The following is a 72,089-nucleotide window of genomic DNA, read 5'->3' as shown; positions in this document are numbered from 1 at the left end:
TATTTTGCGCCTTTAAGGTTCATCAGCTATCAGAAAACTAGCTTATTTGTGGGTCGGATACCTTGAATAAATGAGGGATAGGTATGGGTAGAAATAGGAGGAGTCGAGTGAACTTAAGTTTGGGGGAAAGGAAAATGTCAGAGAAGTGGCATACTGAGGGGTAGAGAGAGGTAGACGGGTATCGGAAAATGTTAAGAGTCAAAAAGGAAAGGGCTTTAAAAAGTGATCGAAAAAAGAAAGGGATGAGGAAGGATAAGAAAAATGTAGTGGTGTATAGGGCAAGAGAAAGAGGTCTGAGAGGAAAACATTTCACGGAAAAGAAGGGACGTATGAAAAAAAGGCAAAGCAGAAGTGAGATGGTTACGATGAAAGACAGATAATCAAGTCAAGTCAATATGTATTTATTGTTGGGTACTATCAATAGTAAAACATAAGCTATGTATAGCTTTTGACCGACAGTCCCAAATAAATTTAAATGTAAATAATATATAAAGACATGGCATTATATGCAAATAAACTAATAATTGTTCAGTATTAAGTGCATATTTAAAACACAATTCATGAATACAATACAATCACAGACATAGGTTTAACAATTTGAAAAACAGGACAAATGCATCATGAGTAGGTAATTTCAGTGAATAAATAAGTATTAAGTTAAGACAAAATACATATCACAAAGACATCATGCGGCAAGACATTAAAATTATAACACAATAGCCAATTGTTAACATCATGGTTATTAACTTACAAATATTTTCTGCTCTGGATGTTCAATGGATGCACTTGTGATCTGTAGCGTTCCTAACAAGATTTGAGACAACTTTTTCAGCTGTACTTTTTACATTTGAATATATGAGCCCATCATAAAATAATTCACCTGTAAAAGTTAACAACGGTGTAGTTATTTACATTGTTAACTTTAACAATGTCCTGAACAATCGGTCTTATATATCATTGAATAAGAAATGAATGACTTAGTTAACATTTATATTGTACCGCGATACATTGTAGTTTCATTTTTTTCGTTGTCAGAAGAGTTGTTATTCAGTATCAACATGACATTTTAAGCAAACTATGGAATTAATTGTTTAAATTGTTAACTCGGTCGTATTTATATGATAATATCAAATGACCGCGAAACACGAACAAATCTCTTCAGGGACCAATGAAAGTCAATTTCTGTTGTTGAACTTGAACACTTGATAAACCTGTTGTTTTTCATAAAAAGAGAATCCATAGTACGCAGTCTTGCCATATGGAGAATATATTAAACAGTAAAACCAATTAGCAAAACGTATACTATGAGAACTATCTGGATTATTTGAGAAATTACATTTACAATTTAGTATTTATATTAATATGGTGTTGTGAAAAGCATTATTATAATTATTGATAAATAATGTTTTCCTAACCTAAACCCCAAGGTCCTTGTTTGTTAAGGTTGTTTTGCTAATAGCTTAAATATTATACAACATATTTACAGTCCATATTGATGTTATGTTTTAAGAAGGTAAGCATGCACCAGAGGATGGTTAAAAGGCGATTATTCAGATCTCGTAGCATACACAACCACACAGTGCAAGTACGGTGTTGACTTTGAAAGCCAGTGGATACATATATTGTAGCATACACAACCACACACTGCAAGTACGGTGTTGGCTTTGAAAGCCAGTGGATACATATATTGTAGCATACACAACCACACAGCGCAAGTACGGTGTTGGCTTTGAAAGCCAGTGGATACATATATTGTAGCATACACAACCACACAGCGCAAGTACGGTGTTGACTTTGAAAGCCAGTGGATACATATATTGTAGCATACACAACCACACAGTGCAAGTACGGTGTTGGCTTTGAAAGCCAGTGGATAAATATATTGTAGCATACACAACCACACAGTGAAAGCACTGTGTTGGCTTTGAAAGCCAGTGGATACATATATTGTAGCATACACGACCACACAGTGAAAGCACGGTGTTGGCTTTGAAAGCCAGTGGATACATATATTGTACCATACACGACCACACAGTGCAAGTACGGTGTTGGCTTTGAAAGGCAGTGGATACATATATTGTACCATATACGAGCACAAATAACAAGTACGGTAATGGCTTTAAAAGCCAGTGGATACATATATTGTACCATACACGACCACACAGTGCAAGTACGGTGTTGGCTTTGAAAGCCAGTCGATATATATATTGTACCATATACGACCACAAATAACAAGTACGGTAATGGCTTTGAAAGCCAGTGGATACATATCTTGTACCATGTACGACCACACAGTGCAAGTACGGTGTTGGCTTTGAAAGCCAGTGGATACATATCTTGTACCATAAACGACAACACGTGCTAGCGTACGGAAATAATTCACGGAAAAGAAGGAAAGGAGACAGCAAAGTAGAACAGAGATGAATGCGATGTCGGACAGATAATGATTTAAGAACAAAAGGTAGGTAAGAATTGTAAAACGGGAAGGGATGGAGAAAAATCGTTAAGAGAAAGGCGATAATTCAGATCTCTTCGCATGCACGACCACACAGTGCAAGTACGATGTTGGCTTTGAAAGCCAGTGGATAGAAAAATTAGAATACATATCTTGTACCATGTACGACCACACAGTGCATGCACGATGTTGGCTTTGAAATCCAGTGGATAGAAAGATTAGAATACATATCTTGTACCATGTACGACCATACGTACGGGCGTTTGAGCTGGAACCCTGAGAGTCGTGAAACTACAGTGGTCGAGAACCAACATCGCTAGATCCCATACAAATTCAAATACAAATCCCTTGGCCTACATAACATCGTACCTAGTTTTTAGACATTTATTCTGGAATTCTGGCCCCAATTTCTCGAAAAATTAAGTATCTTATGTCATTGAGCCAAATTACTTACTTAAACCTCATTTTATTTTATTTTTTAAACTAGTTGACCGTGATTAAAAATAAGATATTTTCCTTTAAAAGTCTCAGAACTCTTTAAATTAAGAATATTTTACTCCAATACAAAAATAGTGTGCTGAGTGTTTAAGTTTAAACATATTTATTTTACATCGATTGTGAAACAAGTTATTACAACGCTATATTAATCACTCTCGTTGGCACGATTTTACGCGAGAGTGTGGTCTTGTATTGTGGGGGAAACCGGAGAACCCGGAGAAAACCCACTCGTCCGGCTTGGTGACCACAAACCAAACTCACATGCGCCCAAGCCGGGAATCGAACCCGGGTCGCCTAGGTGAGAAGCGAGTGCGCTAACCACTGCGCTAACCGGACAACCTAAATGTGCTGAGCTTAAGATTGTTCTAGAAATTTGGGCCTGAACATTCAACTTTTAAATGGGTTACTTATGCATTTCGAAAAAAAAGCATTTTTACCAACAGTTTCAATTATCTATGAACAGTCTACTCCTTTCCAGTATTTAAATATCCAATACAGCCTTACCTTAAGAATAGGTTTTATTTCACAATAGTAACAAAATTGAAAAAAAAACAACATTACGTGGCGAAAAATAACTTTTAGTATATAAGTATAAGTTTTAGTTCAAAGTTTAAACAGATATTCATTATAGAAAATATTTTTGAAATTGTGCATATTGATTGTAGTGTAAGGATTTTTCTCTATCCATAATATTTCTTTCTTACTTGTTTAATTGAAAAAGCATTTTTCTGTATCCATAATATGTTTCTTTTTAACTTGTTTATTTGAAATGTACGCATTATAAGTAATTGTTTCTATGAAAATGTTCATGTCCATAGTATGGATTTTGTTTGTATATGCAATAGGTACGTAAGCACCTGAATGTAATGTTGGAATACACGGTAAATATATTTAGTGTGTATGCTCATGCCTCCGCCAATGGGACCGCCGAAGGGATTCACATTTTATCATTTCGAAGAGCTATGACAACCAAAAACCCAGTAAGCAGGTTACAACCGCTAAATTTTCATTGGGTAACGAAAACAAACGCACACTTCCCATTTAGTCATATATTTGTGTTATTAAGTGAATTATTTAGAAGCTCGCATATGCGCACTGGCTAGGATAAAAGCATTCGCGAGGCATTCCTTTCTGAACACTAAGAACGTTTGCATTTATTTTTGGTCTTAAAAAATAAACACTAACTCAATAGTGCAGACTTCAATAAATGAATGATGTCAGTGAAATCATGCTGATATAAAACGAAACACTCACAAATTTACGCCTGGGTATTTCCCGGCCGGTACTGGATACAAGGATTCGTACTTTCGTTCAAGACTCGAACCGTGCATGACGCCAGCGTTAAACTTGGATACTTTTGGCGGGAAATACTCGATGGGGATATGAGCCACGCCGTGCCACGTTGGTCCCGTGATTGTTGCGTTGTAACTTATAGGCAGCTTATCCTGTAATAATTGAATATCAGTTTGGTTTTTCGCACGTGTTGGTACTAAACCACAGTGGCTTAATGACAAAGGCTACTTGGATTTTGTCAAATCTCATTTTATGTTTAAGGCAATGTATCATATTGATGATATACATGTTCAAGTATGTGTAAAATATAATTTTGGCTAGTTGAACTGATTTATTATGACTTTAATGAGCCTTTGTCATCAGGCCACTGTGTATTAAACTGGACTAAATGAAAGTGTTTGTTTTTTTAAACTGGAAATCTTATTGTAAGATCAAATATGTTCGCAATAATTACTAACTAAATCAACAAACATCATCATCATCATCATCATCATCATCATCATCATCATCATCATCATCATCATCATCATCATCATCATCATCATCATTACCATCAACATCACTACCAGCAGCAGCAGCAGCAGCAGCAGCATAAACACGTCGTTGTTTCCATTAATGGTATTACAAGGCGGGGAATCATTGGGGCCACAATATGTTGTGGCTTTAATGATTTCCCGTCGTTTATTATGAAATATTTTAGCTTGAATTTATTAAACGCTGTCGTTATAAATGTGACATTTGTAGTGGTCTACTTGGTTTACCTTAGACATGTCTCCCTGTCCTTTATAGAGCAATACCAGGTGCATACCGTATCTGCAAGAAATGCATGCATTTAAAATGTTGAAGCAAGGCTGGAGTATGGATGGAAACTAGCCCCAAACAAGGTTATTACATTTATTGCTATTTGACATTTATTAATTTGTATTGGAATATCAGAGGAATCGTGGCTCTAAAGGTGCACTAAATAGGTTGATGTATTATTATGTTTAACTCATTTGACTTTGATGATCGTAACAACAATAAAGCATATGATTAGTGTAGGTTACCTAAAAGCAACCAAAATAGAAATAATTCACGTTTTAATGACTTTAATGTGTAAACACATTTGGTCATTGCACGTCTAGTGAAGGTAGAAGGACTTCACGATTATGCGTGATCTGACCTTATGCGTTCATATATCGATGAGCCGCAATACTATAAATAGACAATTTTTATATTACATTCATTATATAAAAAAAAAATTCTGCGATAATCCAACTAGAACGATAACACTTCCAACACAATTTAACATAGTAAAAAATCGGCTGTTTGAAAAGCGGCAGCGTCAATGACGTCACTTTTACATCGACGTCGCATACATTTTATCGCGATAAAACACCATTTGACCAATCACAAGTGCATTGATACAGACGATACAGGAGACCAATGAAACATTAAAGACATCTACAGGTGATATAAAGTATTAATTTCATATATAAGGCACATACGTTATTGATTAATGCCAATTTTAAGAATATAAGTAATACATCTAAAAACAGTTTCAAATTAAAGGGCTCTAAATAGATTTCAAAGTATACGTTTTGGTAAAATCATAGGTATTCCAAAGATAAATCGGAATATGAATGCAATTGAATGGATCTAAGACTCACGGTGAAAGTTCCACCTGCAACTACTGGTTTTGGTCATTCGGAAAGATCACATCCGCAGCTGTAAACAATACACAGATATTAAATAAAATCCCAATTATCACCGGCGCAGTAAGAAATCAAATTCTCAATTACATTCTGATATTTCAAATATGAATCAAAACAGTTTCAAATCGACCACCTGGACACACCTGTGACTTTTACTGTCAAATAAAAAGAAACGGTAAGTTTGTTCGTTGAAATATGAAAAGAAAGAAAAACATTGTACGGTTAGCGAAGTGGTTAGCGCACTCGCTTCTTACCAAGGTATCCCGGGTTCGATTCACAGCCTGGGCGCAAGCGAGTTTGGTTTGTGGTCACCAAGCCGGACTTGTAGGCTTTCTCCGGGTTTCCACCACAACACAACACTACACTCTCGCGTAACATCGTGCCAACGAGAGTGATTAATATAATGTTGTAATACCTTGTTTCACAATCGTTGTAAAAAATAAGTTCAAACCAAAGAGAAGATGTCCGAAATGGAAAGACGTTAAGGTTCTCTACAAAATAAACAGGTGTTGTTAATTGTTGATAAATAATGGGACAAGTGTGAGGTTATGGTCATACAAACTATCACAAGTGTTGTTAATTGTTGATAAATGTTGGGACAAGTGTGAGGTTATGGTCATACAAACTATCACAAGTGTTGTTAATTGTTGATAAATGTTGGGACAAGTGTGGGGTTATGGTCATACAAACTAGTTCAAGACCCCAGTAGATTCGTGTACTGGCAAACGCATGTTTCACAGACCGTTCCCAAGCGGAAATCCCATCATTTATTGGTAAAATTATGTTGATGCGTGTGTAGTCTGTTTATGGTGTTTATGGTGTTTGTATTTATGTATGTGGTGTTTATACGTCTGTATCCTTTCATTTAAGGGATTGATGTCATTATAGGGGTATAAACGCAATTGGGCTGGTCAAAGTGTGAGTCCGAATTGCGTTCAATTCATTACTTATATTTACACCAATTCATCGATTGATAAACGCAATTGCCGAAAGGCGGTTCATTTAGGGATGGAAGTTGAGGTGTAAATATTGTCGTTTAGGTCATTGCCTTGTGTCTCTAAACAAGGTTTAATTTTGAATTTTCGACAACTGGGGTGTCCCTATAGTTTCATTGTATTATTGTGCTGTTCTACCTTCGTAATTCCAAAGACCCAAATATGGTTCACCGACTGTAGAATTTGGGGGCCTCCCTGAGTCGTTGAAAAAGGGTCCGGAAGCTGACAACACCACGTGACCTGTGGGTTCAATTGGACCCACGGTGATCTTGATGGGGTCGTGGTTAATTGGTTGCCCGTCCCACGTGGTTTGTATGTTGTAGGTATGGATAATCTTCTGAAAATAAAAGTAATGCTTTTTGTATCTGGATTAACTTGTCGGAGAATTTAGTTTCAAATTTGTCAATATTTATGGTAAGACTTGTTTCTAAATGTCGGGTTTTTCGATTTCATGTTATTTATTTCGTACTATTCCAAAATAGAAAAGTATAATATTTTTAGGTTTTGTTTCAGGGTTTTATTTTGTTTTTTATTGTATTATTTTTTGACACGCCAGATGTTTGTGTTTGAGTATTATTATTTGATTCTTTCCTTCCACCATCCATGTCATACTTCAGATATCATGATCATACACATGCATCATCGAGTTTATTTGTTTGAGCTATTATCTGTATCAAGACTGAATCAAACGCAAGACAAATTGAATGTGAAAATGTCATTTATTGTTTAAATGACGAAAAATAAAAATACCAAATATTGTACCAAAGTAAAAATACAGCTCTAAACATAGGTGGGAAATACAAAACCGCCAAAAGCAACAACAATGAATACCAGTAGATATGAACATTTTTATACCGGCATTACATTGATGTGTACCCGCCCGAGAAAAGCCTGTGTATGACCATGACAATCTTCATTTATTATTTATTTGTTTATTATTTTCAGTAATGTTAATGTTACATGGGCTGCAAAAACGGATCATTTGTGGAAAATGTGACCTTTTCAATTGTGTGAAGCATTGTGCTTTGATTATAATCAGGCAAAAATGCCGATGCAACAAAAAATAATGACTCCGCCACCCATCGTTCAAACGTGTATTACGAACATACGGGTTTTCCATTGTTCTATTTCAAATGCTATCTAGAATTATATGCAGACAAATGAGAAAGAAACACATCCCAGGAAATATAATTAGAAAAATTGCAGTGAATAAAATTAAGCAGCTTCAAGCGGAAATCGAACCAGGATCTCCGATTCATCACTTGCACCACTGTAACAGCATCATTTTCACTATTAAATGTACATATTTGACGTTCTATAAGATCACGACTACTACAACGGTTAGACACGGTCGGAATATTTTTATGTTTCAATCTTTCTTTTTTTTTCTTTATAAACATTTGGCTCAAAAAGTCATGTAAGTAAATTTCATTTAAAGCATTTAATCAATTGTATCTTTGTATATAAAAAAACTTCAAGTAATACAAGGTCCTGAAACATTCTAAAAAAAGTCAGTAGTACTGTAAATGTTACAGTAATTCTTGCGCCAATGTTTTTATATGGTATATGTTTATACATAAATGAACAGAACAGAACAGACAGTTTATTCGACTTATACAAGTGTACATCGTCGTAATACATATAGTTATTTATATATATGTCACGTATCCAAACCTAAATATATATTATAAAAGAATAATGAAAAAATAATAATAAGTTAATGTAAATTGAAAACAAGATGATTATTATGTTAACATTGGCAGTGAGGGGAATTATCATATAGCTTTGAAAACTAAGATGTATAATTAATATGTGCGTTGCGTATAACAAACGCTTCTTTCATATATTTACAAACATTCATAATTTCATTCTTATTTCATGAAGTCAGTAATTCATGAAAATTAAATACAGATGGATTTACACAGTAATAACGTTTTATAAAGTATTTTCGTAGTTGTGAATAACATCACCAAACACATATGAAATGAAACTCATCTCCTAAATCTCTGTCAATACAACAAAAACAATAACGTTCATTACGATGTATGTTATTACGTAAGTATCTACTTGTTTGTATTCTCAATGAGTGTGCAGAAACTCTTAGTTTAACAAAGTATAAACGTAAAGTCTTATGTACTAAATCTAAATATTGCTCGTAACCAAAAGATGTTTTAAAATATCTATAGATATCCAAAACAGAACTTTTATTAATATTTCCATACCATTCTTGTATAAACGTATCTATTATCCTACACGTTAATTCGATTATAAATGCATTAACATTAACAGTATTATCAAACCCAAACTCATTTAACAGTATTTTACATTAGAAACCCAGTTAACACAACCTTTATTACAATAATCAATGGCCCGTTTATACACAGACGTTATTTCTGTTGTAAATTTAAACCATTATTTAATCATTCTTACATATATATTAATATATATGGGATATCTACCTAATTCGACATATACAGTAGCATTACATGTGTTTATTTTAACATGTAATAATCGTTTACAAAATTTTAAATGTATACGTTCTATTTCTTTTAGCATACTAAAATCCCACATTTAACAGGCATAATTCAATATTGAGCCAACAAAAGCATTAAATAATTGACAAAATAGTTTAGGTTTAAGGTCATATTCTTTGCATTTATATATTAAAGTATGCATTGCCTTAAGGGCTTTTCCAACCAAATGCTCTTGATTCAATGTAAAACGTCCAGTGTAATTTATCACAGTACCTAAATAGTTAAAATTATCAACTAAATCAATATGAAAGCCATTATAGTTCCAGTACCCAATATTTTTGTCTTTGATGTATTAACTTTTAAACCCCATGCATTGCAATATAAGTAAAAATTCTTCAAATGGTTTTGGATCTCTTCGGGCGATTTCCCTAAAATGGTCATATCATCTGCAAATAGCAACATAATCAATACAACACCATCAATACTTAAACCGGAATCAATGCTATCTTGCATATATAATTGTAAGTCCTCTATAAACAGGGAAAAAGTATCGGTGACATAACCTCCCATTGACGCAGGCCAACGGCACACTAAAGCGGTAAATACTATCGAAACACTTAAGCATATCGACATAAATAACATTTAATTCTATATTTCTATTGACATAATTTTGCACAACAGACATTAAAATATAAATTGCGTCAACTGGAAAGAAACCCGACAATAAAATGCTATTAAATATATCACAAAAGTGACTAGATAATATGTCAACACATTCAATAAAGTACTCATTTAAAATACAGTCGCTACCAGCCGACTTATTATGTTTTAAATGCTTAATTGCACTATGTACTTCAATAATAGAAATAGGTTGGTCTAACTCTAGAAATGTAGAATTATCTTCTTTATAATCCTGACTTGAACAAAATCGTTCGGCCTCACCGTTATTGCAATCAAACCTATTGTTGCTACGATTTTCAAAAAATGTTTTAAAGTCGATCAATGAAATATTACAATTGTTTACTTTATTTTTTTATTTGAAAAAAATCCAAATTCTCTAGGTTTATTTTTCCTTAAAGTCTCAATTTCCTTCATTTTATGTCGATAAGAACAGTTTTTCTTTTTACGAATTAAGTTTTTTTATAATATTTCTTTCGTCAACACAGTGTAGTTCTCTTAACATCAGTTTTATTCGTATTAAGGTTCGTAAAGTTTCTTGGTATAAACGTCGTGCATTATCACAACCATTATCAAACTAATCAGCATTTTTTCGTACAACTATCAATATCAAACAATGGCTTATTACTGTAACTACAATGTTTAGAAAATAACGGGTCCGCAACACTGCAGATTGCAGCTGTAAAGTTATCTAACACGTTAATTGACAATATATTTGATTAGGTTAAAATATTTCCAACAACATCGTTGAAAACATGTTATTTTGTAATAATCACAGAGCGAAATTGTTCACGTAGGGTTTTATCCCAAATATATTTAACATTGGTGTATGTCTCGTAACTGGGAAAAAAATTGTTACAATACAATGAACAAGAGCTGTCGTAAGACAGCGCGCTCGACTTCGCCGCTTTGACTTAGAAGTGAATACAATAACAATGTAATATTACCAAGTTTGGTCTATTTATGTCAAACCTAACTAAAATTATTCAATACATAAGGTGACTTTGATGCTGCCCTCACACCACCCGAAAAATGACGCAAGTCATTCAAATAACTTGATTTCCCATTATGAAAATGTGGTAAAGAATATACAAATATGTCTTATATATTCAAAAGAAATTAAAATAAAATAAAATAAAATAATAATAACAAAATCAAGGGTCATATAGTATAGCCCTCCTTGTTTTCCCTTGGTATAAAACTGGTTAAGAATGTAAAAATGTGCCTGTCAAAAGAAATTAGAAAACAAATATTCAAGGGACATAATTTGTATTTAGGGTTAAAATGGAGTTATGTTTCTTGATGTAAGATGGTCGTATATAATTTTTAATTTTTTTAAGTGCATTGAATGAAAGGTATTAAAATCCCAACTTGCCCTTAACTTTTACTTGCCTAAAACTTTAACCTAAGTCCATCAGGGGCCATAACTTGTATTAAGAATATGGAGTTATGTAACCTCATTGGGTGATAGTCCTGAACAATTGTGTGAAGTATTAAGTCAATTGAATGAAGGGTATAGAAGTTATTAATAAATATCCGAACCTGCCCTAAAACTTTAACCTAAGTTCCATAGTCAATCATGGGCCATAATTTGTATAAAAGATAATATGGAGTTATCTAACCTCATTATGTGATGGCTCTGAACAACTGTGTGAAGTATTAAGTCAATTGAATGAATGGTTTTGGAGGTTTAAGTGAAAATCCCAACTTGCCCTAAAACTTTAACCTACCCTTAAACTTTAACCTAAGTCAATCAGGGGCCATAACTTGTATAAAGGATAATATGGAGTTATGTAACCTCATTGTGTGATGGTCCTGAACAACTGTATGAAGTATTAAGTCAATATAACAAAGGGTATAGAAGTTATTTATAAATATCCCAACCTGCCCTAAAACTTTAACCTAAGTTTCATAGTCAATCAGGGGCCATAATCTGTGTAGAGAATAATATGGATTTATCTAACCTCATCATGTGATGGCCCTGAACAACTGTGTGAATTATTAACTCAATTGAATGAAAGGTATTGGACTTATAAGAGAAAATCCCAACTTGCCCTAAAACTTTAACCGAACGCCGACGCCGACACCGACGCCTAGCCGGGGCGAGTAGTATAGCCCATTTATTCTTCGAAAAGTCGAGCTAAAAATATATTGGAGCGTGATCGCTCCATCTATTGAAATCGCCAATAGTAATGTAACGTTCCGCGGTAGGCGGAAGTGCGTTCATAGTGCAACGTTCCGCTGTGGGCGGAAGTGCGTTCATAGTACGTTGATGTACTTAATAATATGCAAATTGGCATAACCAGTTCTCCGTGTGGACGGAGATTATACTGTATATAAGACCAGTCGACCCCTTCAAGCTTGAGCATGCTTTTCTCTGAAGGGATCTGTTGCGTCTTACGTCGTGCACGTTACAAATGGTGGCAGCGATGGGATCGGATCGGAGTTGCCTTACCCACGAGATGCCCAGGCCAAGACTATGGGCGAGTCTTTTCGGAGGGGAAAGTAATGTAACGTTCATAGAAAGTTGATGTACTTGGTTGGTAATATGCAAATTGGCATATCCAGTTCTCTGTGTGGAGGTTCAGGACCTATGTATATAAGACCAGTCGACCCCTTAAGGGTTGAGCATGCTTTTCTCTGAAGAGATCTGTTGCGAGTTTGGCCTCGCACGTTCAACTGCCGGATCGGAGTTGCCTTACCCACGAGTTTCCCAGGCCAAGACTCGGGACAAGTCTTCTCGGAGAGGAAAGTAATGTAACATTCCGCGGTAGGCGGAAGTTTGTTCATAGTGCAACGTTCCGCTGTAGGCGGAAGTGCGTTCATAGTACGTTGATGTACTTAGTAATATGCAAATTGGCATGATAACCAGTTCTCCGTGTGGACGGAGATTATACTGTATATAAGACCAGTCGACCCCTTCAGGGTTGAGTGTGCTTTTCTCTGAAGGGATATGTTGCGTCTTATGTCGTGCACGTTACAGTAAGATATCATTGAAAAGTTACATTCATGGGTCAATAAGTAATCTATTACAAAAGATCCGTTATGAGAATACAACTGTCACCTACTCTACCATTTATAATGCGTAAACATGTAGATTTACAAAGATTAAGCAATTTAATTCCATGGCTATTATATATATTCAACAGAAGTATAATCAGGAACATAGTCTGAATCGTCATAAACACTATTAACATTATCATGTGTAATAAAATCACACTTGTTTCCGTATTTAATGCAAATAACCTTATGTGTCACTCGTTGAGTGTTTGTTCGGCCTTGGACCTTGTGCCTCTAAACAGGAGTTTGGCGAAGATAATCAAGCTGTTTTTTTTCTTTTAATTTGAATATTTTCTTCAAGTTTCTCCAAAGCGTATATTAATACACGAATCAAAATCATTCATTTCAGTACATTGTTTACGTTATCAATTGGGTCTACTTAGCGTAATGATAATTGAGTTAATCGCCGACGGCCTCATCACATTTTCGTATATCTTGAAAACTATTTACTAGGTTTTCCCGAAGCTTGCAGGAGATGGCCGAGTTGTTACGATTGAAAGCTGTATGGAGCGCTACAAATTTAGCAATCGGAATACTCTCGGCTTTTATCCAAAGAATACAAGTTTTATTCGAAAATTGGCATCTTTCCTTTGGCCATGTACAAATAGTATAAATAGTTTTATGGCCAAGACACAAACGTCTATACACAACAGTAAACCTGTAATACACCGTACAATTATGTTAAAATACAGAAAGTACGCATTGTTCTATTTAGTATGTTACATCCAAACAGATTATATTATATAATTGCTAAATATGTTATGTAGAACACAAACATTGGGGAACAGCTAATATAGCATAATAGCACTTTGGATAATAGCCGATGGCTAATGTTGCACAGCTCCATACCGCTTTGCCAAGTGTAACTCGCCACAGTTGTTTATCTCTTTGGATGACATATTTTACTGACATTTTAACAAACTGTTTACCTATAATCAGCGATTGGATAGGCTATCAATCAATTAATCATCATTCGTTAAAAGCTTGGATGTTTTAAATTAAATAATAATACATTTACACTTACACTTTAATGGGCAAGCTAATTAAAATCAAACCTCAGGTGTTTGGTGGTAAACCCCGGCTTCAAGTGCCGATGACCCATTCAGTTTCACTCCGTTTCCAAGAAGGCATTGACCGTTGTCAACTGACATGGAAAAGGTGTCGCATCCTGGTGTCTTTCGGCAGAGCCTTGAACACTGAAGTTCATTTTCCACAGACTGGTTTAGAACTATAGTAACAATTTGCGAAGACGGCTGATTGAAAAATAGCTCACAAGTGACCGGAGAAAAGTAAAAAAGAATGAACATCGAACTTTCGATGCAAAGAAACCGTCCTTTCATCTTGATTTCGAAATGTTCGTTTCTCCAAAATATGATATTTATCGCACAATGTTTCAGTGTTAAGTGAAATGTAGGCGTAGATTTGTATTACTTTTGAAATTAAATATTGCTTTTTTATAAATGTTTAGTGTGCTGTTCAAACAGTTATGGAAATTGTTTGATTCAGTCCGTACCTGAAGTCTATTTATTTTGTATCGTTACTCTGTTATACAGGCGAAAATGGAAGTGGGCTATTCAAACAAAGGTATGATCTAAGATGTTTGTTTTACCTCCAAAAGGAAGATTGGTTTAGCAATCGACACAATGGCAATTCAATATGTTGACCGGAGCCCGATTTTGTTTTCTAAGCAATATTCCACAATACAAATAAAGATATAAAATGAATAGAAGCGACAACTTGTATAAATATTGGCATGTAACGATTTAGTTTATCAAAGGCTAAAAAACACTATTCATACCTGAAATAGAACTAGACCACACTCTCGCGCAACATCGTGCCAACGAGAGTGACTTAGTATAAGTTAATATAACTTTCTTCACAATCGTTGTAAAATAAATAAAGTTTAAACTAAATAGAACTACCCATTGTTGTGTTAGGTTCTGTTACTGCAAATAACAGTGGTACCACCTTGCCAACGGTCGTATCATATATCCTTTAATAGCGTTACTGACAATGTTGACATTATCTTCCTAGCAAATTAATTGCTGTCTATGAATGGAAAAACATTCTTCCTTGAACTGCTTGAATGTCTAACGCATAAAATAATAAAGCTACGCGTTATTATTATTACTGTACAACAGTGTTATTTGTTTTCTGCGTTGCCTAATGCATTCCTTTATGATTTCTATTTCATTCCATTACTATGTTTTTTTGTTAACCTTAAGAATAATAATACACACTGAACATAGATATAGGTGTGCCACAGCGGGATCGAAAATTTATCCACATACAAAGCAAATAGTTCCACAAAAATATGCAAGCTAAAACGCCTGGATGCGCTGTTCTAATACATATCCCAAATAGAAAAACACTCCTAAAAAGCAGTCATAAAATATCCGTAGCCACTGCAGCACCCGCTCTCAGACTCAACATCACTTGAAATGCCATGGTAATAGTAAAAAATACTAAACTGAAAAGATAAATATGCATGAGACAGGATTCAAACATGATGTATGTATTATGATGTGCCTATTTGACAGAATTCTCTAAAAAAATGTTTACTAGATATTTTTTAATTTTGTAAATTTGATTAAAATGCTACATGCATATTTTATTATTGATTATATAATAATCTGTTTCTATACTTTTTTCATCAAAATGTGTGTTTAATCACTTATTACAGTTTGTGGGTCCATATGTTACTTCATTTGATCCCCACTGCCTTTGTTCTAATATCAAAGCCTCATGCTTAACCTTTCTGTAAATCTTTTAAAAAATCAAAGATGGAATGTTTATCAATTGACCCAGTGCAGTGCGTTCAGTAGGGCAAGCGTTTACCTAACTTAAGCAAACTGTGTTGTTTTGTATTCCTGTTGCTACGCAGCGCAAACACTTCAAGCAGAAAACCAAACAGCAAACGTTCGCCGCAAAAACGTTTACTGAACGCATGGCGGTTTCATTGTATGCATACCTCTTGGAAATGTCTTAAAATATGTTGGTACAATAGTTTGCACTTCGGTGCTCCTGATTGAGTTCAGGGATCCCGCCGGGTGAGGTGGAACATTTTCTGCTCTCCCTGGCACTTAGATTGTTTAGCGATGTGATTTTTTTCCATATTTTGTTTTTGTATAAATACATATTTTACAAATATGAATCTAAGTTTATAATATTGCAGTATTATAATAGATTTTCGTATTTTACTTATTGTTTTTTAGCATCCTAGTAACTCAATTTATACCTTATTACCTTCATCTGATAATAGATATTGTCTTTGTAATATGTATTTTGTATTAACTTTATATTTATTAATTCACTGAAATTACCTACTCTTGATGCATTTGTACTGTCTTTCAATTGTTAAACCTATGTCTGTGATTGTATTTTAATATTCATGTATTGTGTTTTAAATATGCTATTTTAATACTGAACAATAATTAGTTCATTTGCATATAATACCATGTCTTTATATATTATTTACATTTAAATTTATTTAGGACTGTCGGTCAAAAGCTATACATAGCTTATGTTTTACTGTTTTTGATAGTACCCGACAATAAATAAATATTGACTTGACTTGACTTGTAATTCCTTTTTTGTTCTAAAGCTTTGTTGTTCTACTTGTTACTTGTTTTCATCAGTCTTGTAAGGACTGTATAAGAGAACAATTTTTACATTATAGTTAATTTGTTGTGGACTATTCATTTGTGTGCTAAATATATGGTGGTTATTCAACTAGTAAATAAAAGTTGAGAAGCGGTGACAGGATTTCCTTGTTGGCGTGAGATTTTGTTGTCAGTTATCTGATTTTCCCTTGACTGTACCGGCATGGGTTCGCACCCCACAAAAAGCAGAATATTTTGTTATACCTTAAATTTATTTTTTTCTGCAATTTCGGTATCAGAGAGTAAAATAGTTATAGTATAAGTGTTTTCAGATGCATTACTGGTAAAACAATCGAAGCCAAACAATAAGCGAGTCCCTTTAATAAACATTCGAAAGAAAAGCCTCCTCAGCGTTATATAACTGCGGCACGTTGTTTGTTGGCAAAAGAAATAACGTCGCTAAAGAGATAAATATATAGGATAAAGAAACATAGAAATAAATAAACATAATACTATTTAGGATCATTAAGTGATATAATAGCCAATAAAAAGGAGTGTAGTAAAATCCTAATAATAGGCAAACATAATAAATTATAACAACCATGTTGTCTTGTTAAATATCAAATAAAAGTTTTTGATTTAGACCATTGGGAAACAACATATTGAATATTACATTTTTTTTACATGTAATAAGATACGTCACTTTGCTAGAATGCAATTAGAATTAAAGTGTAAGTCATAGATTAAACCTGTGACGCTACTATGAAATTGTGAACTAACATTGATAGTGTTAAAATGTGTACATCTACGTCTTAAACATTAATCGAACACGTTTTAGTCAGACCTTCTATTTCATGTTTTAAAATCATATCACGCATTTGATAATATTATTTATTTTTTTATAAAATCATTTTTTTGTATATGTTTGAACACAAATGCAAACACAATTATAATATATAAAAATGACAAGCACTTTAATCAATCATAAATAATAAATATGTAATGTTATACCAAGCAAAAATAATACAAGTCGTTACTGTAAAGAGAAACAGTAGTTTTAATGCATATTTCCAAACAACTAAATGAATAAAAATATTATTTAGAGACGGCGTTAGAATGATTTAAATGCCTTAACTCTTGGTTACACTTGTTTGACCGCTGTTACCCCACCTAAGCGAAACGAATAACGATGATATTGTTTACTAACATCGACAACAGCTTTTAGATTGGTGATTAAAATTTTCCTAGCTCTATTATATTAAATTGTTTTGTCCAAACTAAGAATATGCTTATTCAATTTACGAGAACAGGTGTTATTCCGAAATATGCATCAATTATCAATGATACCAGCTTCAGCGAGATATAATACTCAAGGAAATAAACTGGACAAGCATGTTGACCTGTTCTCTAAAAAACACACTAGTAGTCACCTTTTCTCCAACTGTGCACTGATCTTTTTTACTAGAAGGGGGAAATTTTCTGTAAAATCAACAAAATATTTACATCCGATATTTATTCAGAAACCTGTATGTGAGAGTTTACCAAATCTATCTTGTATTGCATTTTTCTTCCTTCTCTGATAAAATATTTATAATACAAACTCGTGTATATTACACGACTTGCAAAAAAAACACTCCAGTACAACAGAAGAAGTAAAACGCAAAATCCATCTACATCCCAGTAGACCGGACCGAATAAATTGTACAATATAATACATTATTAGCTTAATAAATATAATATTTTAAAACGTCCTTTACATCTTTTTAATATTCTTCGTGTACAGTGCACGACTTAATTTGTACCAGGTACAAATTGACACTCCGGTTCAACCGACCAGGTGAAAAACAAGCAGCGTTTAATTTCCGATATACCAGACCAGATAATAAAAGACGAAATTAATTATATAATCTTTATAATACTTAATCGTGTATATTACACGACCTGCTACAAATGAACACTGCGATACAACAGAACGAGTCAAAGCAAATTATCTTTACATTCCGCAACTTGTATCAGAAGCTAAATCAAATTAAACGAAGGAAAATGTTTAATACATTTCGTAATTAAATTTGTGACTTTTTTTCGTTCTTAAACACAACCTAACTACATTATTTGGATGAAAAGTTATTCATGTAGTACAAGTAATATGAATTGTAAAACTACGTCTAAGATGGTAACACTTATAAACGGATAGCTAGCACTTTTATAGAGAAAAGTCGAAAATTAAAAACACTATCACTCCTAATATCAAGGATTGATTGTCCCTTTTCAATCTTGAGGACTTGATGGAAGAAGTCACGTATCGTTTTATTTTCTGTTTGAATTGTGCCAGGCGGCGCCCGAGACACCGGAAGATGTTTCGCCATACCGCTGGTGTTGTGAGATTTGAGATACATGCGCTATCCTTTTAAGTTAACTGTAGGTGCCACTGGCAACCTAAGCAGGCCCACATTTAGCAGAGTTTGCCGCTAGATTAAACAGGTTAGATTGGCCCTAGAAGACCAGTATATCTGCTTCCCACTCCGATGATCTTGTCCACCAAGTGAAGCAGCAGCTCGGGGCCATGGCAGGTGTGTTATATCCGTAAAATGTCACTTTTAAAGCTAAACTTTAAAAAGAATTACTCAGTGAATAAAAAGGTTTCCGTCACCTCCGTGAAGAGGAGTGTTCCTAGTGAATCGCAGTCATTTTGTACCCTAGACATGTTGCACACTCTAATTTTTGGTGCGGTGGGACATTTCGCACCTTACCGTTGGCCACATTGTACACCACCTACCGATCAACAGTTACAATGTGATGATGTTATTAAATGACAAGGGTACTAAATGAGTAGGTGAAAGGCATTCGTTTATAGATTTGATTTCCTACTTTAACATGGTTTAGTTTCAATTATCAATTATTGTTTGCTTTATTTCACTTTCTGTAAGGTTCATCTCAATTAATTGTTGAAAAATAAAATAATGTTATTCCTAATGCCGATTTTTTTGTTAAACACAGCATAGCATTTATAAAATTCAAACAACAGATTCATATATATATATACACCTGAGTGTAACGTATCTTAAAAAAGAAATGAAATCAAAATAAATGAATTATCTCCCTTTGCTAAATTATTAAGTTAATTACCATAAGTTTAACTATCTTAATCCTGGGTGTTTTTACTCATTAACTAAGTAATACTCAATATAAGAACTATCCAACTATATGTAATAAAATTGATTTTAAACAGATATTGTCGAATAAATATTGTTTTAAAATTACTATTATCTGAAATTATTTCCTATTTCAGGCTGTATGTGATGCTTCATGCAGGATCACATTAGCAGTAGTGATGTTGCCATGGGGAACGCATGATGCCAAAGGAGGTTCGAAGATGATAAGATAAGTGTACATCACTTAATCAATGGATACTTTAATACTGTTAATTAAACCATATAGCGAATACCTATTGACAGCATGCATTCAGACAGATATACACATAAGCTTCATAAATAAAGAACTGGAAACTACCGGGACAAGCCGATAATGACACATTTTACACACAGGTCATATTCAATGTTTTTGTTTTACTGGCGGACAGTGGTTTTGCCTGCATATATGTGCTAACCCCCTACTTGAATCATGTTGGAGACGCACAGGCATGTTACGATGGGGCCCTGTGTCGCACCACGGTTACTGTGGAGCAGACCCTCGGCATTGAAGCAACGATTTCAGGTAGATAAACATGAAAACTTTGCTTGTAATCATCCTCTGCTTAGCATGTTGTAAATACTTAAAATTGACTCATAACAAAATTATTGACTTATTTTCTTTCTTATCTCTAAAATTAAGCTTAGAGAATGCTTAAAACAGACCTTTGACTACACATTTGTTATAGGTTCATGGAAAGGTAATATGTCCATGCAAAATGTGATTTTTAAAACAAATATCTTTGGTTCATGTCAAATTCTGAAAAAGGAGATGTACTGTTCCCCAGACAGGACGTGTATGCACATACAGAACTGCATCATTTTCCACAATCTGGGGATCGATTGCCATATATTGTAAGGTGGACCTCGTTGATCCCGCTTACAAAAGCCGTTATCATGGTGTTGACGTTGGAGACAACCTGGATGGAAGGACCGCCAGGGATTGCGTGAGCAGAATGTACTTTTAGCGATAGGTAAAGACTAATGCAATATAACATTAATTATGTACGTCAGTACATTAGTATTTACCACGTGTATCGTGTCTGTCCTGAGGTAGCAAATCGTCAGCAATCCAATATATCTTTCCGTTAATTTCAGGTTGCGTGAACTATGAACTTATTAACTTTTAACCATCCTCTGGTGCATGCTTACCTTCTTAAAACATAGCATTAATATGGACGGTGAATATGTTGTATAATATCTCCGTGGCCTTGTGGTAAAGGCGTCCGCCTACGGAGCGGGAGGTCGAAGGTTCGAGTCTCACAAGGGGCTTGTTCTGACATGGCCGGTTGCCGACCCAGCAACTAGTTAAATCGAGGGGTACCGATTGCCTTCCTGCCAGGCGCCTGGCATTTGGGATAAGGAATCGGGGTAAAGATGTTCCCGAATGTAGGTGTCTCATAAGCCCAACGGGCTGGCCCTTAACTAAGAGGGGTGACACTATAATAAACAAACACTTTACTTTACTTTACTTTACTTTATTTAAGCTATTAGCCAGACAAAAAATGTTAAGGAAAACATTATTTATCAATAATTATAATTATGCTTTTCACAACACCATATGAATATAAATACTGAACAGCAAATGTAATTTCTTAAATAAAACCTGTTATTTTACATAATATAAGTTTTGCTAATTGGTTTTACTGTTGAATATATTTTCTATATGGCAGGACTGCGTACTAGTGATTCTCTGCTTATGAAGAACTACAGGTTTATTCAAGTTCAACAACAGAAATTCAGTTTCAGTGGTCCCTGAAGAGATTTGTACGTGTTTCGCTGTTATTTGATATTATCATATAAATACGACCGAGTTAATAATTTAAACAATTAATTCCATAGTTTGCTTAAAATGACATGTTGATACTGAATAACAACTCTTTTAACAACGAAGAAACTAAGTCATTCATTTCTTCTTCAATGATATATTAGGCCGATTGTTCAGGACTTTGTCAAAGTTAACAATGTAAATAACTACACCGTTGTTAACTTTTACATGTGAATTATTTTATGTTAGGCTCATATATTTAAATACAACAAGTACAACTGAAAGAGTTGTCTTAAATATTGTTAGGAACGCTACAGATCACAAGTGCATCCATTGAACTGTTGTAAATACTGATTGATGATGGTGTATGCTAAAATGCACTGAAAATGTACATTGGTAATTACTGATACATAAATTTATACTACAGTAAACATCAAACATATTTGGTGTTCGAACATATTTTACTGTAGCTCCATACTACGAAAAGCAGAATTGACGGTGATACAAGGACTCATTTTCGTAGAGAGTATTTTATCGGTTTACATTATTTGGTAAAGTCGTCTATTTTCCATAGTTCGCTGATCTGCACATGCGTGGAGTAATGAATGACAGCAGAGGGTGCCATTGTCTCGGGGTAGTTGAAGCTTACGTCATAAACCCGATTTCATAATAGATGTGTGTTCAGCTATCGAATCGTATTGAAAATTATTCATTACAAATTTTAATTATTTATGTGACAATGATTAAATTAAAAATATCAATTATAATGTGAAGGCAGAGGATATTAGCAAATGGTTAAAAGAAGTACTTGAAAAACAAATGTTTTGACTATGACAAACGAAGCTATTTGCAAACTCTGTGTACCGCTATGGGCAGTCCTATGACTCCATTATATACCTCTCAATTAATGGGTAAATTATGAGAAGAACTCTTAAGTTCAGTGCCTTTGACACGGATGTGTGGTTAAGATTCCTAGATGATATATTTATGATATCAAATGGATCACTAGAGGAACTTAAATATTTTATTGATGCATTAAATAGAGATCATCCACATATAAAGTATTCACATTGCATATCAACTCAATCTGTGTCTTTTTTAGATGTATCGATACCCAAAGGCGATTCTAGTATATAATGACAAAGTGAAACATATTATGTAAGCTAATAATTATGCATATATATTTATATTTTTCTCTCTTACCATCCTATGTCTTGTAAACGGGGGATGCCATACACCAGGCTAAACGATATACAGGCGTATTATACCTGATGTTTAACTGGTCTTGGTTTCGCCCACAGTGACGTTAAATAAAATATTCCGAATAAACGATTAAAATCATTTGGCTTATTAACTCATTTTTGTTTATAATTAAAAACATTCTTTAATGATATGTTACAGTGCAAACGGCATAGGGTAACCAGGCTTCAAAATCTATAGTCAATAGCTAGACAAAATGACATGCTTATTTGTACATCGAATACCTAAACATGAAATTTTGTTTCAGTGTAAGATCGCATTATCTTTCATCTCGTGGACACCAAAAGTTTAAATTTGGATGCGCCACTCGTGAAATATAGCTTTTGGTGCTCATTCGGTGAAATATAAAAAAACTCTATGTTAGTATTTTTTCATTTAATGTCTGCTTCATACATTTATCTCCAATAAACGTTGAAATATATTCATGAAACTTGGGTCACGTATGTCCTTATAAAGTCAACGCGTAAAATTCATGTTGGAACATACTCAATGTCAATGACAATACAAGGAGACATGACTGAAGCTTGCATGTTTAGTCCGCTGTACTTCGAGGATTTTGATAGTATAGCCACTAGCTGTGGTCAAATGTTCTTCCAATCAAAGCGGGGTGCAAAACTGCTGCAGCAACTCAGAGTTATGGTCAAGGTTACCCTACCGGATGTAAGATTTAAGCACTGTACTCTATATCTTCTAATCTCTTGGAAATATGTCGACACATATTTAACCCATTTAAGACAACATGAAAGCTATTATATATATATGCGGTAACAAGCGTATTGAAACAATATTTTCGACTAGTGTTATACATTTACTGACCTGTGTAGATTTGGCTTAGCTTCAAGTCATTACATTAGACTAATGCGATGTGCATGTACATGCTTGTCCATGTCCATTTGGTTTGAATGCAAGGGATTACTATCGGTAAATGTGCGTCAATATTCAGCACAGAAGTGACAAACAATTTCAAGAGACAGTAACGAAAAAATTATTTCAGATTATGTTCAAGAATAAAAATAAATTGTTGTTTCCGATTCATCAAAATCCAACTAATATGTTTCCATTTAATAGTAGCATATATGAGGAGATTTTCATAGTAAATGCAATGTGCTAAGTATGTGGTAATAACAAGAGAGGATCAGTTATAACAACATGTTAACATGAAGACAATATTTATTTCAAACCAAACAAGGGTTAAGAAGGGATAACTAGACAACAATGGATCCAATAATTATAATCATTTTGCAGTGCACAATATTACATTCTCATATATTAATGCTATCAGTTTTATCAAATTTATTTTAAAAGTTTACGAGTAAGGGTTTGTGCGACTTTTTAACATAAAAGTAAAAGCATAAGGGAGATAATCTCAACATAATGTACAAGAGTGTCCTCATCTTCACATTGCTTTCTATGTATGTATGTATACTTTTTTTTATTTTAGTTTTTTTCAATAGTTTTTAAGTTATGTTTTGTACATTTTATTATTTTTAATGAAGAACAAAGAACAAGAAAAGATAACTCTGCAATAATGAGACCCTTTCACTGTGAACATCTTCTCCCTGTCATTTATCAATGTCCAAAGTTCGAACAGTACAATGGTTTATGTGTTATGCCTCAGAGAAGCTTTGTTTTAAAGAAAACAAATCCCGGGGGGGGGGGGCGAGTCGGGGGGGGGGGGGGTACATTTGATATAAAGCGACCATGATTAAAATGTTTGTGATACATGCGACAAAGAGTTATATTTTTTACCGGCGAGCAAAATTATCATCAATACATGTTTAAAGTTTCAACGTATTCACTCTAAACCTTTGAAACATTTTTGAATAATGCCTTGGACAAATTTTGCTATTGCTAATGGACAAGGGACATTATTTTGGAACAGACTTATAACTCTTGCAAGGTGCAAATCGTCACACTTTTCAATGGTCAGTTTGAATAAGTTTTAGGGCTGCTTCAGCCAAATTCTGTTGAAATAAAAAGGATAACAAAAATAAAAAGAATACTGACATAAATGCACGTCTATCAATCAAAGGGGATAAAAAGGTATCAAGAAAGTATAGTTGAACATATAGCATTATTGAGTATTGCGTACCGCTCAAGTGTTGCAAGTCATGTGAACAGTGCTAGAAAATATACCAACGAAAGATGAGTCAAGTCCAAAAAAGCGCCAATTAAGCAAAATTTAATACATTCTTTACTGCAAATTATTCACGTTTAAAATCTCTGAAACTAATGAATAATTATTTAAAGAAAAACTTATTTATTTTTATGTTTGCAATGTCTATAAAAACGCGATGTTCTTTTCAACTATTTGACATCAACTGTGACTTCAAATCACCTGGCGTCGCGAGCTCAATAAACAACGACGTGCATGCGTTTTGTGAAATGTAAAACACGTCTAAAGTCAAAGCATGCAAGAATATAAGTATCTTCCATGGCTGAGAGTGTAAGATAGGTTCATCCCGACCCGAGCGTAGGGTGTTTTGTGGAAACGAGGTTTACCATTGGGATGATTTTAGGTCGGGATGAACCTATATCTTACACAAGCGGCTATGGTAGATGTTTTTTTCTCCACCACAGTTAAACAAAATTAAGTAAAAATGATTTTTTTGCTGGAACTCTTTTGTGCGTAGTAAAAATAAATGCGTATGGATATGTGATAATTCATGGTTGTAATGGATATGTCAATAGTCAAATCGGTCTTTAAATAGTTCTGAGGAGAGTGACGCATTATTTCTTGAAAGGTGCGTGAAAAGTTTTTATGGTGACATTTAAACGAGAAATAATTAATTAGCATTCTAAATATTACCTCAAGGCAAGGTTTCTATGATGCTACCGACGACAGTCTTCAACAGGGTAGGTAATTACTATGTGATGACCATAAAAAAGGAGTTCCATACGGGTACTTGTTTTATCTCTGCCCGTGGGCAAGATAAGAATTTCTAGCGTGGTTAATTTTTGGACCTACTTATCTGAGGTGGGAGAAAAAATTTATAAAACATGTTTTTCCGGCACGGATGGGAAATAAGACCTTCGGGAACGCTGCGTAGCCGATAATTCGGCAAGCATCGTTAACGGCAACCGCGCCGTCGGATTATCTTCGTAGTGGAAACACATGGAAAAAAACCCATATACGATTATATTTCAACCAGGCTATATACATAAACATAATTATCCCAACTATATCAGTGTGTGTATATCACATGATAAATTACATTTTTACCGGAGTTTGATTAGGTGATTAGTTTTCCTAAACACTTTGATGAACTTGTTTTAAACTAATATGTTTTGATAGTGCTCCATAAAGGCGGCGGTTTTGTTGAAAGGCTTGACGAAGTGTTTCCTGAAACTTAACTATCAAACTCTAGTAAAAAAATCGAAGGCGGGGCTCTGTAAGTGGCGTAGACTTCGTAATGTTTCATTTAAAGTGGTGAAGAAATAGTAAATTTATCTTTGTTTAAAGTCTTCATTCAAAGCAAAATATTGTCCTCCGCCGTTACATTTCTGACGGAATTTATACGTGGTATACACAAACGGTATATGATCAATTCCACTCTGAGGAGGTGTAGTCTTGGCTCCAGTTATCGGGGACTATATCCTTGAAGTCAATCAGCTTGAAGTAGTCCAGCCTGTTGCTGAAATATTGAAATTGATAATTAATTAAACATGCTATTCTATCTTATAGTTTCATATACCCTATTATGGATAGTGCATACTTGTATGTTTTAATTTAATTGTATTGAAAACATAAACAACTATTTCTGTTTCCGTTTATTTACGAGTGTTCGTTGAAATTATTTTATCATGAATGTTTCACGCGTATGAATCTGAGTGGAATTTGTTTCGTGTCTTCGTGCTAGTGTGTGATTTGTATTTGTTATGAATAATTATGTGAAAACTACAGAAACAAGCTATGTAGCCAAACACAATGTTGTAAGTAAGTAACGTTATTAACGTAGCTTAATGTGTTATATTAGGGAAAATAAAGTTATAATCATTGTTTCCATTATTTTTAATCATTATTTTATTATTAATCTTCTTCTTCTTCTTCTCTTCTTCTTCTCTTCTTCTTCTTCTTGTTATTATAAGTAGTAGTAGTAATAGTAGTAATAATAATAGTAGTAGTAATAGTAGTAGTAGTAGTAGTAGTAGTAGTAGTAGAAGTAGCATCATCATCATCATCATCATCATCATCCATCATCATCATCCATCATCATCAGCATTATGACTTTATCATTATTATTATTTTTATTGTTATTATCACCATTATTATCATTATTATTATTATTATTATTATTATTATTATTATTATTATTATTATTATTATTATTATTATTAATTTATTTCACATTCAGAATTGAGAGAAATAAAGAGATACATCAGGGAAAAGGATGTTGACAAATGGAAAAAGAAAGACAGAAGTAAAAGTTTAAAAAAAAATATGTAAAGATATCTTCTAGGATGGAAGGTAATGAAGGAGTCCGATCCACAAATGTGTCAGTTTTAGGTGACGGATAACTCCATGTTATTTCGATAATCAATTATCGAAAATAGTCATGTAAAACAATAATTTGAAACTTTTGGACCAAGTTTTCTTGAAGTTCAAATCTTGCAAAATCGATAATTTTAACGTCCGATCTCAGTTGAAATGAAGGGAAAATATTAAAGGTGTTATATCTATGTGAATTATGTATTTTCGGTCGTTTCTTTGCCGTAATAATAATAATCAGCAAGCATATATCTTTCAAACGAATTTTCCAATTTGTATGGAGTCACCTGACATCAAAATTGAATGTTAAGGTTCATGGAGCTATCAGGCCCCAATTTTTCGATAATCTTAAATCCCTTATAACAGGATAAAGCTGAGCACACTGTTTTTGATGTGGTATAAATTGTCGAGTACTTTCTTGTTAAGGATTCAAAGAAGTAATTAAATTATAGTTGAAATCAATCAGAAAAACTACTTATTGTTTTATAAAATCTAATTTAAGTAATTATTTTTTATAAATGGAATAAGATACTTAAGCGAGATTTGCTTTAGAATTTTTGAGAAATTGGGGCGAGAAAATAGCTTATTTTTGGGTCGGATACCTTGAATAAATGAGCGAGTGGTATGGGTAAAAATAAGTTTAAGGGAAATGAACTTCAGCTTGAGTAAAAAAAACATAATGAGGGACAGGGATAGAAAGAACATGGAAGAGTAGTTGAGAGAGAGAGAGGAGCGAGGGAGCGAGAGAGAGAGAGAGAGAGAGAGAGAGAGAAAGAAAGTGAGAAAGAGAGAGAGAGAGAGAGAGAGAGAGAGAAGGGGCGAGAGAGCAAGGGAGCGCGAGATAGAGGGACCGAGAGAGCAAGGGAGCGCGCGCGCGAGAGAGAGAGACAGAGAGAGAGAGAGGGGGGGGGAGCGAGCGAGGGAGCGAGAGAGAGAGAGAGGAGCGAGGGAGCGAGAGAGAGGGAAAGGTCTAAGAGCAAACATTTCACGAAAATGAAGGGTCGTTTGAAGAAAAGGCAAAGAAGAACAGAGATGTATGCGATAAGTTACAGCTAATGATTTGAGAACGAGAGAAAGAGAGAGATTGAGAGAGGGGGGAGAGAGAGCGAGAGAGAGAAGGGGCGAGAGAGCAAGGGAGCGCGAGATAGAGGGATCGAGAGAGCAAGGGAGCGCGCGCGAGAGAGAGAGAAGGAGAGAGAGAGAGAGAAGGAGCGAGGGAGCGAGAGAGAGGGAAAGGTCTAAGAGAAAACATTTCACGGAAATGAAGGGACGTTTGAAGAAAAGGCAAAGAAGAACAGAGATGTATGCGATAAGTGACAGCTAATGTTTTGATAACGTAATGATTTCATAAGAAACGGGAAAGGATGGAGAGAACGAGGCAAAACTTCAGATCTCGTAATAAACCGTAGTAAAGACGACCACACACACCAAGTACGTGAATGGCTTTGAAAGCCAGTTGATACATATCTTGTACCAAACATGGTAACACGTACTAGCGTATAGGCGAAAACATGAATATTATGTAATCGAGCAACAGCATCGTTAGTTACCATTCAAATTCAAGTGGTTTGATCCCTTGGGATATGTGTGTCTTGGGATTTAAATACTATTAGAACATTTCTTGATTCATCTCTTGCTGTTTAAACATGCTTAAATAAACGATCGTTGTGTTTATGGATCCAGGAATCGACGTAAGAGAGGGCGTAACTTAAGGGAGTGCGCATCCCCCCCCTCCCCGTTAAGTGATTTATTTAGAAACTCGTGCATGCGCAGTGCGTAAGATAAAAAACATTTGCGAGGCAATCCAAGCTGAACACTAAGAAAGTCAGCATTTAATTTTAGTCTGCCGACCTAATCGTTTTGGAGACCAAAACATAAACACTTACTATTACATAATGCATACTTAAAGGAATCACAAATGCCAACGAAATCAAACTGTTGTACAAAAACAAAACATACTAGATTGGGTCTGTGTATTTTCCGGCTGGTACTGGATACAAGGATTCGTATTTCCGTTCTTGGTCTGAACCGTGCGTGCCGTATGCGTTAAACCTGGATACTTTTGGCGGGAAATACTCGCCGGGAATATGAGCCACGCCGTGCCACATGGGTCCCGAGATCGTTGCAGTGTAGTTCATAGGCAGTTGGTCCTGCAATTATTTTTTTATCAGATTGGTTATTGGTTCGAGTTAATATTTAGTTAGTATTACACTCTCACAGATTGAAGGTTTTGACAACATTTTTTTTGGTCTTGAAACGTGCCAATTTCGGCGAAAACCCATGGAAACCAGTTATACAAGACTGCTGACAAAAAAATAGATCGCAGATTTTTATATTTAAGTTCAAAACAAGTTTTATGCATTTTTCTTAAACCGTTGTATCGGTTTAAGCCATAAAACATTTTTTTCGAACGGAAATATGAAAATTTGCGATCTGATTTTTTGTCAGCAATTTTGTTTTAATTGATTTGCAGATATTTACGCAATAATTTGCTCTTTCCAAGACAAAGATAGTTGTAAAAATGGTATATCTGTGTGAGTGCAGCTTTAACGGGACTTAATCATGGTCATTTTAAAACTGATATTGTTTCAGGCAAAACCAAACATATTCGCAATAAATTTTATTTATAATTGTAAACTGACTTTAAATCAAGTCTAGTCAAATTTCTTTTATTTAACTCATTCCAATACAAACATGGAGGGAAAATGAGTAAATACCATATGATAAATATCATAGAAGCGAACGAGTGGAATGCATACAGATATAGGTTTAATTTCTTCCATTACTTTTTTGTGACAATATATTTTATAGATTTTCCAATATAATCAATTTGTTTACATTCTTATCACGTACATAGATAAATAAATGGAGAGTCAATAAAATATCATAATTCGATGAAGGTCAGAACAAAGTGAGACAATGAAATGTTTTGTAGAAACGTTTTGATAAACCTAGTTCTGCTGAGAAATGTTAGTTTTTCCAACGAAATGGCTAGGGTCATTCAAGCCGAGATTTTTTTGAAACTGCTCCTAGGCTTGATCGACCCTAGCTATTCTCATCTATTGAAATGAACGTCAAAATTAGCCGATGTAAAAACAGGATATTTGAAGAATGGAAATTGTACCGTATAATGCCAAAAGCACGTGAGAAAAAGGTCTGTAAATTAATTTCCAGTCACTCGTTTTTTTTCCACAGCAAATGCCATTCAAAACCAATTTGTTCTGTCTCAGTTTACGTTTTGACTTCATACTAATCAAATCCTTTATTATTTCACAACATAATTTTCAAAACCAGTTCAAATCATCGACAAATGACAAAACATATGTATTATACAGGATAATACATGGTTGACCATGACTTTTGGTTGATAATTGCCCCAATGAGGATAATTACCCTCGGAGAAAACATTCTTCCCACAACGGCAATTATCAACAAAGAGCCATGGCCCATCATGTATTATTCTTAAATTTACAAACCACCGGTCAAAAATACATCACATACAACGTGAACGAAACAAAACATTAGTAATTAATTGATACATGCACAGTATATCTATCAAAACATGATTACTTCCCTTTGAGTATTACTACTTATTTTCGATAGGAGAATGTATACATAATACTGTAAGCTAGTTTGCGTAGTTTCAAAGTTTATTGTACACTCTGCACATATAATACATATGATTCGAGGTTAACAACAAATAAACATACAAAAATTAAATCGGTCAAGCTGTCTAAGTACTAAGAAAAAGAACACTATTATCAATCTTCTAGAGTAAACTAAGACAAATATAATAAATATATTTATACAAATTTGTAACAATTAATAGATAAACTGAGGTAAGTGCTAATAAGCCTAGTGTTTTTCTAAAATAATCCAGTATAATCTTAAAAACTTCGCTATATTTATTTATTTCTTTTTTTTTGATTTCCTGTTTCATTTATCAACTTTTTATACATAATTGTGTTACTGTTATCACCTTTAATATACGTTAGCAGTCGTTTTCTTGCATCAACAAAGTGAATAAATTTTTAAAAAAAGTCGATTGATCTGTGTATACTAAGGTGTAAACATATTCTAGTTCCGTACCATTAGAATGCCAATTGAATAAAGTCCGCGTTTGTATATAATTGGAGACACAATATTTTGTGATGTGTTGAAACTGTTCCAATGCTTCTTCCGTTGTTAATTTCAGGTGTGTATTCAAGACACGTTTATTCCAGAAGAAAGGACTAACTGGCAAATACTTTATGTTCACAACTTCAAAATCTGGATTTTCATGAAAAATGTGGCGTCCTGTAAGTTTTAGAAATGTTCTCTCATACCTCTGACAACAGACCTTATTCGCCGTTTACCCCCATGTTCTACCAATTGGCACTACAATGTTAAACGCGTTGAGGATTTACATCACAAAATAAAATTATGTTGCTCCAAGGATTCCATTTTCAACATATAAAAAACCCATGTTGCTCGAATGATACCCCTTTGTATATTTTCAAAAGAAAATTTAGCTTCAAATGAAAGAATTTCGAATGCTGTCATTATTAATTTAAGTTAAATATGTGGATTACCTTTTCGTTACTGAGCAGTAAAAGGTGCACACCGTACCTGCAAGATAAATATTAACATTTAAACTGTTGTAGCTAGGCTTGCGTATAGATAACAACTGGTCAACGATAGCTAAGCTTGAGTATGGATAACAACTAACCAACAATAGCTAGGTTCGAGTATGGATACTAACTGGCTAGCAATAGCTAGGCTTGATTATGGATAAAAATTGCCACCTACATCTAGGCTTGAGTATGGATAACAACTGGCTAACGATAGCTAAGCTTGTGTATGGATTCAATCCAATCCAATTCAATTCAATATCTTTATTTCCTCCTTGTAGGAGATATGCATTTTATATACAAATAGAAAAGTCAGTATTCAAAATTCTAATGGAGCATTACAAATATGTACAACATGTGCCCAATTAGGGCGGTTAGTCTACCATATGTACTCTTCATTGAGTCATATATGTGTCACATTCAACTTAAACACAATGAACACATTCGGAGATGTACTGAAATGATACAAGTAATAATGTCGTGTTCACGTCATCTACAAGTAATGGCTGTAGCGGAGCACCCATGAGCCTTAACGCAAACATAGTTTGGCTCAAGTTCAATCCCATTAAGTTCTGACCTACAATAGCTAGAATAAAGTATGGATACCAACTGACCTACAGTAGCTAGAATATAGTATGGATAACAACTGACCAACAACAGCTAGAATAAAGTATGGATAACAACTGACCTACAGTAGCTAGAATATAGTATGGATAACAACTGACCTACAGTAGCTAGAATATAGTATGGATAACAACTGACCAACAACAGCTACAATATAGTAAGGATAACAACTGACCAACAACAGTTAGAATAAAGTATGGATACCAACTGACCTACAGTAGCTAGAATATAGTATGAATAACAACTAACCAACAGCAGCTAGAATATAGTATGGATGACAACTGACCTACAGTAGCTAGAATATAGTATGGATAACAATTGACAAACAGCAGCTAGAATATAGTATGGATAACAACTGACCTACAGTAGCTAGAATATAGTATGGATAACAACTGACAAACAACAGCTAGAATAAAGTATGGATACCAACTGACCAACAACAGCAAGAATATAGTATGGATACCAACTGACCAACAACAGCTAGAATATAGTATGGATACCGACTGACCAACAACAGCAAGAATATAGTATGGATACCGACTGACCAACAACAGCTAGAATATAGTATGGATAACAACTGACAAACAACAGCTAGAATAAAGTATGGATACCGACTGACCAACAACAGCAAGAATAAAGTATGGATAACAACTGACCTACAGTAGCTAGAATATAGTATGGATAACAACTGACCAACAACAGCTGAATATAGTATGGATACCAACTGACCTACAATAGCTAGGATATAGTATGGATAACAAATGACCAACAACAGCTAGAATAAAGTATGGATACCAACTGACCTACAGTAGCTAGAATATAGTATGGATAACAACTGACCAACAACAGCTAGAATATAGTATAGATAACAACTGACCAACAACAGTTAGAATAAAGTATGGATACCAACTGACCTACAGTAGCTAGAAAATAGTATGGATAACAACTGACCAACAACAGCTAGAATAAAGTATGGATACCAACTGACCAACAACAGCAAGAATAAAGTATGGATACCATCTGACCTACAGTAGCTAGAAAATAGTATGGATAACAACTGACCAACAACAGCTAGAATAAAGTATGGATACCAACTGACCAACAACAGTTAGAATAAAGTATGGATACCAACTGACCTACAGTAGCTAGAATATAGTATGGATAACAACTGACCAACAACAGCTAGAATATAGTATGGATAACAACTGACCAACAACAGCTAGAATAAAGTATTGATACCAACTGACCAACAACAGCAAGAATATAGTATGGATGACAACTGACCTACAGTAGCTAGAATATAGTATGGATAACAACTGACAAACAACAGCTAGAATAAAGTATGGATACCAACTGACCAACAACAGCTAGAATAAAGTATGGATAACAACTGACCAACAACAGCTAGAATATAGTATGGATAACAACTGACCTACAGTAGCTAGAATATAGTATGGATAACAACTGACCAACAGCAGCTAGAATAGATTATGGATACCAACTGACCTACAGTAGCTAGAATAAAGTATGGATAACAACTGACCTACAGTAGCTAGAATAGAGTATGGATAACAACTGAACAACAACAGCTAGAATAAAGTATGGATACCAACTGACCTACAATAGCTAGAATATAGTATGGATAACAACTGACCTACAATAGCTAGAATATAGTATGGATACCAACTGACCTACAATAGCTAGAATATAGTATGGATACCAACTGACCTACAATAGCTAGAATATAGTATGGATAACAACTGACCAACAACAGCTAGAATAAAGGATGGATACCAACTGACCTACAATAGCTAGAATATAGTATGGATAACAACTGACCTACAGTAGCTAGAATAGAGTATGATAACAACTGACCAACAACAGCTAGAATAAAGTACGGATACCAACTGACCTACAATAGCTAGAATATAGTATGGATAACAACTGACCTACAGTAGCTAGAATAAAGTATGGATACCAACTGACCAACAATAGCTAGGATATAGTATGGATAACAACTGACCAACAACAGCTAGAATAAAGTATGGATACCAACTGACCTACAGTAGCTAGAATATAGTATGGATAACAACTGACCAACAACAGCTAGAATATAGTATAGATAACAACTGACCAACAACAGTTAGAATAAAGTATGGATACCAACTGACCTACAGTAGCTAGAAAATAGTATGGATAACAACTGACCAACAACAGCTAGAATAAAGTATGGATACCAACTGACCAACAACAGCAAGAATAAAGTATGGATACCATCTGACCTACAGTAGCTAGAAAATAGTATGGATAACAACTGACCAACAACAGCTAGAATAAAGTATGGATACCAACTGACCAACAACAGTTAGAATAAAGTATGGATACCAACTGACCTACAGTAGCTAGAATATAGTATGGATAACAACTGACCAACAACAGCTAGAATATAGTATGGATAACAACTGACCAACAACAGCTAGAATAAAGTATGGATACCAACTGACCAACAACAGCAAGAATATAGTATGGATGACAACTGACCTACAGTAGCTAGAATATAGTATGGATAACAACTGACAAACAACAGCACGAATAAAGTATGGATACCAACTGACCAACAACAGCTAGAATAAAGTATGGATAACAACTGACCAACAACAGCTAGAATATAGTATGGATAACAACTGACCTACAGTAGCTAGAATATAGTATGGATAACAACTGACCAACAGCAGCTAGAATAGATTATGGATACCAACTGACCTACAGTAGCTAGAATATAGTATGGATAACAACTGACCTACAGTAGCTAGAATAGAGTATGGATAACAACTGACCAACAACAGCTAGAATAAAGTATGGATACCAACTGACCTACAATAGCTAGAATATAGTATGGATAACAACTGACCTACAATAGCTAGAATATAGTATGGATACCAACTGACCTACAATAGCTAGAATATAGTATGGATACCAACTGACCTACAATAGCTAGAATATAGTATGGATAACAACTGACCAACAACAGCTAGAATAAAGGATGGATACCAACTGACCTACAATAGCTAGAATATAGTATGGATAACAACTGACCTACAGTAGCTAGAATAGAGTATGATAACAACTGACCAACAACAGCTAGAATAAAGTACGGATACCAACTGACCTACAATAGCTAGAATATAGTATGGATAACAACTGACCTACAGTAGCTAGAATAAAGTATGGATACCAACTGACCAACAATAGCTAGGATATAGTATGGATAACAACTGACCAACAACAGCTAGAATAAAGTATGGATACCAACTGACCTACAGTAGCTAGAATATAGTATGGATAACAACTGACAGACAACAGCTAGAATAATGTATGGATATCAACTGACCAACAACAACTAGAATATAGTATGGATAACAACTGACCAACAACAGCTAGGATATATTATGGATAGCATCTGACCAATAACAGCTAGAATAGAGTATGGATAACAACTGGCCAACAATAGCTAGAATATAGTATGGATAACATCTGACCAACAACAGCTAGAATATAGTATGGATAACAACTGACCTACAACAGCTGGAATAAAGTATGGATAACAACTGACCAACAACAGCTAGAATAGAGTATGGATAACAACTGACCAACAATAGCTAGAATAGAGTATGGATAACAACTGGCCAACAATAGCTAGAATATAGTATGGATAACAACTGACCTACAACAGCTAGAATAGAGTATGGATAACAACTGGCCAATAATAGCTAGAATATAGTATGGATAACATCTGACCAACAACAGCTAGAATATAGTATGGATAACAACTGACATACAACAGCTGGAATAAAGTATGGATAACAACTGACCAACAACAGCTAGAATAGAGTATGGATAACAACTGGCCAACAATAGCTAGAATAGAGTATGGATAACGACTGACCAACAACAGCTGGAATAAAGTATGGATAACAACTGACCTACAACAGCTAGAATAGAGTATGGATAATAAATGGCCAACAACAGCTAGAATATAGTATGCATAACAACTGACCAACAACAGCTGGAATAGAGTATGGATAACATCTGACCAACAACAGCTAGAATATAGTATGGATAACAACTGACCTACAACAGCTGGAATAAAGTATGGATAACAACTGACCAACAACAGCTAGAATATAGTATGGATAACAACTGACCTACAACAGCTAGAATATAGTATGGATAACAACTGACCAACAACAGCTAGAATAGAGTATGGATAGCAACTGACCAACAATAGCTAGAATAGAGTATGGATAAAAACTGGCCAACAATAGCTAGAATATAGTATGGATAACAACTGACCTACAACAGCTAGAATATAGTATGGATAACAACTGGCCAACAATGGCTAGGCTTTAGTGTTAAATAAAACTGGCAAACTATATCTAGGCTTGCGTATATTCAACTGGCCAAGAACAGCTAGGCTAAATTATTGATACCACCTGACTATTAATAGCTAGGCTAAATTATTGATAACACCTGACCATCGATAGCTAAGCTAAAGTATGGATAGAAACGACCAAAAACAAGTTAATATCATATATTGTAAAACTTTAGAAAATGTAATTCTATGATACTCATTATGTTTTGTTTACTTTCAATCCTTTGGACTTATAGAATATCAAGATAGTCGTGGATCAATTAATGCACACCCAAAAACAGACGTAAACATGTTGTGTTACTAAAGTTAACAACGCTGTTAACGTCATAAAAGACACGTTTTTAATGGCCTAAATATAATTAAGGGTGAACTAATATGTTTAAAATTTGCCGTCCATCTGTGTAATCAAGCATTTGATCAATGCACGTCTAGTGAAAGGCAGAAGGACTTCATGATTATCCTTTCTGTTTGAATGGGGTGTCAGCCACATTGATGTCACTTCTTTCATCGACGTCATATTTATATTACCGCGATAAATCATCATTTGACTAAACACAAGCGTATTGATACAGATGATTTGAGTCCGATGACAGTATAATGACTTCTGCAGGTGCTACAAAGTATATATTTTATATATAAAGCACATACAAGTAGTAAATCTAAATACAGTGTAAATTTAAAGGGTGCAAACTAGATATGGAATTCAAGGGTTTTCCAAAGATATTTCATGCATGAGAATAAAAGGTTTTGGATAATTGACAATTTCGAAATCTATATATAGATTAAAATTAAAGAGGGATATACAATAGATATTGACTACCAGTGTATTCCAAAGATACTCGGAATATAAATGCAATATTAAGGACATGCTTTCATCTAAGGAATGGCAATCGGAGATAGCGCGTTTCATGGAATTTGCTCGCGTGCCCTACTGCGTTCATACCGCATAGACGCAAAACAAAATGCTATCAATCCTGAAATTACACCATCATAACGCTACAACTATGATATGATAAATAAAAGCGGTATAATAAAACTAATTTTACTATCATAATGATTTTATTGCAATTTATTCCTGTTTTCCTTTAACAAAAAATGTCTACAAAACCAAATATCGGTGGGTTAATTTTATAAAAGATATTCAAACCTAACAATTTGTTGCTTCAAAATGATAATTTAATAGAATCATTATTGTTGGTATGATGGGTGGATTACCTCAAGCTGTACATATCTGAAATAAAAAAAACAACAATTGAAGACTTGAGACTCTAAGACTCACGGTGAGAGGATCGTATTCAACAAGTGGTTTTCGTCATTCAGAAAGAACACCTCCACCGCTGTAAGCAAAAACAGATATTAAAAAAAAATCCCATTTATCACCGGCGCAGTAAGAAATTAAATTCTCAATTACATTCTGAAGAGAAATTCACATAAAATTGTCACTTTAAACGATTAGTTTGTTCGTTGAAATATGTCAGGAAAGAAGAGAACATTGTACGGTTAGCGCAGTGGTTAGCGCACTCGTTTCTCACCAAGGTATCACAGGTTAGATTCCCTGTCTGGGCGCATATGTGATTTAGTCTTATCGTCATTAAGCCGGAAATGTAGGCTTTCTCCAGGTTCTCCGGTTTTCAACACAACACAAGATCACACTCTCGCGTAGTATCGTGCCAACGAGAGTGAGTAATACAATGTTATGATATCTTTCAAAATCGTTGTAAACGAAGAGAAGATGTCCAAAATGGAAAAAAAGTTAAAGTTCTCTGTAAAATAAACAAGTGTTGTTAATTGTTGATAAATATTGGGACAAGTGTGGGGTTATGGTCATACAAAATAGTTCAAGCCCCCAGTAGATTCGTGTACTAGCAAACGCGTGTTTCACAGACCGTTCCCAGGCGGAAGTCCCATCATTTATTGGTAAATCTATTTTGATGTGTTTGTAGTCTGTTTGTGGTGTTTGTTTTTGTGTATGTGGTGTTCGTATTTATGTTTGTGGTGTTCGTATTTATGTCTGTGGTGTTCGTATTTATGTATGTGGTGTTCGTATTTATGTTTGTGGTGTTCGTATTTATGTTTGTGGTGTTCGTATTTATGTTTGTTGTGTTCGTATTTATGGTTGTGGTGTTCGTATTTATGTATGTGGTGTTTATACGTCTGTATTCCTTTTTCATTTAAGGAATGGATTGCGGGATTGATGTCATTATCGGGGTATGAACGCAATTGGGCTGGTCAAAGTGCGTGGAATCCGAATAACTCCGTACGTACTTTGACCAGCCAAATTGCGTTCATACCCCCGATAATGACATCAATCCCGCAGTTCATTACTTATATTTACACCAATAGTGCATTATTTTATTCAAGAATTGTTAAAAAATACTTTATTTCATTTAAGAATACCTTTTAGTAATCCATTCTGTAACCCGACTGTAACCGGAAACGTTTTTTTAAATGACGTCACGATAACACGTGAAAAGATCAAGCTCTTGAAATCACTTTTAAACGTAAAATTGAGAAACCCATGGCAACGATACATTTGACATATCATAATTTAACACTTTCTAAATTGTCTACTTATATTTAACTGCACGTACTTACACAGTACTAACAATAACAAGATCGCGAAAAATGCATGTACAGTCGAAACTCGTTGGCTCGATATCCTCGTTGGCTCGAACCAAATTAAAAGGACCGATTTTTATTTACTCTTTGTTCATATAAATTTCGATCGGATGGCTCGATATCTTAAGGGTCGATATTTCTCCACGCTCGAAGTGGTTTTCGCGGTCCACACAAGAATTTCACACTTTGATTTGGTTGCTTGGGTCGATGTCATTTTCGCGGGTTCAGTTAAGAATCTCACGCCTTGATTTGTTTGATTGGCTTCATTTAGCACAAGGCGCTAATCGATTAAAATTGCTTGACTCATATTATAATTATTATCGAATTTAAATGGTTTAACAGTTTGAATAAACATGCCATCACTTTAAGTTATGTCTCTAATTGTTATCCATCCCTAAATTACTATGCATTTTGATATAACTTTTAAGCTATGTTTGTGTTACCCACTCTTTACAATTGCTTGTTTTCGCATAAATGTATTTTTATTATAAATAAAAAATAAAATGATATTTTCCAATAATCGAATAAGTAATATTACGAAATTTAGGGTGCGTAACCATGCCCAATAAATACTCTTCCTTCTCTTGCGGAGATAGCGTAGCCAATAACAAACGAGGTAAATAAGAATTTATGTAACAAATGAAAAAATAACATTCTGTAAGCAATCCCGCTTGGCTCGATATTCTCGAGGCTCGAAGTACTTTGGCCGGTCCCTAGAATATCGAGCCATCGAGTTTCGACTGTATATTGTTATGCGATGAATTGCGATCCGAAGATGTTGCGTTCATCGATTGATAAATTCAATTGCCGAAAGGCGGTTCATTTAGGGAATGGAAGTTGAGGTGTAAATATTGTCGTTTAGGTCATTGCCTTGTGACTCTAAACAAGGTTTAATTTTGAATTTTCGACAACTGGGGTGTCCCTATAGTTTCATTGTATTATTGTGCTGTTCTACCTTCGTAATTCCAAAGACCATAATATGGTTCACCGACTGTAGAATTTGGGGGCCTCTCTGAGTCGTTGAAAAAGGGACCGGAAGCTGACAACATCACGTGACCGGTGGATTCAACTGGCCCCACGGTGATCTTGATGGGGTCGTGGTTAATTGGTTGCCCGTCCCACGTGGTTTGTATGTTGTAGGTACGGATAATCTTCTGAAAAAAAGTAATACTTTTATTGTATCAGGAATAACTTGCCGGATGATTTAGTTTCAAATTTGTCAATATTTATGGTAAGACTTGTTTCTTAATGTGGGGATTTTCGATTCCATGTTATTTATTTCGTACTATTCCAAAATAGAAAAGTATCGACCTTTTAGGTGTTTTTTTCAGGGTTTAATTTCATTTTTATTGTTTTGACACGTCAGATGTTTGTGTTTGAGTATTATTAATTGTTTATTTGTTCATCATTTTCATTAATGTTAATGTTACATGGGCTACAAAAAAGGCTCATTTGTGGAAAAGGTGACCTTTTAATTCAAGTGAAGCACTTTTCTATATGAAAAAATGTCCCCCTGGTATACAAAAGCATCAACCATACCTATGAACATTGTAAGATATGTGTATCGTTAACGATTAAGAAATTAATTATTCAAGCTTAATTTCATAATAAGTATGCCATTTATTACACTTCTCTGTTGACAATGTTTTGCTCTGTGATATACACTTCTTATATTTTTTACAGTTTTTATGAGATATCTTATGAATATGAATACCTTAATATCACAATGGTTACATTCTAATATTGCACATGACCATTTTTTTATAATCATGTTCATTTCATGTGTACTTTTCTTGACGTTTTCATATTACAGAATGTAATAAAATGTCTTTTACATCGGGTAAGTCAACATTAGAATTATAAATGAGACACCTTCAGCTCGTTATTTAAAAATCATGCAGGAAAAGCTCCATTTCGCCGGACAATTTTAGTTCGAAAAATTAATTAAAACAACATTAAATCGGCTAGCCATCTAATGGTCCATTTATATACATATATCTGATGAATAAATTCTTTAAACAACTGACAGTGAACAACAGTTCTAATGAAGTGGAACAACTGTTTACTTCATCGTTCAAACGTGTATTATGAACTTACGGGTTACCATTCCATTGTCCTGTTTCAACTGCTATATACAAATATATGTAGACAAATGAGAAGGGAACACATCCCAGGAAACATAATATTATATAAAATTAAGCAGCTTCAAGCGGAAATCGAATCAGTATCTCTGATTCATCGCTTGCTGTAACAGCATCATTTTCACTAATAATTGAACATATAAAAGACTAAATAAACTTTTGTTTAAGGCTTGTTACATCAATTGACGTTCTATAAGATCACGACTACTATAACGGTTAACACGGTCGAGATAATCTTTATGTTTCAATCTTTCTTTTTTTCTTTATAAACATTTGGCTTCAACAGTCATGCTAATAAATTTCATTTAAAGCATTTAATCAATTATATCTTTGTATATAAAAAACTAGTAAAGTAATGTAATACAAGGTCCTGAAACATTCTAAAAAGGCCAGTTGTACTGTAAATGTTACAGTACTTCCTGCGCCAAAGGTTGTATATGTTATATGTTTATACGTATATGAACAGCATAGCACAAAACAGAACAGACAGTTTATTCGACTTCTACAAGGGTACATCGTCATAATACATATAATTATTTATATATATGTCACGTATCTAAAGTTAAATATATATTACAATAAAAGAAAAACGAAGAAATAATAATTAGTTAATTTAAATTGAAAACAAGATGATTACTATGTTAGGGAAATTATAATATAGCTATAAAAACTGTATTATTATTATTATTATTATTATTATTATTATTATTATTATTATTATTATTATTATTATTATTAGTATAACAGACGCTTCTTTCATATATTTACAAACACTCATAATTCATTCTTATTACATGAAGTCAGCAATTCATGAAACTTAAAAACAGATGGTTTTACACTGTAATAACGTTTTATAAAGTATTTTCGTAGTTGGGAATAACATCGACAAGCACATATGAAGTGAAACTCATCTTCTAAATCTCTGTCAATACAACAAAAACATTAACGTTCATTACGATTTATGTTATAACATAAGTATCTACTTGTTTGTATTCTCAATGGGTGTGCAAGAACTCTTAGTTAAACAACGTATAAACGTACTAAATCTAAATAATGCTCGTAACCAAAACATGTTTTAAAATATCCAAAGATATCCAAAAACTTTAATTAATATTCCCATACCATTCTTGTTTAAACGTATCTATTATTCTACACTTTAATTCGATAATAAATGCAATAACATTAACAGTATTGGGATTATCAAACAATTAAGCCTTTCCGTAATTATTTAACAGTTCTTTTTACATTAGAAAACCAGTTAACACAACCTTTGTTACAGTCATAAATGGCTTGTTTATACACAGACTTTAATATAATGTTATTACTGTTGTAAATTTAAACCATTATTTAATAATTCTTACATACATATATTAATATATATGGGATATCTACCAAATTATCCATAAGCAATAGCTTTACAAGTGTTTATTTTAACTTGTAATAATCGTTTACAAAATGTTAAATGTATACTTTCTATTTCTTTCAACTTACTTAAACCCCATATTTCACAGGCATGATTCAATATTGAGCCAACAAAAGCATTATATAATTTACAAAATAGTTTATGTTTAAGGTCAATGTCTTTGCATTTATATGATAAAATATGCATGGCCTTAAGGGCTTTTCCAACCAAATGCTCTTGATTCAATGTAAAACTTCCAGTGTAATTTATCACAGTAACTAAATAGTTAAAAATATCAACTACATCGATAAAAAAGCCATTATAGGTCCAGTATCCTGACGAATTCTACCCGTTTACGAAACAACATTATTTTTGTCTTTCAAATTGATGTATTAACTTTTAAACCCCATGCATTGCAATATTAGTAAAGATTGTTCAAATTGGTTTGGATTTCTTCGAGCGATTTCCCTAAAATGGCTATATCATCTGCAAAAAGCAGCATAATCAATACAACACCATCGGAACCGGAATCAATGCTATCTTGCAAATATAAAAGTAAGTCCTCTACAGGGAAAAAAGTATCGGTGACATAATCTCCCTTGACGAAGGCCAACGGTACACTTAAATATTAAGAGTATGATATACAAACATTTTAGGCTCAGCCCACATTTTAAAAAGATGTCTAAATTTTAAAATTCTTTACAATAGTAAGTGTTTATATATACAACGTATCCTTGGCATTATAACAACTAGCTAGTGAGATTTTTTTTAAATGACAGATTTCTCACTAGTTAGTTTCTTAAACCACCCCCATCAGGGATGGCGGTATATGCTGGTTTGCTCTGAGGACTAAGCCTCAGTGCGTTTGCGTTTGCGTTTGCCTGGATTTTTTTTTTCTTGACTGAATTCTTTTTTCTTTTCTTTGTTTTCTTGTTTATAATACAACAGCGATATTCAATACAAATAAAATAAAGAAAAGTGTGTTATACATGTATATATAAGTGTCCAACTGCTGTTATTGTTGTTCTTTTTTTTTGGACTAGTATCGCTGTGTAACCAGGCAAACCAGGATGGAGAATATAACGATTCCCAGCTTAAGACTCCATCATATGGTGTTACAATATGTGAAAACGTTGCCAAGGATTGATTAAATTATGAAATAAAATAGAGATTGGTTGATCATCCAGGGTGTATTTAAAATATCGCTATTAGTATTAGACCGTTTCCGGATGGTAGTTTAATACTGGCATAAACAAAGACTTTACTAACTATAAGAAAGAAAACGATCCTTTTCAGGGCCACTGTTAAAATATTATATAATAATTTAAAATGTTATATACATTATTTACATAAAAAAGGATTCTCAGCCCGGAGGAACGGTAAATTGATAATATACAACGGCTGGCGATTTATTAAAACATATAAACAAACACCCCGACGCCCTTCTTCCCATAAATGTATGGGGTTTAATACTTGAAAAATAAAAAAAAGAATTAAATGTGAATGCTTGTGCTATTCTACAGGGGTGGCTCCGTTCAATATCTAATCAATAAAATGTTCATGTTTTATACAATACCAAAGAGCTTGAGCAATAAATGTCTCTTTAATTAAATACATAAACAAACAACTTTAATTATTCGCACTTACCAATTACATTTTTGTATCCCCCAATTATGACAGTTTGTTATATTGACACGCACGGTGTTTTGCGACAAGCCGCAAACCGTCATGAATATTTTCACACCTACGTCTCGATCTACAGTTCGACATAAAGAACTTAGGAAATGTGTGAAATTCGACCACTGGGACTGAAAAACGAGGTCGACATAGCGAACAATTCGAGATAAAAAAATCGACACAAACAGATTTATTTTATATAGAATAAGAAGGAATAAATTCGGGACCGGAAAAAAAGTCGACATAACCGGAAAGTCGACTTATCCGACGTCGACATAGCGAGGTTCGACTGTATATCTTAATCTGATTAATTTACATTTTATACCAGATGTATACAGTTTTATCCACAAATCATTGCGGTAAATCATATCGAAACACTTAAACATGTCGACATAAATAACTTATATTCTATGTTTTTAAAATAACTTATATTCAATGTTTTTATTGACATAATTTTGCACAACAGACATTAAAATATAAATTGCGTCAACTGTTGAGCAACCATTACGAAATCCGAATTGCGCATCCGAAAGAGTAGCATTAAATTCACAAAATGAGTCCATGCGCGTATTTAAAGTTATTGTAAATACCTTTGAAAAACAACTAACAAGTGTTTTTATTCCTCTACATTTATTAACATCATTAACAAAACCTTTTTATGAAGAGGAACAATAACACCTTCTGTCCACTTTTCTTGAAAGAAACCCGACAATAAAATGCTATTAAATATATCACAAAAGTAACTAGATAATATGTCAACACATTCAATAAAGCACTTATTTAAAATACAGTCGCTACCAGCCTACTTATTATGTTTAAATGCCATATTGCACTATGTACTTCAATAACAGAAATAGGTTGGTCTGACTCTAGAAATGTAGAATTATCTTCATTAAAATCATGACTTGAACTAAATTGTTCTGCCTCATCGTTATTGCAATCAAACGTAATTGTTTTAAAGTCGACCAATGAAAAATTACAATGCCTTATTCTCTAGGTTTATTTTTCCTTAAAGTCTCAATTTCCTTTTTTTTGTCGATAAGCACAGTTTTTCTTTTTATGAATTTAGATTTTTATAATATTTACAATGAAATTAAGAAATGAAATTTTACCAACGACTTAATATATTAAGTTAAATATTGAACCTGAAATTATACCTTCGTCTGACTTTTTGTACTGTTATATTGGAATACTATGTATGTAATAACATCTCATGCATATGTCTTTTATACATAACATCCCTTTGTTAAGTTCTGTTTACCATTTTTCATCTGTTATTTTTCACTGCTATAAACTTTGTAAGTTTAAAGCCGAAATAAACGTATTGTGTTGTATTGTATATTTATTTCGTGAACCCAGTGTAGTTCTCTTAACATCAGTTTTATTCGTATTACAGATACGTAAAGTTTCGTTGTATAAACACCATGCATTATCACAAGCATTATCAAATTAATCAGCATTTTTCGTACAACTATCAATATCAAACAATGGCTTTAATTGGCATAACCAGTTCTCCGTGTGGACGGGGATTATGCTGTTTATAAGACCAGTCGACCCCTTCAGGGTTAAGCATGATTTTTTCTGAAGAGATCTGTTGCGTCTTATGTCGTGCACGTTACAAATGGTTGCAGCGGTGGGATGAAGACAACTGCCGGATCGGAGTTGCCTTACCCACGAGATTCCCAGGCCAAGATTCGGGGCGAGTCTTCTCGGAGGGGAAAGTAATGTAACGTTCCGCTGTAGGCGGAAGTGCGTTCACAGTACGTTGATGTACTTGAATGGAAATGTATGCAAATTGGCATATCAAGTTCTCCGTGTGAAGGTTCAAGGATGTATGATACGATCATTGGCAAGGTAGTGCCAGTGTTATTTGCAGTAACAGCCGGATCGGAGTTGCCTAACTCACGAATTTCCCAGGCCAAGACTCGGGACAAGTCTTCTCCGAGGGGAAAGTAATGTAACGTTCCGCGGTAGGCGGAAGTGCGTTCATAGTGATACGTTCCGTTGAAGGAGGAAGTGCGTTCATAGTACGTTGATGTACTTAATAATATGCAAATTGGTATAACCAGTTCTCCGTGTGGACGGAGATTATACTGTATACAAGACCAGTCGACCCCTTCAGGATTGAGCATGCTTATCTCTGAAGGGATCTGTTGCGTCTTATGGCGATCAAGCAATTTAATCCCATGGCTTTTATATATATTCAACAGAGGCCATAGCAGAGGCATGATCAGGAACAAAGTCTAAATCTTCATAAACAATATTAACATAATCATTTGTAATACAATCACACTTGTTTCCGTATATAATGCAAATAACCTTATGTGTCACTCGTTGACAGTTTGTTCGGCCTTGGACCTTGGGCCTTTTAACAGGAGTTTAGCGAAGATTATCAAGCTGTTTTTTCTTTTCATTTGAATATTTTCTTCAAGTTTCTCCAAATCGTCAAAATCATTAATTTCAGTATATTGTTTACGTTATCACATGGGTCTACTTAGCGTAATGATAATTGAGTTAATCGCCGGCGGCCTTATCACAATTTCGTATATCTTGAAGACTAGGTTTATCACGAAGCTTGCCGGAGATGGCCGAGTTGTTACGATTGAAAGCGGTATGGAGCGGTTCAAATTTAGCAATCGGAATACTCTCGGCTTTTATCCAAAGAATACAAGTTTTATTCGAAAATTGACATCTTTCCTTTGGCTATGTGGAGATGGTATAAAAAGTTTTGTGACCAAGACGCAAACGGCTATACACAATAGTAACACTGTAATACACCAGACAATTATGTTTAAATACAGATTAAACCCGAAAGTAAGCATTGTTCTATTTCGTATATTACATCCAAACATGTTATATCATATAATAGCTAAATATATTATGTAGAACATCAACATTGGGGAACATCTAATAAAGCATAATAGCCCTTTGTATAATAGCCGATTGCTAATGTTGCACCGCTCTGTACCGCTTTGCCAAGTGTAACCCGCCACATTTGTTTACCTCTTTGATTGACATATTTTACTGACATTTTAACAAACTGTTTACCTATAATCAGCGATGGGATAGGCTATCAATCAATCATCATTCATTAAAAGCTGGGATGTTTTAAATAAAATAATTATACACTTACATTTTAATGGGCAAGCTAATTAAAATCAAACCTTTTGGTGGTAAACCCCGGCTCCAAGTGCCGATGACCCATTCTGTTTCACTCCGTTTCCAAGAAGGCATTGACCGTTGTCAACCGACATGGCAAATGTGTCGCATCCTGGTGTCTTTCGGCAGAGCCTTGAACACTGAAGTTCATTTTCCACAGACTGGTTTAGAACTAAAGTAACAATTTGCGAAGACGGCTGATTGAAAAATAGCTCACAAGTGACCGGAGAAAAGTAAAAAAGAATGAACATCGAACTTTCGATGCAAAGAAACCATCCTTTCATCTTGATTTCGAAATGTTCGTTTCTCCAAAATATGATATTTATCGCACAATGTTCCAGTGTTAAGTGAAATGTTGCCGTAAATTTGAATGAATTTTGAAATTAAATATTGCTTTTTTTATAAATGTTTTGTGTGCCGTTCAAACAGTTATATAAATTGTTTGATTCAGTCCGCATCTGAAGTATATTTATTTATCATTACTTTGTTACACAGGCGAAAATGGAAGTGGGCTATTCAAACAAAGGTATGATGTAAGATGTTTGTTCTACCTCCAAATGGAAGATTGGTTAAGCAATCGACATAATGGCAATTCAATATGTTGATCGGAACCCGACTGTTTTCTAAACAATATTCCAGACTTAAAATAAAGATATATAATTAATAGAAGCGTCAACTTTAATAAATATTGGCATGTAACGATTTAGTTTATCAAAGGCTAAAACACACTATGCATACCTGAAATAGAACTAGACCACACTCTCGCGCATTATCGTGCCAAGTATAAGTTAATATAACTTTCTTCACAATCGTTGTAAAATAAATAAAGTTTAAACTAAATAGAACTACCCATTGTTGTCTTAGGTTCTGTTACTGCAAATAACAGTGGCACCACCTTGCCAACGGTCGTATCATACATCCTTTAATAGCGTTACTGACAATGTTGACATTATCTTCCTAGCAAATTAATTGCTGTCTATGAATGGAAAAACATTCTTCCTTGAACTGCTTGAATGTCTAACGCATAAAATAATAAAGCTACGCGTTATTATTATTACTGTACAACAATGTTATTTGTTTTCTGTGTTGCCTAATGCATTCCTTTATGATTTCTATTTCATTCCATTACTATGTTTTTTGTTAACCCTAATAATAATAATACACACTGAACATAGATATAGGTGTGCCACAGCGGGATCGAAAATTTATCCACATACAAAGCAAATAGTTCCACAAAAATATGCAAGCTAAAACGCCTGGATGCGCTGTTCTAATACATATCCCAAATAGAAAAACACTCCTAAAAAGCAGTCATAAAATGTCCGTAGCCACTGCAGCACCCGCTCTCAGACTCAACATCACTTGAAATGCCATGGTAATAGTAAAAAATACTAAACTGAAAAGATAAATATGCATGAGACAGGATTCAAACATGATGTATGTATTATGATGTGCCTATTTGACAGAATTCTCTAAAAAAATGTTTACTATGTTTACTAGATATTTTTTAATTTTGTAAATTTGATTAAAATGCTTCATGCATATTTTATTATTGATTATATAATAATCTGTTTCTATACTTTTTTCATCAAAATGTGTGTTTAATCACTTATTACAGTTTGTGGGTCCATATGTTACTTCATTTGATCCCCACTACCTTTGTTCTAATATCAAAGCCTCATGCTTAACCTTTCTGTAAATCTTTTAAAAAATCAAAGATGGATTGTTTATCAATTGACCCAGTGCAGTGCGTTCAGTAGGGCAAGCGTTTACCTAACGTAAGCAAACTGTGTTGTTTTGTAGTCCTGTTGCTACGCAGCGCAAACACTTCAAGCAGAAAAACAAACAGCAAACGTTCACCGCAAAAGCGTTTACTGAACGCATGGCGGTTTCACTGTATGCATACCTCTTGGAAATGTCTTAAAATATGTTGTTTCAGTAGTTTGCACTTCGGTGCTCCTGATTGACTTTAGGGATCACGCCGGGTGAGGTGGAACATTTTCTGCTCTCCCTGGCACTTAGATTGTTTAGCGATGTGATCTTTTTTCCATATTTTGTTTTTGTATAAATACATATTTTACAAATATGAATCTAAGTTTATAATATTGCAGTATTATAATAGATTTTCGTATTTTACTTATTGTTTTTTAGCTTCCTAGTAACTCAATTTATACCTTATTACCTTCATCTGATAATAGATATTGTCTTTGTAATATGTATTTTGTATTAACTTTATATTTATTTATTCACTGTAATTACCTACTCTTGATGCATTTGTACTGTCTTTCAATTGTTAAACCTATGTCTGTGATTGTATTTTAATATTCATGTATTGTGTTTTAAATATGCTGTTTTAATACTGAACAATAATTAGTTCATTTTGCATATAATACCATGTCTTTATATATTATTTACATTTAAATTTATTTAGGACTGTCGGTCAAAAGCTATACATAGCTTATGTTTTACTGTTGATAGTACCCGACAATAAATAAATATTGACTTGACTTGACTTGTAATTCCTTTTTTGTTCTAAAGCTTTTTTGTTCTACTTGTTACTTGTTTTCATCAGTCTTGTAAGGACTGTATAAGAGAACAATGTTTACCTTATAGTTAATTTGTTGTGGACTATTCATTTGTGTGCTAAATATATGGTGGTTATTCAACTAGTAAATAAAAGCTGAGAAGCGGTGACAGGACTTCCTTGTTGGCGTGAGATTTTGTTGTCAGTTATCTGATTTTCCCTTGACTGTACCGGCATGGGTTTGCACCCCACTAAAAGCAGAATATTTTGTTATACCTTAGACGTATTTTTTTCTGCAATTTCGGTATCAGAGAGTAAAATAGTATAAACGTTTTCAGATGCATTACCGGGTAAAAAAATCGAAGCCAAAAAATAAGCGAGTCCCTTTAATAAACATTCGAAAGAAAAGCCTCCTCATAAAATATGCAACAAACACTCCCTGTATAGACATTCATAGCTAGAGAAAATTTTACATTTTTGAATACGATGTTTATTTTATCCCGTCTGAGCGTCGAAAGACCTATTCAATACAATTGATCCAAGAGAAAACCTCCGTATTACGCACAAATAACCAAGCCTATGACAAATATTACCCTTATCATCATATACCGCAGATATAATAAATACATTTTATTCCATTACATGAAAAACATAAATAATTTATTATTTACCTTAAGGATTATAATACACAAATAATATGAATATGAAAAAAATAAACCACACAAACACGTAAAGTTTATTATCTTAAACGTTTCGGCGTAACGCCTTCATCAGTGGATATAAACAAACAATATAAAAAGGAAGTTACGCCAACGTTATATAACTGCGGCACGTTGTTTGTTGGCAAAAGAAATAACGTCGCTAAAGAGATAAATATATAGGATAAAGAAACATAGAAATAAATAAACATAATACTATTTAGGATCATTAAGTGATACAATAGCCAATAAAAAGGAGTGTAGTAAAATCCTAATAATAGGCAAAAATAATAAATTATAACAACCATGTTGTCTTGTTAAATATCAAATAAAAGTTTATGATATAGACCAGGATAGGAAACAACATATTGAATATTACATTTTTTTTCACATGTAATAAGATACGTCACTTTGCTAGAATGCAATTAGAATTAAAGTGTAAGTCATAGGTTAAACCTGTGACGCTACTATGAAATTGTGAGCTAACATTGATAGTGTTAAAATGTGTACATCTACGTCTTAAACATTTATCGAACACGTTTTAGTCAGACCTTCTATTTCATGTTTTAAAATCATATCACGCATTTGATAATATTATTTTTGTTTTTATAAAATCAATTTTTTGTATATGTTTGAACATAAATGCAAACACAATTATAATATATAAAAATGACAAGCACTCTAATCAATCATAAATAATAATTATGTAATGTTATACCAAGCAAAAATAATACAAGTCGTTACTGTAAAGAGAAACAGTAGTTTTAATGCATATTTCCAAACAACTAAATGAATACAAATATTATTTAGAGACAGCGTTAGAATGATTTAAATGCCTTAACTCTTGGTTACACTTGTTTGACCGCTGTTGCCCCACCTAAGCGAAAGGAATAACGATGATATTGTTTACTAACATCGACAACAGCTCTTAGATTGGTGATTAAAATTTTCCTAGCTATATTATATTAAATTGTTTTGTCCAAACTAAGAATATGCTTATTCAATTTACGAGAAAAGTTGTTATTCCGAAATATGCATCAATTATCAATGATACCAGCTTCAGCGGAAACTCAAGGAAATAGACTGGACAAGCATGTTGACCTGTTCTGATAAAAAACAACACACTAGTAGTCACCTTTTCTCCAACTGTGCACAGATCTTTTTTACTAGAAGGGGGAAATTTTCTGTAAAATCAAACAAAATATTTACATCAGATATTAATTCAGAAACCTGTATGTGAGAGTTTATCAAATCTATCTTGTATTGCATTTTTCTTCCATCTCTGATAAAATATTTATAATACAAACTCGTGTATATTACACGACTTGCTACAAAAAAAACACTCCAGTACAACAGAAGAAGTAAAACGCAAAATCCATCTACATCCCAATAGACCGGACCGAATAAATTGTACAATATAATACATTATTAGCTTAATAAATATAATATTTAAAACGTCCTTTACATCTTTTTATTATTCTTCGTGTACAGTACACGACTTAATTTGTACCAGGTACAAATTGATACTCCGGTTCAACCGACCAGGTGAAAAACAAGCAGCGTTTAATTTCCGATATACCAGACCAGATAAAAGACGAAATTAATTCTCTGTTTTTCCATCAAAGTCACATAGTTTTAAATGGATCAAACCCATACATAGTGATGTACCGTATTTTCAAAGTTATCTTACTTGTTTGTTCCTTCTTTTAAATAATCTTTATAATACAAAATCGTGTATATAATCTTTATAATACTTAATCGTGTATATTACACGACCTGCTACAAATGAACACTGTGGTACAACAGAACGAGTCAAAGCAAATTATCTTTACATTCCGCAACTTGTATCAGAAGCTAAAACAAATTAAACGAAGGAAAATGTTTAATACATTTCGTAATTAAATTTGTTACTTTTTTTCGTTCTTAAACACAACCTAACTACATTATTAGAATGAAAAGTTATTCCTGTAGTACAAGTAATATGAATTGTAAAACTACGTCTAAGATGGTAACACTTATAAACGGATAGCAAGTACTTTGATAAAGAAAAGTCGAAAATTAAAAACACTATCACTCCTAATATCAAGGATTGATTGTCCCTTTTCAATATCCAGGGGCCGTATCAGTCACGTACATGTCTTAGCATCAAATTCGGACTCAGACTTTGGGCTGTATTAACGGTATTCACTAACGTTTCTGAATCCAAAGTTAGAGTCCAAAGTCTGAGTCTGAGTCAAAAATGTTGAGTCTATAATTTAGAAGCCTTGCAACCTTTAAACATAGCGATTGGACGTAGAGCAGTCATGCGAAATTTGATTATTTTTGGGACAGGAGTAACCGTCTTGAGGACTCGCGGGAAGAAGAGATCTTCGCGCTGTATCGTTTTAGACCGGAAACGATTTATTTTCGGTCTGCTTTGTGGCAGGCGGCAGCCCGAGATACCGGAATATGTTTCGCCATACCGCCGGTGTTGTGAGATTTGAGATACCTGCGCTATCCTTATCAAGTTAAATGTTGGTGCCACTGGCAGCCTAAGCAGGCCCACATTTAGCAGAGTTTGCCGCCAGGTTAAACAGGTTATATTGGCCCCAGAAGAGCAGTATATCTGCTTCCTCCTCCGATGATCTTGTCCGCCGAGTGAAGCAACAGTTCGGGGACATAACAGGTATGTAATATTCGTAAAATGTCACTTTTAAAGCTAAACTTTAAAAGGAATTACTCAGTGCAAAAAAAAATGTTTACGTCACCTCCGTGAAGAGGAGTGTTCCTAGTAAATCGCAGTACCCTAGACATGTTGTACCTTCTAAGTTTTGGTTCGGTGGGACATTTCGCACCTTACCGTTGGCCACATTGTACACTACCTACCGATCTACAGTTATAATGTAATGGTGGTATAAAATGACAAGGGTACTAAATGAGTAGGTAAAAGGCATTCGTTTATAGCTTTGATTTCCTACTTTAACATGGTTTTGTTTCAACGATCAATTATTGTTTGCTTCATTTCACTTTCTGTAAGGTTCAACTCAATTAATTGTTGAAAAATAAAATAATGTTATTCATATATGCCGATTTTTTTGTTAAACACAGCATAGCATTTATAAAATTCAAACAACAGATTCATATATATATATATATATATATATATATATATATATATATATATATATATATATATATATATATAAATATATATATATATATATATATATATATATATATATATATATATATATATATATATACACCTGAGTGTAACGTATCTTAAAAAAATGAAATCTACATAAAATTAATGTTACGAAATGAATTCCTGTCGGGTACGAAATGAACATATAAAGGGTACGAAATCACCGAAAATCGAATAGTACAACATAACAAGGATATGAAATAACTGTATTCATAGATTAATGTTAATCTAAAAATAACTTATCTATATCAAATATAAATATATGTTTGTGTTTAACAAGGAGTACGTATACATGTAGTAAGGAATACAAATGTGCTGCATATATGATGTTTTGTTCTTATAAAAAGTGAATGGAAATGGAAAGTAAATAAATTTGTTCATGTGTGATATTTCCCTTCAATTCTATGCAAAAATAATATTAAAATTACTATTTTTAGCTGTAAATTGAGTAATAAAGGTACGTACAAGTATTTCAACATGTTATAACAGTATTAAAAGAAGTTGCAAATATATATCAACTTGATGAATGATCCATTTCCTCATTTTTGAAACTACATATTCCATTTAAAATTATGTGTATGAACTACAGTGCATGACTATTAAGTGCAAAAACCAATGAAAGTAACTGATTGAATATAGTACCTTTTTGCTGATAACCTAAATTATACAAAAACACTTTTCATGATTCCCAAATGGTGTGTGTGTAATAGACAGCACCCATATATATGGATAAAGAATCTATCGGCAAATTATTGGGAGGTAAGGTGTTCATACAGTAACTGGTCAGGTGAATTCAAAAGAAATTAATTATCTCCCTTTGCTAAATTATGAAGTTAATTGTCATAAGTTTAACTATCTTAATCCTGGGTGTTTTTACTCATTAACTAAGTGATACTCAATATACGACCTGTCCAACGTAATTGAATAAAATTGGTTTTAAACAGATATTGTCGAATGAATATTGTTTTAAAATTACTAATATCTGAAATTACTTCCTACTTCAGGCTATATGTGATGCTTCATACAGGATCACATCAGCAGTAGCGATGTTGCCTTCGGGGACGCATGATGCCGAAGGAGGTTCGAAGATGATAAGATAAGTGTACATCACTTAATCAATTGATACTTTAATACTGTTAAATAAATCATATAGCGAATACCTATTGACAGCATGCATTCAGACATATAAGCTTCATAAATAAAGCACTGAAAATTACCGGGACAAGCCGATGAGCACTCAATGTATCTCATATATACTTGTTTGTGTCCCAAAATGTAATGACATATTTTACACACAGGTTATAATCAATTTTTTTGTTTTACTGGCGGACGGTGGTTATGCCTGCATATGTATGCTTACCCCATACTTGAATCATGTTGGAGACGCACAGGCACGTTACGATTGGGCACTATGGAGCAGACCCTCGGCATGGAAGCAACGATTTCAGGTAGATAAACAAGAAATCTTTGCTTTTAATCATCCTCTGCTTAGCATGTTGTAAATTCTTAAAAATGACTCATAACAAAGTTATTGACTTATTTTCATTCTTATCTCTAAAATTAAGCTTAGAGAGTGCTAAAAACATACCTTTGACTACACATTTGTTATAGGTTCATGGAAAGGTAATATGTCCAAGCAAAATGTGTTTATCCAAACAAATGTTTTTGGTTTATGTTAGATACTGAAAAGGAAGATGAACTGTTCCCCTGATAGGACGTGTATGCACATACAGAACTGCATCATTTTCCACAATCTGGGGATTGATCGCCAGGATATAGTAACTGTGGACCTCATTGATCCCGCTTACAAAAGCCGTTATCATGGAGTTGACGTTGGAGAAAACTTGGATGGGAGGGCCGCCAGAGCTTGCGTAAGCAGAATGTATTTTAAGCGATAGGTAAAGGCTTATGCAATCTAACATTCATTATGTACGTCAGTACATTTATATTAACTACGTGTATCGTGTCTGTCCTGAGATAGCAAATCGTCAGCACTGCAATATATCTTTCCTTTCATTTCAGGTTGCTTGAAATATGTACTTATTAACTTTTAACCATCCTCTGGTGCATGCTTACCTTCTAAAACATAGCATCAATATGGAGTGTGAATATGTTGTATTATATTTAAGCTATTAGCAAGACAACCTTAAATAAATGCTTACTAAGTCATTCATATTATATTCAATGATATATTGAGCCGATTGTTCAGGACTTTGTTAAAGTTAACAATGTAAATAACTACACCGTTGTTAACTTTTACATGTGAATTAGTTTATGTTAGGCTCATATATTTAAATAAAACAAGTACAACTGAAAGAGTTGTCTCAAATATTGTTAGGAACGCTACGGATCACAAGTGCATCCATTGAACTGTTGTAAATACTGATTGATGATGGTGCATGCTAAAATGCACTGAAAATGTACATTGGTAATTACTGATACTTAAATATGTACTACAGTAAACATCAAACAAATTTGGTGTTCGAACATATTTTTGGGCAATACTTATCGAGGATTTACACCATTTACTGTAGCTCCATACTACGAAAAGCAGAATTGACGGTGATACAAGGACTCATTTTCATTATTTGGTAAAGTCGTCTATTTTCCATAGTTCGCTGATCTGCACATGCGTGGAGTAATGAATGACAGCAGAGGGTGCCATTGTCTCGGGGTAGTTGAAGCTTACGTCATAAACCCGATTTCATAATAGATGTGTGTTCAGCTATCGAATCGTATTGAAAATTATTCATTACAAATTTTAATTATTAATGTGACAATGATTAAATTAAAATATCAATTATAATGTGAAGGCAGAGGATATTAGCAAATGGTTAAAAGAAGTACTTGAAAAACAAATGTTTTGACTATGACAAACGAAGCTATTTGCAAACTCTGTGTACCGCTATGGGCAGTCCTATGGCTCCATTATATACCTCTCAATTAATGGGTAAATTATGAGAAGAACTCTTAAGTTCAGTGCCTTTGACACGGATGTGTGGTTAAGATTCCTAGATGATATATTTATGATATCAAATCCACATATAAAGTATTCACATTGCATATCAACTCAATCTGTGTCTTTTTTGATGTATCGATACCCAAAGGCGATTCTAGTATATAATGACAAAGTGAAACATATTATGTAAGCTAATAATTATGCATATATATTTATATTTTTCTCTCTTACCATCCTATGTCTTGTAAACGGGGGATGCCATACACCAGGCTAAACGATATACAGGCGTATTATACCTGATGTTTAACTGGTCTTGGTTTCGCCCAGAGTGACGTTAAATAAAATATTCCGAATAAACGATTAAAATCATTTGGCTTATTAACTCATTTTTGTTTATAATTAAAAACATTCTTTAATGATATGTTACAGTGCAAACGGCATAGGGTAACCAGGCTTCAAAATTTAACACTATTGTCAATAGCTAGACAAAATGACATGCTTATTTGTACATCGAATACCTAAACATGAAATTTTGTTTCAGTATAAGATCGCATTATCTTTCATCTCGTGGACACCAAAAGTTTAAATTTAGATGCGCCACTCGTGAAATATAGCTTTTGGTGCTCATTCGGTGAAATATAAAAAAAACTCTATGTTAGTATTTTTTCATTTAATGTCTGCTTCATACATTTATCTCCAATACACGTTGAAATATATTCATGAAACTTGGGTCACGTATGTCCTTATAAAGTCAACGCGTAAAATTCATGTTGGAACATACTCAATGTCAATGACAATACAAGGAGACATGATTGAAGCTTGCATGTTTAGTCCGCTGTACTTCAAGGAATTTGATAGTACAGCCACTAGCTGTGGTCAAATGTTCTTCTTATCAAAGCGGGGTGCAGAACTGCTGCAGCAACTCAGAGTTATGGTCAAGGTTACACTACCGGGTGTAAGATTTAAGCATTGTACTCTATATCTTCTAATCTCTTGGAAATATGTCGACACATGTTTAACCCATTTAAGACAATATGAAGGCTATTTAATATATATGCGGTAACAAGCGTATTGAAACAATATTTTCGACTAGTGTTATACATTTACTGACCTGTGTAGATTTGGCTTAGCCTCAAGTCATTACATTAGACTAATGCGATGTTCATGTACATGCTTGTCCATGTCCATTTGGTTTGAATGCAAGGGATTACTATCGGTAAATGTGCGTCATACTTCTTCAGCACAGAAGTGACAAATAATTTCAAGAGGCAGTAACGAAAAATTTATTTCAGATTATCTTCAAGAATAAAAAAAATGTTGTTTCCGATTCATCAAAATCCAACTAATTTGTTTCCATTTAATAGTAGCATATTTGAGGAGATTTTCATAGTAAGTGCAATGTGCTAAGTATGTGGTAATAACAAGAGAGGATCAGATATAACAACATGTTAACATGAAGACAATATTTATTTCAAACCAAACAAGGGTTAAGAAGGAATAACTAGACAACAATGGATCCAATAATTATAGTTATTTTGCAGTGCACAATATTACATTCTCATATATTAATGCTATCAGTTTTATCAAATTTATTTTAAAAGTTTACGAGTAAGGGTTTGGGCGACTTTTTAACATAAAAGTAAAAGCATAAGGGAGATAACCTCAACATAATGTACAAGAGTGTCCTCATCTTCACATTGCTTTCTATGTATGTATGTACACTTTTTTTATTTTAGTTTCTTTCAATAGTTTTCAAGTTACGCTTTGTACATTTTATTTTTAAATGAAGAACAATGATCAAGGATAGGTTACTCTGCAATAATGAAACCCTTGCACTGTGCACAACTTCGCCCTGTCATTTATCAATGACCAAAGTTCGAACAGTACAATGTTTTCTGTGTTATGCCTCAGAGATGCTTTGTTTTAAAGAAAATAAAGGTACCGGGGGGAGGGCGAGGTGGGGGGGGATACATTTGCAATCAAGCGACCCTGATTAAAATGTTTTTGTTACATGCGACAAAGAGTTATATTTTTTACAGCGAGCAAAAATATCATCAATAAATGGTTAAAGTTTCAACGTATTCACTCTAAACCTTTGAAACATTTTTGAATAGTGCCTTGGACAAATTTTGCTATTGCTAATGGACAAGGGACATAATTTTGAAATAGAGTTATAACTCTTGAAAGGTGCAATACTTTACAATTTTCAATGGTCAGTTTGAATAAGTTTTAGGGCTGTTTCGGACAAATTATGTTAACAAAAAAGGATAACAAGAATAATAAGAATACTGACAAAAATGCACGTCTATCAATCAAAGGGGATAAAAAGGTTTAAAGAAAGTATGGTTGAACATATAGTATTATTGATTATTGCGTACCGCACAAGTGTTGCAAGTAATGTGAAAAGTGCTAGAAAATATACCAATGAAAGATGAGTCACGTCCAAAAAAGCGCCAATTATGCAAATTTTAATGCATACTATACTGCAAGTTATTCACGTTTAAAAAATCTTAAACTAATGAATAATTGCAAAAAAATACTAAGAAAAACGAATTTATTTTTATGTTTGCAATGTCTATAAAAACGCGATGTTCTTTTGAACTATTTGACATCAACTGTGACTTCAAAATACCTGGCGTCGCGACGTCAATAAACAACGACGTGCACGCGTTTTGTGAAATGTACAACACGTCTAAAGTCAAAGCATGCAATAATATAAGTATCTTCCATGGCTGAGAGTGTAAGATAGGTTGATAGGGTGTTTTGCGGAAACGAGGTTTACCATTGGGATGATGTTTAGGTTGGGGTGAACCTATATCTTACACGAGCGGCTATGGTAGATGTTTTTCCCAACCTCAGTTAAACAAAATAAAGTAAAAATGATTTTTTTGCTGGAACTCTTTTGTGCGTAGTAAAAATAAATGCATATGAATATGTGATAATTCATGGTTGTAATGGATATGTCAATAGTCAAATCGGTCTTTAAATAGTTCTGAGGAGAGTGACGCATTATTTTTTGAAAGGTGCGTGAAAACCTTTTTATGGTGACATTTGAAGCGAGAAATAATTGATTAGCATTCTAAATATTACCTCAAGGCAAGGTTTCTATGATGCTACAGACGACAGTCTTCAACAAGGTAGGTAATTACTATGTGATGACCATTAAAAAGGAGTTCAATACGGGTACTTGTTTTATCTCCGCCCGTGGGCAAGATAAGAATTTCTGAGGTGGGAGATAAAAGTATAAAACATGTGTTTCCGGCACGGGTAGAAAAATAAGACCTTCGAGAAAGCTGCGTAGCCGATAAACCGGAAAGCATCGGTAACGGCCACCGCGCCGTCGGATTATCTTCGTAGTGGAAACACATGGAAAAAACAACATATACGATTATATTTCAACCAGTCTATATACATAAACAAAATTATCCCAACTATATCAGTGTGTGTATACCACGTGATAAATTAAGTCATAAAGGCTACGGCGGAAGACAACATATTGCTCTAAATGAAGACATAAAACAAAGATAACTTTTCTTTTTCTTCATTATTTCAATTAAAACAAAGGACAGCTTAAAGAGCCCCACCTTCGCATTTTTACCGGAGTTTCATTAGTAGATTAGTTTTCCCAAACACTTCGATGAACTTGTTTCCAAACTACTATGTTTTGATAGTGCTCCATAAAGTCGGCGTTTTTGTTGAAAGGCTTGACGAAGTGTTTCCTGAAACTTAACTCTCAATCAAACTCTAGTAAATAAAACGAAGGCGGGGCTCTGTAAGTGGTGTAGACTTCGTTATGTTTCATTTAAAATGGTGAAGAAATAGTAAATTTATCTTTGTTTAAAGTCTTCATTCAAAGCAAAATATTGCCCTCCGACGTAGCATTTTTGACGGAATTTATCACGTGGTATACACAAACTGTATTTGATCAATTCCACTCTGAGGAGGTGTAGTCTTGGCTCCAGTTATCGGGGACTATTTCATTGAAGTCAATCAGTTGGAAGTAGTCCAGCCTGCTGCTGAAATATTAAAATTGATAAATAATTAAACATGCTATTCTATGTTATAGTTTCATATACCCTATTATGGATAGTGCCCCTATTATGGATAGTGCATACTTGTATGTTTTAAAATTGAATTTAATTGTATTGAAAACATAAAAAACTATTTATGTTTCCGAGTGTTCGTTGAAATTATTTTATCATGAATGCTTCACGCGTATGAATTTGAGTGGAATTTGTTTCGTGTCTTCGTGCTAGAATGAGTGTGTTATTTGTATTTGTTATGAATAATTATGTGAAAACTACAGAAACAAGCTCAGTAGCCAAACACAATGTTGTAAGTAAGCAACGTTATTTACGTAGCTTAATGTGTAATATTAGGGAAAATAAAGTTATAATCATTGTTTCCATTATTTTTAATCATTATTTTATTATTAATCTTCTTCTTCTTCTCTTCTTCTTCTCTTCTTCTTCTTCTTGTTATTATAAGTAGTAGTAGTAATAGAAGTAATAATAATAGTAGTAGTAATAGTAGTAGTAGTAGTAGTAGTAGTAGTAGTAGTAGTAGTAGTAGTAGTAGTAGTAGTAGTAGTAGTAGTAGTAGTAGTAGTAGTAGTAGAAGTAGCATCATCATCATCATCATCATCATCATCATCATCCATCATCATCATCCATCATCATCAGCATTATGTCTTTATCATTATTATTATTTTTATTGTTATTATCACCATTATTATTATTATTATTATTATTATTATTATTATTATTATTATTATTATTATTATTATTAATTTATTTCACATTCAGAATTGAGAGAAATAAAGAGATGCATCAGGGAAAAGGATGTTGACAAATGGAAAGAGAAAGAGAGAAGTAAAAGTTTAAAAAAAAATAGGTAAAGATATCTTCTAGGATGGAAGGTAATGAAGGAGTCCGATCCACAAATGTTTCAGTTTTAGGTGACGGATAACTCCATGTTATTTCGATAATCAATTATCGAAAATAGTCATTTAAAACAATAATTTGAAACTTTTGGACCAAGTTTTCTTGAAGTTCAAATCTTGCAAAATCGATAATTTTAACGTCCGATCACAGTTGAAATGAAGGGAAAATATTAAAGGTGTTATATCTATGTGAATTATGTATTTTCGGTCGTTTCTTTGCCGTAATAATAATAATCAGCAAGCATATATCTTTCAAACGAATTTTCCAATTTGTATGGAGTCACCTGACATCAAAATTGAATGTTAAGGTTCATGGAGCTATCAGGCCCCAATTTCTCGATAATCTTAAATCCCTTATAACAGGATAAAGCTGAGCACACTGTTTTTGATGTGGTATAAATTGTCGAGTACTTTTTTGTTAAGGATTCAAAGAAATAATTAAATTAAAGTTGAAATCAATCAGAAAAACTACTTATTGTTTTATAAAATCAAATTTAAGTAATTATTTTTTATAAATGGAATAAGATACTTAAGCGAGATTTGCTTTAGAATTTTTGAGAAATTGGGGCGAGAAAATAGCTTATTTTTGGGTCGGATACCTTGAATAAATGAGCGAGTGGTATGGGTAAAAATAAGTTTAAGGGAAATGAACTTCAGCTTGAGTAAAAAAAACTCAGCGAAGTGACATAATGAGGGATAGGGATAGAAAGAACATGGAAGAGTAGTTGAGAGAGAGAGAGAGAGAGAGAGAGAGAGAGAGAGAGAGAGAGACAGAGAGAAAGTGAGAAAGAGAGAGAGAGAGAGAGAGAGAGAGAGAGAGAGAGAGAGAGAGAGAAGGGGCGAGAGAGCAAGGGAGCGCGAGATAGAGGGACCGAGAGAGCAAGGGAGCGCGCGCGCGAGAGAGAGAGAGAGAGAGAGAGAGAGGGGGGGGGGGGGCGAGCGAGGGAGCGAGAGAGAGAGAGGAGCGAGGGAGCGAGAGAGAGGGAAAGGTCTAAGAGCAAACATTTCACGAAAACGAAGGGTCGTTTGAAGAAAAGGCAAAGAAGAACAGAGATGTATGCGATAAGTTACAGCTAATGATTTGAGAACGAGAGAAAGAGAGAGATTGAGAGAGGGGGGAGAGAGAGCGAGAGAGAGAAGGGGCGAGAGAGCAAGGGAGCGCGAGATAGAGGGACCGAGAGAGCAAGGGAGCGCGCGCGAGAGAGAGAGAGAGAGATTGAGAGAGAGAGAGAGAGAGAAGGAGCGAGGGAGCGAGAGAGAGGGAAAGGTCTAAGAGAAAACATTTCACGGAAATGAAGGGACGTTTGAAGAAAAGGCAAAGAAGAACAGAGATGTATGCGATAAGTGACAGCTAATGTTTTGATAACGTAATGATTTCATAAGAAACGGGAAAGGATGGAGAGAACGAGGCAAAACTTCGGATCTCGTAATAAACCGTAGTAAAGACGACCACACAAACCAAGTACGTGAATGGCTTTGAAAGCCAGTTGATACATATCTTGTACCAAACATGGTAACACGTACTAGCGTATAGGTGAAAACATGAATATTATGTAATCGAGCAACAGCATCGTTAGTTACCATTCAAATTCAAGTGGTTTGATCCCTTGGGATATGTGTGCTGTCTTGGGATTTAAATACTAGTAGAACATTTCTTGATTCATCTCTTGCTGTTTAAACATGCTTAAATCCACGATCGTTTTGTTTATGGATCCAGGAATCGACGTAAGAGAGGGCGTAGCTTAAGGGAGTGCGCATTCCCCCCGTTAAGAGATTTATTTAGAAACTCGTGCATGCGCAGTGCGTAAGATAAAAAACATTTGCGAGGCAATCCAAGCTGAACACTAAGAAAGTCAGCATTTAATTTTAGTCTGCCGACCTAATCGTTTTGGAGACCAAAACATAAACACTTACTATTACATAATGCATACTTAAAGGAATCACAAATGCCAACGAATCAAACTGTTGTACAAAAACAAAACATACTAGCTTGGGCGTGTGTATTTTCCGGCTGGTACTGGATACAAGGATTCGTATTTCCGTTCTTGGTCTGAACCGTGCGTGCCGTAAGCGTTAAACCTGGATACTTTTGGCGGGAAATACTCGCCGGGAATATGAGCCACGCCGTGCCACGTGGGTCCCGAGATCGTTGCAGTGTAGTTCATAGGCAGTTGGTTCTGCAATTATTTTTTATCAGATTGGTTATTGGTTCGAGTTAATATTTAGTTAGTATTACACTCTCACAGATTGAAGGTTTTGACAACATTTTTTTTTTTTGTCTTGAAACGTGCCAATTTCGGCGAAAACCCATGGAAACCAGTTATACAAGACTGCTGACAAAAAATAGATCGCAGATTTTTATATTTAAGTTCAAAACAAGTTTTATGCATTTTTCTTAAACCGTTGTATCGGTTTAAGCCATAAAACATTTTTTTCGAACGGAAATATGAAAATCTGCGATCTGATTTTTTGTCAGCAATTTTGTTTTAATTGATTTGCAGATATTTACGCAATAATTTGCTCTTTCCAAGACAAAAATAGTTGTAAAAATGGTATATCTGTGAGAGTGCAGCTTTAACGGGACTTAATCATGGTCATTTTAAAACTGATATTGTTTCAGGCAAAACCAAACATATTCGCAATAAATTTTATTTATAATTGTAAACTGACTTTAAATCAAGTCTAGTCAAATTTCTTTTATTTAACTCATTCCAATACAAACATGGAGGGAAAATGAGTAAATACCATATGATAAATATCATAGAAGCGAACGAGTGGAATGCATACAGATATAGGTTTAATTTCTTCCATTACTTTTTTGTGACAATATATTTTATAGATAGTAATTTTCCAATATAATCAATTTGTTTACATTCTTATCACGTACATAGATAAATAAATGGAGAGTCAATAAAATATCATAATTCGATGAAGGTCAGAACAAAGTGAGACAATGAAATGTTTTGTAGAAACGTTTTGATAAACCTAGTTCTGCTGAGAAATGTTAGTTTTTCCAACGAAATGGCTAGGGTCATTCAAGCCGAGATTTTTTTGAAACTGCTCCTAGGCTTGATCGACCCTAGCTATGCTCATCTATTGAAATGAACGTCAAAATTAGCCGATGTAAAAACAGGATATTTGAAGAATGGAAATTGTACCGTATAATGCCAAAAGCACGTGAGAAAAAGGTTTGTAAATTAATTTCCAGTCACTCGTTTTTTTTCCACAGCAAATGCCATTCAAAACCAATTTGTTCTGTCTCAGTTTACGTTTTGACTTCATACTAATCAAATCCTTTATTATTTCACAACATAATTTTCAAAACCAGTTCAAATCATCGACAAATGACAAAACATATGTATTATACAGGATAATACATGGTTGACCATGAAATCAACAAAGTGAATAAATTTTTAAAAAAAAGTTACGTTACGATTGATATATGTATACTAAGGTGTAAACATATTCTAGTTCCGTACCATTAGAATGCCAATTGAATAAAGTCCGCGTTTGTATATAATTGGAGACACAATATTTTGTTATGCGTTGAAACTGTTCCAATGCTTCTTTCGTTGTTAATTTCAGGTGTGTATTCAAGACACGTTTATTCCAGAAGAAAGGACTAACTGGCAAATACTTTATGTTCACAACTTCAAAATCTGGATTTTCATGAAAAATGAAAGTTTTAGAAATGTTCTCTCATACCTCTGACAACAGACCTTATTCGCCGTTTACCCCCATTTTCTACCAATTGGCACTACAATGTTAAACGCGTTGAGGATTTATATCACATAATAAAATTATGTTGCTCCAAGGATTCCATTTTCAACATATAAAAAACCCATGTTGCTCGAATGATACCCCTTTGTATATTTTCAAAAGAAAATTTAGCTTCAAATGAAATAATTTCGAATGCTGTCACTTTAAAAGTTAAATATGTGGATTACCTTTCCGTTATTGAGCAGTAAAAAGTGCACACCGTACCTGCAAGATAAATATTAACATTTAAACTGTTGTAGCTAGGCTTGCGTATAGAAAACAACTGGTCAACGATAGCTAAGCTTGAGTATGGATAACAACTAACCAACAATAGCTAGGTTCGAGTATGGATACTAACTGGCTAGCAATAGCTAGGCTTGATTATGGATAAAAAATGTCCAACTACATCTAGGCTTGGGTATGGATAACAACTGGCCAACGATAGCTTAGCTTGTGTATGGATTCAATCCAATTGAATTCAATTCAATATCTTTATTTCCTCCTTGTAGGAGATATGCATTTTATATACAAATAGAAAAGTCAGTATTCAAAATTCTAATGGAGCATTACAAATATGTACAACATGTGCCCAATGAGGGTGATAAGTCTACCATATGTACTCGTCATTGAGTCATATATGTGTCACATTAAACTTATACACAATGAAAACATTCGGAGATGTACTGAAATGATACAGGTAAGAATGTCGTGTTCACGTCATCTTCAAGTAATGGCTGTATCGGAGCACCAATGAGTCTTAACGCAAACATAGTTTGGCTCAAATTCAATACCTTCAAGTTCTGACCTACAATAGCTAGAATAAAGTATAGATACAAACTGACCTACAATAGCTAGAATATAGTATGGATAACAACTGACCAACAACAGCTAGGATATAGTATGGAAAACAACTGACCTACAATAGGTAAAATAAAGTATGGATAACAACTGACCAACAACAGCTAGAATAGAGTATGGATAACAACTGACCAACAATAGGTAGAATAAAGTATGGATAACAACTGACCTACAACAGCCAGGATATAGTATGGATAACAACTGACCAACAACAGCCAGGATATAGTATGGATAACAACTGACCAACAACAGCCAGGATATAGTATGGATAACAACTGACCAACAACAGCTAGAATAGAGTATGGATAACAACTGACCAACAACAGCTAGGATATAGTATGGATAACAACTGGCCAACAACAGCTAGAATATAATATGGATACCAACTGACCTACAGTAGCTAGAATATAGTATGGATAACAACTGATCTACAACAGCCAGGATATAGTATGGATAACAACTGACCTACAATAGCTAGAATAGAGTATGGATAACAACTGACCAACAACAGCTAGAATAGAGTATGGATACCAACTGACCAACAACAGCTAGAATATAGTATGGATACCAACTGACCTACAGTAGCTAGAATAGAGTATGGATAACAACTGACCAACAATAGCTAGAATAGAGTATGGATAACAACTGACCAACAACAGCTAGGATATAGTATGGATAACAACTGACCAACAACAGCTAGAATATAGTATGGATACCAACTGACCTACAGTAGCTAGAATATAGTATGGATAACAACTGATCTACAACAGCCAGGATATAGTATGGATAACAACTGACCTACAATAGCTAGAATAGAGTATGGATAACAACTGACCTACGGTAGCTAGAACATAGTATGGATAACAACTGGCCAACAACAGCTAGTTTAGAGTATGGATACCAACTGACCTACAGTAGCTAGAATATAGTATGAATATCAACTGACCAACAACAGCTAGAATAAAGTATGGATACTGATAAACCCCGGCAGGCATCGCCCCATACTGTATTTATCTTTATTAATGTAAAATATATGTAATTCATACTTACCTTTGTCTATTCATGGAAAGATATTTTGAAGTTTTCAAACCTTGGCATTTTAGGCCAGTGCTTAGCGCCATCCTGATATTACAGACGGGCTAGCCCTGTGTCCATCATGCCAAGATCATTAATAGTCACTAAGTGTTGTTAGTAATATTATCCTGGATAAAGTCCATTTTTTCAAGCATTGTTCATGCAAAATATTTAATAAGTACCAAGTTATTCAGTAAATTATTGATGTACAGGTTTAACATTATTTGCATAACATGTACTGATCTCAAACCTGTTGTTTTATGGCACTAACACAGCAAAACGTAATAACTCTTGTCGGGAATTTCACAAAGTTCACATATTTTCTTTGTAATTCAGCGTGTACACCGCCATTTTACCTTTGAATCTTGGGTAATCCTGAGATAGTTTTTGACCTTTCAAGATTTCAAAACTTGACAAGTTATTCTTACTTGAGCGTTTGAATCATGTCGTTCCACAAGGTGATAATGTCTCTTAGTTAATAATCCATTATTCACATGAAATGCACTGATAATTTATTGTTGTAATCCAGTGTGATGCTTACAATCCTTTTTCGGAAACTTCACGGTCATTTGACAGTTCGTCCGCCATCTTGAATATTTTACAATGGCTGTCAGCCAATCGGGTCATTTGACCCGATTCTGGGTCATTTTCGGTCGGGTCAATTTGGGTCAGGTCATTTTTGACCGAGATTTTCGGGTCATTTAACCATAGGAGTATATAAGGCCGTGAATTTTCAGTCTCAGGACAGTGGAATTTGGATCATTGAACAAGCTGCCTGCATATTATTCTTAAAAGGTTAAAATCAACCTGAATATTTAAATAGACAATAAATAAGTAAATATAAACTACTTACAAGTAATAAAATAACAGGCATTGATTTTATATTGAGTTTGTAAACAACTTTATACTGATAATAATATTTTACTGTCTTACTACGACGTGCTGTGCCAACGTTCATATAAGCCAACGCGTTTTGCTGTGTACGGTGCCGCTGATTACTACCGTGTATTATATCTGATGTTTGATGTCTTGATGCATATATTTATTTGCTCCAAAAATAAAACGTAAAACGTTCATTGCGTCGTCATTTTGGCTAGGTCGTAACAATTATTGCTTCAAAATACTTGGTCACCCTAAAAGGGACAGTTGATAGCGTTGACGGACCACGGGGCTATGTCGTAACATTTATTGCTTCAAATACTTGGTCACCCTAAAAGGGACAGTTGATAGCGTCGACGGACCACGGGGCTAGGTCGTAACATTTATTGGTGGCAGCGGTGGGATCTGTTATAATAGCAGATCCAGCGATACGAACTACGCCAGACGAAGGGGGTTGTAACATAGTCACGTACTAGACGCGATAGGTCAGGGGTTTAAAATTATCAAGAATTAAAGGAGTTCGCGTCATGACTGATCCAAGGGAGGTCGATAGCGGGGAGGTAATATTTAATAACCCAGAGGCGGCCGACGATGCCGACGAGTATGCCACACTGGACTCCGCGTCCGAGGCCGGGTCTACAACCAATGACCCGCCAGGTGATTGTGACGAGGGGCCATTACGCGAGGTTATGGTAGGTGTCACGGGGGCTTTGAAGGACGTCGTTAGGGAGTTACAGTCCATCAAAAGAGGGATGGCTAAGTGTAAAGATGGGTCGGGAGAGACGAGGACATTTTGCACAAATAACAGCAATGTAAGTGAGTATGACAGTAGTAATTCAAGGAACAATCGCAAGGAAGGTAATAAGCATATTTCAGGTCAGGCCCTTAACGCAGATGCTCCGTCTTATGTGCGCTGGGGGACGACGTACTACGGCGCCGGCCGAACGGAAAGGGATGTTGACCACACGTGGGATGCGGGTAACCCGACGGGGACACCATATGGCTACAACGCGACGGGGTCGACGCAACGGGAGGGATATGCTGTATCAAGCTCCAGGAACACGAGAGCAGGCGGAAGTAGTTGGGAATCGGACCGGATGTACCACGGGCCATACACGCAGCCTGATAGGATACGCGATGCCCCCTATTTTCGCGATGGAACTGCGAGGTACCCACCAGTTAAGCTGCCGGTGTTCACTGGTAAAGAAGACTGGGCCACCTGGCTGGCGCAGTTTGAAGCCATAGCCGGTCGTTTCCGCTGGTCCGAAGACGAGAGGCTTGATCAGCTACTGCCTAGGCTGGAGGGGGCAGCAGCACAATTTGTATTTTCCCAATTAAAGCCTAACACAGTGAATAACTACAAAGAACTTATTATTGAGCTAAATAGTAGGTTCAGGGCCGTAGAAACAGCCCGGTCATATGCCGCTAAATTTAGCAGACGGACGCAACGACAGGGGGAGACAGTAGAGGAGTACGCATCGGACCTCAAAATGCTGTACGACAAGGCCCACGGGTTTAGAGACCGGAAGACGAGGGACGAGGACCTCGTGCGGCGGTTCTTGGACGGGGTCACAGACGAGGAAATGCGGTTCGAGCTGGAGTTTAATAAAGAACCTAGGACGGTCGATGAGGCAGTTTACTTTGCAGTCAATTGGTTACAGATTCGGGGAAGAGATAGAGCTGACAGAAAAGGGCGTTATCAAGCAAGAAGAGCATACGAGCCGCAGTGGGACAAGCATAATGGTGACCATAGGGTACCCGAACGGCGAGACACCTCAAGACAGTTCAATGGACAGAGGAAAGAGAATGGACTAGGGACAGATCAAAAGCGAGATGAGCTGCAAAATAGTCTACTGAAAGAACTGATAAACCGGCTCGAGCGTTTGGAAGGTCACGTTAACGCTGACACAAAGAAATTAGACACCAAAAAGAAAGTTGAGTGTTATAACTGTCACAAGCAGGGTCATTACGCACGTGAATGTCCGGACCGGAAAGAGCGAAGGGTAAATACCAGCCGACCGCTGTCAAACCAAAATGAAAACCGTTTAAACGACCAGGGACCACCCCGAATGGCCTAGGGGAGGTCCACATCAGCAGTAAAGCAGGCCTTAAAGTTACAGCCATAACGCAGCAAGAAGACGGTGAGGGGACGACAGTGGGGAGTGAAAGGACCGTGAGGAGGAGCTCTATTGCAGACGGGGTATACGTACGAGGGTCTGTTAACGGAGTACCGGTCACGTTCACTGCGGACACTGGCGCCTCACGGACGATACTATCTACACGGGCGTACGAAGCTATACCAAAGGACAAGCGGCCGCCATTAGAAAGGGCGTACTGCTTAGTGGGTGCGGGGGGCAACCCGATTAAGAAGGCAGGTAAAGCCAAATTCAGCCTGAGTTTAGGGACTCTGGAGCTTGAACATGAGGTTATTGTGGCCGAAGTTGAAGACGACGCTCTACTGGGGTATGACATCCTAAGGGGAGGGGAGAGCGGTCCCGCAGACATTTTGCTTAGCCAAAATAAAATACTCTTAGAGGGAGTTGATGTGCCAGTATTTCAGGTGGGGCGGGACAGGAAAACCAGACGGGTTACTGTAGCCGACGACATCAGCGTCCCTGGACTTGCAGAGTCGGTGATAAGTGTGTATGTAGAAAGGTACGAAGAAGATGACACCGTGCAGGCTGATTTTATTGTTGAACCAGTAGATAACTTTAGGGACAACTATCCATTACAAATGGCAGCTACTCTAGTGGATGTAAACCAGGGGCCAACTTGTAAAATCAGAATTCTCAACCCATTCCCAAGCGATTTCTTGTTGCGACAGAACGCCGAAATTGGGAGAGCCGAAAGGGTTGAACGAGTGGTCAGTGTGGTTGCGGCCGCTGAGGACGACGATGGTCAAGGGAATATGACGTCGGTGAGAAGAATTAGGCTAGGAGAGAGGTCTTCACCGGCCACTAACCAATTTACTAGGGCAACGGAAGCGGAGGTACCAAAACACCTCGTCGACTTGTACCGGAAGTCCACGGCAGGGAAGTCGGACTATGAAAAAGGCGTGGTTGCCGGTCTCCTCCAGAAGTACCAGCAGAGTTTT

General features: G+C 34.7%; 1 protein-coding gene and 1 pseudogene across 1 annotated transcript; both read right to left on the bottom strand.

Annotated features, from left to right (window-relative positions):
• LOC128223190 (UPF0462 protein C4orf33 homolog) overlaps window positions 1-12,877 on the bottom strand; it is a 14,188-nt pseudogene extending 1,311 nt beyond the window's left edge.
• A 13,632-nt stretch (window positions 12,878-26,509) lies between these two features.
• Window positions 26,510-48,213, bottom strand: LOC128223189 (UPF0462 protein C4orf33 homolog). Its single transcript, XM_052932483.1, has 6 exons — window positions 48,124-48,213; window positions 40,695-40,893; window positions 38,400-38,457; window positions 32,026-32,062; window positions 29,414-29,604; window positions 26,510-26,600 (listed from the first exon to the last, which is right to left on the bottom strand). Exons 1-6 carry the CDS (start codon window positions 48,211-48,213, stop codon window positions 26,510-26,512), a joined length of 666 nt encoding a protein of 221 aa, XP_052788443.1.
• Between the last annotated feature and the right edge of the window lie 23,876 nt (window positions 48,214-72,089).

The sequence above is a fragment of the Mya arenaria genome, chromosome 17 (assembly GCF_026914265.1).
Source record: "Mya arenaria isolate MELC-2E11 chromosome 17, ASM2691426v1".
Classification (NCBI taxonomy): Eukaryota; Metazoa; Mollusca; class Bivalvia; order Myida; family Myidae; genus Mya; species Mya arenaria.
This window is presented reverse-complemented; position numbering and strand designations above follow the sequence as displayed.

What these genes read in the sequence shown, in the direction of transcription:
- LOC128223189 (XM_052932483.1), bottom strand. Translation starts at nt 48,213, where the DNA reads ATGTCGGTTGACAACGGTCAATGCCTTCTTGGAAACGGAGTGAAACAG. An exon ending in TGGTCTTTGGAATTACGAAG is followed by an intron (nt 38,458 to 40,694) that starts GTAGAACAGCAC and finishes TTTTGCTTACAG; the next exon opens with CGGTGGAGGTGTTCTTTCTG. An exon ending in TACTGCTCAGTAACGAAAAG is followed by an intron (nt 29,605 to 32,025) that starts GTAATCCACATA and finishes AAATAATTGCAG; the next exon opens with GACCAACTGCCTATGAACTA.